Genomic DNA, 72,089 nt, shown 5'->3' with positions numbered 1-72,089 from the left:
GACCATTAATGTGAGGAAACACTAAATAGCTTCAGCTCTTACACCAAACAACTTGTCTTTAGTTAGATGACTATTTAAGGCTACTAACAAAACACTAACTACCTTTATCATGCGTAGAAGACAGGCTATGATATTGTAGTAGACAGGCCTTTCTTTAGCATGTCCTGCCACATCTGCTAGCCACTCAAAAGCCCTCATCTGCAACTCCTTGCTTTTTGAGTGACACCAAATTTGGAAGAAACAGTTTAAAGCCGTCAGCCGGATTCTGTCACAAGAAGGTTTTTGAAGGAAGGAGACGAGAATGTTTAACGCCTTCTCTGATATTTCATCAGATAATGTCTGCACCGCTAACGCTGCCAGTCGACTCAACTTTTCTTGTAACTTTGTAACCAGCACTTCCTGGTATGAGTCATCCTCGAAAGAATGTTTTGCGTTGTTGCTGTTATTTTTATTCAGATTTGTCTCCTCTACCGATGATGACACAAAGGAAGCAGATTTTGAATGAAACATAGGGGAAGTCAGTGTTTGTTTAAACTTTTTTCGAGCGACACTTGGCATTGAAAGTGGTTTCTTGTTGAAACCAATGGTAGTTTTTTGTTTATCTTCATAATTAAGTTTAATTTGGCTTTCAAGTTCTGAAGTGAACTCTAGCCTCTTTTGCAGAGCTATGCCTTCATCACGAAGGTGCTCAGCGCAGCATGAACTTTGGTGAGTAGCAGTATGTTGCTCACATAGCTCAGGGTATTCTGGTATGTCCTTGAGCTTTAGAAATGCAAAGCAAGACTTGGTTGAAGCTGTATTTAATATTCTTTTGGAAATTCTTGTCAAGCTCGATGTCGACGTTGAACTGGCAGCGTAGTTGGAAGGCATCACTTCTACAGACTCCTCTTGAATGGTTTTTAAGTTCGAGGACGCTTGCAAACCTTCCTCAACAGAATGCGCTTCTTTGCTCATGCTAAATAGTGGAGCCTCCATATTTGACCTCTTTGCAATGCCAAACAAACCATCCCGAGCCGCTTCATGAACTGCCATAGTAGATACAATTCGTCGTGAGACACTGTCAAAAATATTGGGCTGCTTCCGCACTCGCGGTTGAAAATTTGTTGACCTACTTTTAGAAGTAGCGGATATCTTTAGTGCTGGTGGTTTTAGTTCAGAGGTAGCGGGCATCTTCTGCACTGATGGTTTTGATTCTGTTGACATATCTTTCGAGGTCTTCAGCGAGTTCTGTAGGTTTGGTTTTAACGACTTTGACATATTTTCATGACCTTTTTGCATAGTTTTTATGAAATGAACTTGTTTAGGAGACCGCTTCGTTGCCATCACCGCGTTCTTGTTAGACAACTTTTCTAACTGAATCCACTTTTTCTGGATTTGAGCATCCTGTCTCACCTTCTGATATGTAGGAGAATGTGACCAGAGCAAACTGGTTTGTAGAGCAGAATGATCAGGACAGTTGATCTCAGACCACTCTGCCCAAACCTGCAGATAGGAAAATTATATAATCTGCTATTGACACTCCGGGTAAAAGAGATGTCAACACAACTAACAACCCGTTATCACCTTTTAACCACTTTTGTTCAACATGACTTAATAATTCCTAATTCCTGTCTTCTCATTTTTTAGCATGTAATGAAAAACGTCATTGTGTCCTGATTACTAAAGCCAATAAAATGATATAATATACCATAAATATACTAATTAATATTAGTAAACAAGAATAACGATATGCATACACCAGTCAATAATCTGCAAGGAGGCTTCAAGTGACTTCGTGCCAGCCAATAATAAGTGTAGCTTGCTTTGCGTGCGTGAGTTTTCCCTTCATATTTATTGGCTATAAGCACTTCAAAAATAAAGTAAGAATTTTAACCGAGCCAGGGAGCTAAGAATGCGGTTGTAATTAGATGTTTGGTGATAATGTGAAGTTAGGAAATACCAATAACTTTAATTTAAGGTTGCAGTTACAAATTTATCAAGGATTGAACTTTTTTTACTGATATTTGTGTGACCATCGAGTTTAACCAGTTCAAGGAGATCATCTTTTACTATTTAAAATAAGTGAAACTCCACTCATCAGCTGCTAAGGTCTTTTCTGATTGTTTCTCCAAACAGAATATTCCTCAGTGAATCTAACATTGTCGGTTTGACTAATGCTTTTGATTGGTCGATAAGCAAACGGCTTTAAATAATCGGCTGATCGAGTGTTTATTATCTGTTCTATTAATAGCTGTGCACGGAGGAGATAATCAGAGAATAGGGGAAAACTAATAACTTGTTAATAATATTTGAGTCAATTGATCTACTGTGACAGGTAATTTTTACTTGTTAGTAAACTTCTCAGTGAAACAGAGTTCACTTGAATTAAGCATATATAGCTGCTATATATACTTTTCACCCTAGCTTGTGTTCCCTGCACAGTTTCAATAGCACCGCTGAAGTTATTGAACGGGTTGATTAGCCTATTTGACTGTGAAAGGTTTTCATCACAACTCACCTGTTGAAACTGCTCAGAAGTGATAAAATCAAAATACGGCTGCCACACCTTCAAAAAGTCAGTATCTTGTCCTGTGATCAACGAGTCCTCAAGTAACTGAGCCAGTGAAAAATACGTCAAGCTTTCCTTGACCTAGAGAAGAAATAGTTGAGTGACTATTTAATTGAAAAGTGCAGCAATTTCAGCAAATAGCTCCAATTATATACACTGACATCAGTCTTGAAAAAGAAAATAATTGTAAGAAATAATGATTTTAAAAAACTCATAAACGTTTTTAGCACAGGTTATAAGGATTAATATGAACAGCTGAAGTACCTCTCCATTGATAGTGGTTAAAACTTGTTGAATCAGATCCGTGTCTGATAGGTCAGCGGGGATGGCAGAGAATGCTCGCCGAAGCAGGTTAGCATGTGATTGGCCATCGGTCAGTATAGATGTAGGCAGCCACTTTGGCTCAGAAGGAAGAAAGGACTGCAAGAAATTGTATTTTTTATCACGGCATGAAAGTATCATAACTTGTATCACCTGCATGAATGTGTCATGGTTTGTATCACCTGCATGAATGTGTCATGGTCTACAATATTACCTGAATGAGTGTGTCATGGCTTGCATCATCTGCATGAGTATGTCATAGTTTGTATCACATGCATGAGTGTGTCATTGTCTATATCACTTGCATGAGTCTGTCATTGTATGTATCACCTGCATGAGTGTGTCATGGTCTGTATCACCTGCATGAGTGTGTCACGGTTTGTATCGTCTTTTATTTTTCAAACTATTGCCAACCTCATGCATCAAACTGGCTGCATTAAAAAGCCCAGCAGCAAAATATCTATAGAGGCATCTGCATTGACCAATACATTTATTGTATGTATTAATATTGTGTACACTCACACAGTTTTATTTGTGCACATGTATTATTTTATCTTTGTAGTTTTTATCTTTTTTATCTAAAAATATCATTTGCATAATTATTTTTAAATATTGACAAATAGTTTTTTGCCACAAATTCATGAATGTATATACTAGATTGTGGCTGACATTTACAGGTGTGGAAAAGGTGCCAAACAGCTTCAGTTATAATGTACTGTGGTAACAAATAATGGTCTATCATTACCAGGTACTAAACTATCCTATAGCCTAATATTTTAACAACCAAATTTGGCTTGTAAATTTATAAAAACCATGGCTGTCATAGAACTATCATCATTGGTTATAACTTATAAATGAGAGCTTTATTACAGTCCTGAAAACTAACATCACTTCTAACCTTCATGTGATGAATTTGTCCATCCTTTATAGAACTGAGGCTTTCACTAGCTGTGCTAGATGAGTTCGCTGTACCCAAAGACTCCGACAGAAGTGAGTTATTCGGTAAATGTTCAGAGGAGGCAAATTGCTCTACCTTGTTTAACATTGAACCCTGCTCCTCCTCAGTTGAACCCTGACCTACTTCGTTCTCAGCTGAACTTCTGCTTGCTTCCTCCTCCAACATTTCATCCGATGTCGTTAGAGCCTCTTTTATAATTTCGAGCCGATTGTTTTGAATTTTCTTCCATTTTGAAAAATCTTTCAATACAAGGTTTTTCGTTGAGCTTTTAGAAGTCATTCGGCGTTTTTTGAGTAAAGATACAATATTCAGCATGAGTTCTCGTTCAATAAGAGTCATAGATGCAGAGGTACTAGAGCTATGCGCAGATCTCACCTCGGCTTGAGCTGACACTCTTTGCTTGTCATAATGGGTGGCATATTTGTTACTAGAACGAGTTGGGCTGATATTCTCAAGCCGCTCCTTATATATTTCATCCCTTGACGCATAGTTTCTAATTGTAGTCGCTGACTGCTTTGTACCAAAAATATCTAAATCTATTATCGAATCATGAGCTTGTTCATCATTCATTAGGGCACCTTCTTCTCTGATGTTTAGCACTGATGTATCACTATCCACCAAATCACTTATCCCTTCCGTAAGCTTGCCTGTCAAACCACCAGCCATCATTGCGCTATTGTCTGTCATGCTACCTACCATGTTTTTGTCTACTAAGCCACCTGCCATCATGATGTCATCACTTGTCAAACTACCTGCCATCTTGATGTCATCACTTAGAAAACCACCTGCCATCATGATGTCATCACTTGTCAAACTACCTGCCATCTTGATGTCATCACTTAGAAAACCACTTGTCACCTTGATGTCATCACTTGTCAAACTACCCGCCACTATGACATTATTGTCTGAAAACTTGCGTGCTGATGGGTCGTTGTCACTGACATTTTGAGGGTAGGATTTGTCATCATCAGCAAACTCTTTTTTGAACATCCTTGAAATAAGTTCATTGTGGTCTTTATGGGCTTCCTTACCATGGGCCAAGGACTTAGCTTCTTCTTGTTCCAGCAATGATAACAACGGTGTGGGCATAACAGTTTCTGATATGCTATCGGTAGCTGCTTTAGACCGACCCATTGTGGTATCGCTGATAACATCTCGTGCAACGATACCATCTCTTAGAATCTGAGCCCGTGCCTGCTCCATCCTTGCATTGACAGCACTTATCCAGACTTGTTTGGCTTTTGCATGTCTCGATTCTTTTGTATTCTACAGAGAAAGAATAAATATGCCTTTAAGTAGTTTCAGATAACACATTTTTGTATATCCAAGTTTTAGGAAAAATGAAATTAATATTTTCCCTGAAGCTGTTCTGTTTATAGCTTTTAGTCAACTGCAAACGGTAAATTTGGTCTACATTCACCACCGGCTATGCTTTTACAGCTGCTTACCTGTAAAGATGAACATACATGAAATTTTCATTCATTGTATCAGAAAGTACAAGCATTTTTCTACAATTTGGGACGGTTGTTGATGTTTGAGGTGATCTGATTGCCAGAATATTCAAGATTAAAATTGACAAAATCGCTGCTATAGTTCACATCGGCTATTGGATTTTGGTTTCAGTGTTACACGTCTCTATTCTGTTGGTCTCTTCGCAACTATAGACGTCCTAACCACACTTTCGCTTGATCTAAGCGTTTTAACCACAATCAAGTTTTGTCAGTTTTGATCTTGAAACATCCTGGCAGTCAGATCACCTCAAACATCAAAAACAATGGGAGATGATGGAAAAGTTCAGATACTTTCTGATAAAATCTACTAAAACTTTGTGTAAGTTCATCTTTAACACTCACTAGACGAGAGAACCTGAGTATGACATCACTTCCTACGCAACAGAATTAAAAGCTGATCTTTATGCACAAAAAATCTTGCACAAGACTTCTTGCCTTCGGGTCCTGATGCAGACTGACCATAAATAAGAATAACAACTCGGTAAAAGTTTTAGTCAGAATAAAATTGTTTGGATTGACAGTGATTTGTTCTGGCATCTCCATTACCCAGAATTCATTGCTCAGTTGTACAATAAATCAACAACAAGATTTATTTGCTGTCAATAGTTCCAAATATTCACAATATATAATTAGATGATCATCTAATGCAGCCCTATTAACAAAATCATAATCTATAATATTTTTCACCATTAGCAACATTCTTTGATTAGCTAATTGATTATCATAAATTGATAAAACACTATAAACTATAACTTATAAATTATGTTGTGTTAGTAAATTGATGTTAATGAATCATTCAATATTTATCAATTTGACAATACTTGATAAAACAAACTGTTGCAATAGATTTTTTTTTAAACAGAGAGTGCAATGGAACAACATGAACAAAGGTAACTTTATTAGTTCAAACTTTCACTATTGTTCTTCTGCAGAAGCAGCATTTATCATACACTATAATATGGCACACGTTTGTCAAAGTTGAGACAACTCCTGATTTAGGTCTACATTTTCTGACTTGTGATTTCATTTGATTCAAATAAGAATTCTTACCCATTCACTCTTTCTTCTAATCCTCTCGGAAGATAAAACTCTTTCAACATCAGTTGCTGACACTCGACGATTGATTACATAATTGCTGCTTGTCTCGGAACCATCGACAGATCTACATGAGAAACAAAACATTAGGACATGTAACATCATTTCTTGATAACTAGGCGACGGTGTCTGATACGTACTAGTCATTCTGATTACTGTACTAAGAGACAAGTAGCAGAAATCTGTTCAATAGTAAATCTCTGTCTTAATGGGAAAATAAAGTTCTGTTGGATTATGTTGGTTGAGGGTAAATTTCTTATTGTTAATCCTTCACTCCCCGTGCTATCAGTTTAACATAATAACATAACGCAAACAATATCAAATAATTCAATTTGAAAAAAAGCAAAATATGTTTCTGCCATTAGAAATAAAGTTTAACCAATAAAAAACATTTAGTATTTTTGTTATTGTTATTATTGTAAATGGCTATTCATAGTTTTTTAGCGGTAGCACTTTTAATTGAAGAGGCTGCAATACAATTTGTTGAGGCAAGCACATTGTATGAGCAGTTTGTTATGATAAAAACATAAAAACAAGCCAGTGATACCGTGATAGAAATTTTGGCTACCCGATTGTCATGACAGAAAACACTTATTTAAGACAATACATAATATTGGTCTGCAAATCAGGTTCTACTGTGTGGGTCTTCGTCCTTAACTGTGGTTTTCATAATTATTTCTATATAAAGTCGAGCAGTCTGAGCAAAGAGTCATAATAAAACAAAAGAATCACGGCAAGAGGCAGCGGATGCAGCTCTGTTGAATGCATATAATAAATAAATAAAACTTTATTCATTTATTGTAACTGAAACCTGTATCTGGCTCAAAGGAGAAACGGTTCTGACATTTTCTCAACACAAATGTGACTTTGTGTTGAACTCCGGTACACCCAGCCACAATTAGTATTTAAACGTACTTTACACTTACAAGTAGGTTTGTTTTAAATGCTAATGTTGAAATTTCAAGCGATTCACATGGTTGAATAGTGACTTATCACTTACAATAATATAACATTGCATCACTTATAAATAGAACCAGCAGTTTGAACAGCGATACCTGAGATTTCTGTCATTATTAATAATATTGCTCACAGGTGGATGTCTAAGGATGAATTTGCAAAACTTTTTGTAGATTTTATCAGAAATTATTGATATTTTTCTATTATTAGCGACTGTTTTTGATGTTTGAGGTGATCTGACTGCGCATACATGTGAAGTCCCGATGAATTCGGGCTAAAAATTGTGGAAACGCATAACATTTACGTAGACTAACAAACATACGCCCAATGAAAAGTGGGATTTATAGATATAATACTTCTAAATATCTACTGAATCTATTCATGATGTTGAAAAAGTATTGTTTGCATTACCAGCTTTTAGATACAATATGCATGTCTGCTGCACTTGCCTGGTAGAAAATGATACGTTTGGTTTGTTTAACGTCTCGAGGCTTTGCCGGGTAGATTCATTAGATGTGAGTCCTATCTTTGAATTACTTGCTGTCCTTTCAAACGTGTCTGCAAGTAATATGGTCTAACTGTAGGCACAGTGGTGTTGATAGTGGCTACCAAATATGTCTGTGTTTAGAATGTGAACTCATAGTAAATACCATTCATTCTAAACAAAATAAATTTTTAGAGGAAAGAAACATATCTGCTAACTACAAGACAAGCTCAAACATACATAAGAACATAGAGCTAGTATAAAAACATAAAATTACTTCAAATTAGGTAGGTGTACATTTTACTATTAGATAACTATATGTACTATATAACTACTTGTATCATTTTAAATCTTGTAAGCCAACAAGTTTATGCAGTTAAACTGTATGTAACAATGGAGGCTCAAGTTGATGTATTTAGTGGATAAAAATAAATCTGTGGGAGATGAAATTTGTTAACATATTAAATAAAATGCCTGCAAGCGCAGCAGCAATGTATCAATATAATACACTTATATATATTAGGCCTCAACAGTAAAGTATAATACATTAAATTTTTTTACAAACGATTTCAATGACTACATTTATCCATATTTACTACTCTAAGCTGTTCTGTCAACTCTATACTCTATACTCTATGCTCTACACTCTATATTCTATGCTCTACACTCTATATTCCATGCTCTATACTCTATATTCTATGCTCTATACTCTATATTCTATGCTCTATATTCTATATTCCATGCTCTATATTCTATGCTCTATACTCTATATTCTATGCTTTATACTCTACATTCTATGCTCCATACTCTATATTCTATACTCTATATTCTATGCTCTACTCTCTATATTCTATGTTCTACACTCTATATTCTATGATCTATACTCTATGCTTTATTTTCTATACTTCTATGCTCTATATTCTATGCTTTATACTCTATATTCTATGCTCTACACTCTATATTCTATGATCTATACTCTATATTCTATGCTCTATTTTCTATACTTATATGCTCTATATTCTATATTCTATGATCTATACTTTTTGGAAATTATACTTTCTAACCCTAAATGAGTCTACCAAGACAAGTGTTTCTTTGCCTGTTCAGTTTTTAGCCAAAAAATAAACAGAAATGGCCATGAAAACATTAAGGGGCTAAATTTATGAACTAATAGCAAGTTTTTTTACATCTTAAATCTCAAACTCAGACAATAAAATTGCAAAAGATTTCGACAAATAACTACTTCCTTGCAACCCTCTCCTTAATAAGAAGAAGGTCTATTTTATCCAACTTGCACAGTTTGTGTCTCTAATAAAATACAATCGCTAAATGATTTTGCAGTTGAGAAAATTGGAAAACAAAATTACCAGTAAGCTCGTTGATCAACAAGTCGGGATAGTCAACAAAACAACTCACCTTCCAATGTGCCGGATGTGCCGCTACGTTTCATGACCTTTAATGCTGCAAAGCTCTCTTCAGAACTTTCCTACAAATAAAATAAATACACTCATTAGTTCCTCAAACCGTGATGGACATCATTCCCAAAAGTACGATTTAAGGATTATAATGCAACGTTGATTAGCAAAAGCAGAAAGAGCTAAAATTGGTCACAGTTGTAAAATAGCTATTATACTATGCGGCAAAAACACAGATATTACCATGCAGATAAAACTGGGCTGAAGAGAGCATTGAGATTCACTAGCCTGAGAACCAGGAGTGACAGTAGGAACTGTCATGAGTCTCTGTGAGGAAGTCTTATGGATCACTTCCTGTAGACTGTCCTCCTCTTTAATCTTTGGCAGAAGACTCTCATTGGACGTTATTATATTCCTAGCGAGTCGGCCAATCTCTCTGTTCTTCAGGTTGGTGGATGAAACCGGTCCGTGATACTTAGCTTTGTTTTGATGTGCTTTGTTTTCAGAAGACACAGTTTTGAACTTAGCGGCAGCAAGGACAGCAGAAAATGGCTAATAATGAATGAGAATAGATAAGAAGGAAGATTATGAAAGAGTTTAGGTGTATGAGAATAAAGATAAAAGAGAAAGATGGGCGACAGATCTTGGAGAGACAGACCTTACCTTGCCAGTTTTTACTAGTTGTGTGGGTGTCTGAGAAGCTGGCTTAACAGACTGCAACAAACAACAAATAACGCCTTAGACCGTTCAAGGTCAGCATAGTTATTAGTATGATCGATAATTTTTTATGTCAAGATCAACCTTGAGTTCCGTCAAACTAGTTATTCCTATCACTATTATATGAACCTGGTCAGTATTACTGCTCATACGCTGGCAGGATAATGGTGGCTTAGGTCAGCAACCATGGCTGAATGCTGACCATAAAAACTTTTTAATTGAAATTCAGGAATTTTAATTTGTCAATAAGAAAACAATTCGTTGTCCCATCTGACAAACCGTTACAAAGGCAAAGTCTCAATGCGTGCTAATAATAATAATAACAATAATAATGCATGGTGATAAAAAGTTAAAACTTTATTTTAAAACCTTGAAGATTACCAAGACTAATCATAAAATTATTTTAGCAAGCGATTATTGGCTGATGAAATGCAAGATAATGACATTATTGGCTAACCTCTGCTTTCGCTTCAGCAACAGATGATTTCTTAGTACTTGCTGGCGCTGCCGATTTTTTGGCAGCAGCTGGTGCTCTCTTTCGTGCTCCAGCAGCTTTCTTCTTTTTGCTAGAAATCTAAAAAAATTGTAATTTATTTGTAATTTCAATGCCTCAGAGTGCTACTTATGGCTAATTGCATTTTTAAGCACTGGCCAAAAACTAGAAAGATTTTCCTAGAAGCGATGATACTATCCTAGACAATGACGACACTGGCCGGGAATGTCTTACGTACCGCTTTAAAATTCAGCAGAAAAAGCTGAGAAAAATTTACACTGCGATTGCATGACTGTCAAGTGTTAACGAACTATGAAAGCAAGGTGTGACAACTTACAACTTCAACAAATTGTCCATCACGGACTATTTGTGGAATCAAATTTGGAAAATTATACAAAAACAAATTGAAAAGTATTTTCTTGTTAAATAAGGGTCATATTCATTTATTAATAAGACAACTCCAACAAAATGTTTAGATGGTTAATACCTCTGAGGCTCCTGCTTGCAGAGCTTCTTTCAAAGCCAACGTAGCCAACTGATCCTCCAAGGATTCCTTCACCTGCGGGGGAGCTGCACTTACCGTCACTTTCTTTGAAACTTTTTTCTATATAATCAACAAAGGGATATAAAATTACAATACAAGACTAACTAATTATAAAAGCCTTAGTAAATGTTAGACTATGTAAGTTTAACAGATCCTTGAGACATAATGCTAGAGTGGAATTACAACGTAAACTCGCTCCAACTATGAAAGTCACTATGTAGGTAAACAAAAACACTACATTTCATGGGTGTTATATTATTATTAGTACCTTACCAAATGATCGTCACGTGGCTTTAAATTTAACATAAAAGTACAAAAAAATATACTACTTGATTTGCGTGGAGGATCGGATCGCTACGAGATAACCTCTGGTATTATGTCAACAAACTGGGTTAATTAAACAATTGGAAATCAAGTAAGGCTGGCCAGCCACTTAGGTCCGTAATATCATCAACAACACTACAGACAAATAACAACACTAATACAGGTAGTACACTATATAATGATGGGGATTTAAAAATTACAGATTCAAGTGCAAATAAATCTTTATATATCGAAAAATACACAAAATTGAGTTTAGTTTTAAGACACGGAATACTCAAGGAGAAGATCTGTTTTATTATAAAGTTGTTCATGTGTTAGTTCCTTTAAGAACTAGAGCCTGTTCAACTCACCTGACTCTGTTTCATGAGTGCTCCAACATCCACCTAAATAACACGCAATAATATTAAATCTGTTGTTTTCATAGAAAGTGTTGCATCTGCTTCACTGGTTTAACAACTGAAGCTTGCTGGGCAAACAATTATGATTGGATTAAACTCGCGAAAACCTAAGCTATAAATATGTAAGTTATCTCCTTGAATATACTTCAGCTTGCAAAATGCCAGCAGCAGAATATTGTGGTGATGGAAGATGCAGATTTGGCAAAACAAAAACAACTATATGGTTATAGTCTCTGTTGGTCATGGTAGCCTTTTTGTTGATACAGTATTATCTTTAATTTTTAAATGGCTGACTTATCATTGGATACAGGCTGTAGAATATTGTGGTGATGTAACAGTTTAGTGGGCATATCAAGGGACACAAGGTGTAGAATACTGTGGTGTAACAATATGGTGGGCGCATCATGAGATGCAGGCTGTAGAATATTGTAGTGACATAGTAATAGAAATAAAATTGGCCAACCAGACATATAAAAAGTGTAACGATGCAATTTGATTGGTTAAATCAGCTAATATGTCGTCAGATCACTAAAGCATATTTGTTTTAAATTAATTTTGCAGAGACCTCTTGATTATTTAGCAGTTCCATTAATAACACCAGGTTGGCCCAAATCTACTCTGATGGAAGCCATGATAAAGCATTGACAGATCGTTGAGCAATTCAAAGCTTGATATGCCACTATATAAACCCTTTTAATTATTAGGCAAATCAAAATTGTTTACAAGCAAACCGCTGTTGGTTGGATATTGATATATACTTAATCTTAGAATTAAAACCATTGAAAACATGGAATTTTAGCAGACCTAAAATAACATAAAACATAAAAACATAAAATTGACAAGTTTTCAATAGATAAACGATGTATAAACTATGCTGGAGTCATTGAAAAATAGCAAAACGATCAGGTTGGTTCAAAGATCGAATCAGACGACTAAAATTGTAGGAATCTTTAAAACCAAGTGCATTGTATATGAACAGCCAAGTTTTGATCGTATAAGACTCTGAGGATCACAAACCTAATGCATCTTGTACACATGAGACATACATTCATCTTTTATACATGAGATATACCTTCATCATGTATGCATGAGACATACCTTCATCATGCATACGTGAGACATGCCTTCATCTCGTATACATGAGACATACCTTTATCTTGTATACATGAGACATACCTTCATCATGTACATATGAGATATACCTTCATCATGTACACATGAGATATACCTTCATTATGTACACATGAAACATACCTCCATCTTGTACACATGAAACATAGCTTCATTTTGTATACATGAGACATACATTCATCTTGTATACATGAGACATACCTTCATATTGTATACATGAGACATACCTTCATCATCTATACATGAGACATACCTTCATCTGGTACACATGAGACATACCTTCATCATCTATACATGATACATACCTTCATTTTGTCGAGACCAAACTTAGTGGCCCCGCCACTACGTCCTTTCTCATTCGCCGCTACTGTAGAGTCATCAGGAGCCAAAGTCAGCACCAACTCTGCCGCTTTACTCTTTTTCTTTTTAGCTGATCAACATATGAAGATACACAAATAAACATTATACAATAGTTATATGTAGTTATAAATAAATTATTTTCATTATCTGTACAATAATGGTTATCACACAATGTGCCTTATTGTACATGAATCCAATTTTGTGTTTTTAATCTATTTCTTGCTTTGATTTCCAGAGCAAGAACTACAATGTGAGTTATTAATGAGTGTTTTTCATAGCATGTTTAAGTCCATCTATAACTACTTGTTGTCATCATGAAGAAACACTTTTCATTTCTCTTTCATCTTGTAATTAGTTGTACTTTATAGATATAGACTCCTTGTTCACTCTGACTAATACTGTCAAAATGGCTGCTGTTAAATGAACAATAGATCCTGTCTAGTACTGCTATTAGTGCACCACATAAACAATAGCTCCTGTCTAGCACTGTTATTACAGCACCAGATAAATAATAACTCTTTTCTAGCCCTGCTATTACAACACGATGTGAATAGCAGCTCCTATCTAGCAATGCTGTCGCAATGCCACAAAAATTAAATTGTATCCATTAAGATTATCTTATAACTAAGCATAGACAATCTGAAAATGATCAACAGTGAGCAGCTACAGTCAAATATTCTTGAATAACTCTGTCAGAAAAAGCCAACGATTGGAAGTAGAACAGATAAACTGTTGCAACAGAAAACGGGGCTCACCTTTCATACCAGGTAAGTATCCGAAGCCAGACATAAAGTCTGTTCTGCTCATAACTAGAATGAGTATTGAATATAAAGAGAAATATATCTTTTGATAACAAGATCTCAAATTTATAATCTTTGAACAAAAAATCATCCCATTTTCATCCAAAATAATAGCATTTTCATCCAAAATATGGCATGTTCATCAAAAATAATAGCATTCCACCTAAAATAATAGCATGCCACCAAAATTAATGACATGTTTACTAAAATTACTGCCGTTTAAACTGTTAAGTTTAAGAATGAGGAGTAAGAATAACATGTAAAGCTTTACAGTCGTGGCGTATATATTTCATCTAAGAGAATAAAACATTTAAACTCTGGCCAGCCCATAATTATCAACATCTATAATTGATATTTCCTGCGGAAAGAGATGATCAACAATTAAAAAAACCATGGCATGTTTCTATTGGAGTAGATAATTATGAATTGCATATAGAAATTAACTCATATTAAACACAAAATGTAGTTGTGCGATAACATTATATTTGTAGTGGAATAAACCCAACTAAAAAAAACATTTGTTAGGAGCCCGTGCCCGAGAGGCTGGCTATTATAAGTTGATGAAACTAGCATACTGCACGGCCATCAAATATTCAGTGTGGACTAATGGCACCTGCCTTGAGCCGAGGTAAGTTCTTCGATTTAAAAATGCATATAATGTATATATTACCATTAGATCAGTGTTTCAAAAGCCTTCAATAGAAAAAAATGCTTTGATAATCATTTTAACGATAGATTTAGGTGAAAAGAATTGAATGAAGCAGCGGAGTATTCAACTAGAGACTCATCCAACAAGTTGTCAATAAAAATTGTTAGTCTTTGCTAACGTTATTAGTCACTAATGTCTTTATATTTCACTATTTTTAAACGTTTATTACATTATACTAAATTGCAACTTTTAGCACTCTTTTCTACAATCATACAATCATCCACGTTTTGCATATTTTTATGTTTTTAAAGTCAACAGTTATTATAAATTCATAGATTCTAGTATTAAAGTTTTCAGCTTACATGAAAACTGAGGCAGCGGTTTACTTCCTTTTGATGAAGAGGCTTTGGCAGACTTTCTTTTTGAAATAGTTTGATCTTCATCTGAGCTGTAGTCGGTGCCAAACTCATACTGTAATATATAAACGGGAATTTTTTAAGAGCTACATAATACCTCAATTGCGTAATAATTCTTTGGTAAGAGTCCGACAGCGTACAAACATACGACTCAAAAAGAGGACTTTGAATCTACCAAAATCTATCGAATGGTCGTTGCAAAATAGAATGTACGAAAGATAAATTCAGTGTGACCGGGGAGAACAACAGCTGGAAAGGGAAACCGAGCAGGAAACAGCGGTGAAATAGAAAATAGGTAACAGGAGTGTGTCCATCGGAGTTACAATTATTTTCTCTGTAAGAGGTATCAAAGTCTGACTATTTTACAAGCAATCTAATTATTGAATAAGAAAAAGAATGAGATGAAAAAAATTTAGCAGAGTAAAGAAGCACTTGTTAGGCATTATCTGAGTGTGCATCGAAAATCTAAGTTGAAAAAAAGTTGCTAATCTGAAACAGGTATTTGAGAAATATTTATAAGAGATATAAATGCTTATATATAAGCATATCTCTTTTTTATATAAGGAATACAAATGTTTTCTATCTATTTTAACATTTATAAAAGATATAGAAAAAAACATTCTAGATGTTTAAACTAAGATGATAAAATGATAAAGTAGTGTATAGGGTGAGAAATACGTGTTAAAACATCTCTGGGAAAGGTCTGACTATCCATGTATATAGGAGCAATAGATAGTGTAGTATTTCACTCAGCACACTAGAAATGAAAAAAACACAAAGGAAATAAAACATCCGACATCACAAATATCTTACGACTTCGGTGTCTCTTGCAGACGTTTGAAGTTCAGTCAATCTCTACCAACATGCATGCATATATCTTCAAAATTTACGATCCATGTTTCTAGACAACGTGGTAAAGTTATTGCTGCCCTCGACCACAGCCGTTGCCCAGCAACAGATGGGATAGATGAAAAGGGTTATGGTATGTGAAAGAGAGTAAATACAAATCTGTGTGAGAATCAGATAGTGTAGTAATTCACTCAACACACCAGATGGTGACAACAGATAAGATATTTCATCCGATACTCAGTAATATAGATAGGAATGTGTCCGTGATGCTAAGAAAGATAAATGATAGGAAAGATTCAACTTGCATACAAAGTGCACATAATGCAATAATTTTAAGATATAACAAAACATGAAGTTTATGATAAGATAAGCAGATTGATTGCAACAATAGAATACAGTTTAAAAGTAACATAAGAAATAATATAACAAAATATGCCATCGTATGTTACAAACTAACATAACACTATAAAACATATGATAACACAATCTTTTGTTGTAAAATATAATGCAGCCTATTATGTAATAGTAAAGAATATAGTAGCAAATACTAAACGCTGTCTTAAATACATTGCTGCCCTATAATAATAGTATGCCAACCAGTTAAATTAATGCATAATTGTAACTATTCAGTTAATCAGTTGCTTTCATAAATATAAATACATAAAAATATGAACTAAAATTCCCTGACTCCAGTGCATCATAAAACTTACCTCTGCCAATCATGTAGGAGTTGAAGAATAATATTTTTTTTAACTAATGACATAAGGTAAAAAAGTGAACTCCTTTGCTCAGCTAATCACATCTAAGAAGAACCATTACATACATCTGAAATGTCCTCCAGATCTGAGCGAGAATCTGCCACAGAAGCAGCAGATGAAACGCTGGGAGTGCTGCCAGGAGATTCTCCAAATATGGGTAGATAACGCTCAGCACACTTTGGGTCTGTTATATCTAGTTTGTCAAATAACTCTTGCCTCTCCAAATGCCTCTCTTCTGAAAATAAATGGTAGTCGACAGCACTGCATGAAAAATATATATGCAAATATAATTGTATTAGTATTTATATATGCAAATATAATTGATACACATATTTGCATATTTAAAATGCAAATATAAACATATCAATATAAACACGCATAAAAAATAATTTAGTCTCACATTCAATCAATAAAAAATAATTAATAATTTTTGTAGCATTCGCAATTCACAGTTTTAATATTTACCAAAGCATTATTGCAATTAATCACTGACAATATAAAATATTAAAATGATACAACCCAATAGCATGAGAAAAGTATAACTTTAAGAGTAGAATACACTGAATTCAGTCTACAGAATTAACATATATTTATATCTTAACTCTGTGTAAACCGTTGTAAATCATTCTTTTTATAGCAATATATACCCTTTTTAATTGAATATGCTGTATAGCAGATATTTATTTCTAAGAAACGCACAATACAAAATGTACTTGACCGCCAAATTTTATACAAAGCTATTTATATTGATGATATATTAAGGCATAATTTAAACATAACCGCAATGCAACTATCATGGAAAGATAAAAGTACTAAATAAGAAAGAATTTAACTGTGCACCGATGATTTCTATGAACTGTAAATCCAATGAAATATGAGATATGATTTGAGTGAAATAATAAAGATATTAATTAAGCCTGGAGCATTGATTACTGCACCACATCTTATACACAGCTATTACAGCGAGGCACAAAAACCAAACTGATTGGCTACCACAGTATTTGAAGGAAAAACCTAAACACTACATTTATTATGCGAAGTAAGGTTTGCTGTTTTCCTACAGCTAATACTTCAATGTTTTAGTTACTGAAAAACAGCCAGCTTTGAAATATCTGATTCAGTGATAAGATTAGCTGTTCTGGCATAAATGCTGAAAAATTTTAGATTAGCACAGTTTAAAAGCCGCCGGTTGTCGTCACTCTGCTGAGATTTCTGCCATACGTCTTTATCCCAACCTACGGTAACAAGCACCTACATGTAGTTAGCGTGATCACACATTATATCATATAGCATTTACATAGGAGGACTAAGCAATTTTTTTGCTTTTTTTAAATATTTTTTTAAATATTTATAACTAGTTGTGCCTCCCGGCGTTGCCCGGGTGTTAAAAATCAACTTATAAACTAAGTAAGCTAGTAAGCTTACTGATTCTAAGCTAGTAAGCTAGTAATTCCAGTAAACTAGTTGATAGGCGCTAGGCTTGTAATGGTGGTAGGGCATGACGTTGCGTCAGCATGTTATCCAGCTACAGCTATTCTAATAATGGCTATAGTCGGAATGACAGACAGACAGCAGACAGACATAATTTGAGAAATATATATATAGATTATCTTGTGTACAATAAAAATAATATTACATATAATTTTATTATTACAAAAGTTTTATCTGTTACGCAATAGGGTTATCTTCTGATACCAGGTCTTTCCAAAGCCATAGTTTTTACTTTTCCAAGCTTTTGATTTCTACTACTTTCCATAGAATGAGCTGTTTAAGCAAGGTGAGTTCTAATTTGTTAGTATTGTTATTATCATTGTTATCATTAATAATGATATCATTAATAATACTATTAATTCTATTACACTATTATTGATATTTGCAGAGCTGCCGCAAGATATTCCACTGTTATCAGTTCAGAACCACTAAACTTGGATAGACGCCTTTCAGTATTCAATAGAGCAGTTTGTTTGTTGATATGTCTATTCATTCTCTGTTATAGTTACTGCTATACAGTTAAGTAGCAGTATGATATGTAACTTTTCTACTACTCCAGGAAGCCTGCGCAATGGTCTACATTATAAATAATAAGGTTTACCATCATCAGCTGACTTAGCCCTGGAGGCTCGCCCGCTGTGAGAGCTCAGCTCATCCCACCTCACTGGCTCAGGAGTGAATGCTTCCATTCTAGTTAGCCTTGGTGTGCTACACTCAGATTCATATACTTCAGTCGGGGCGTTTGACATTATTTCACTCTCTTCTTCATCCAACTTCAATGAACAATGAGCTTAACAAGTACACAAAAAATGAAACAAACCAACTATTCCTTTAACTAATGAATTATACATAATATATAGTAATATACATAATATACAATGACATACAATAAAATACAATAATATATATCTCTCAAGGTAGGATTTGTTTGTTCATGAGAAATGGGCCCAGTGGGACTCGAACCACTGACCTGCTGATCATAAGCCTGCACCCTAACCCCTTAGCCACAGATACTCCTTACATAACTTCATATCACCTTACTATATAAAACGGCTATTACCATCTTACTTAACATAATTTGCTCAAAAAATTATAAGAAAGATCTTTCGTCTAACTTTATTAAACAGTGTGCACATCCAACTATTACTTTAAATTACATAACTATTAATACATATAACATACATGTTTATATAACTGTCTACATTGTTTAGGTTGAAGACCAACCTAAATATATAAACATAAAGAAGAGCTCTCACTTCAAGTCATATCTTATAATAAAAATGAGGAAAAATTTTGAAGTGTACACTTCGGTGACTTACCAAAATTAGCTTCAGAAGCTATGCGTGTTACTCAGTATGCATAATTACAGCTGAGTAACATATAATTAAAATATTATATCTTACCTTCTCTCTAGTTTGAGGTCTGACCACAATATCAGTGGCTTCTAAAAAGTCTTTAGTAATGTCCAGCTCAAAAGGTTTCTAAAAAAGAGTGTGTTGCATTATAGAGAAGAGGAGAAACCAGGATTTCACAATCATTATTTTCTTTCTATAGGTAAGTTAATATACAACTTTGTCATGTTGTAATCACAGTAATAATAACGATAATACTATTAATAATAATATATTACTAATCTGGAAAGACATAGAAAAAATTTTATGACTGAGTATGTTTTTGGAATTAGCAAATATTCTGAAGAGAGTTATGCCCATGCCAGGCTACTACTATACCGCTGACAGCAGTCTAATCTAGTTAATAATATAATTAAAACAGCAGCATTATAACAGAGATTATACTTCTAATTATCAGAGCTTTTCTGGCTACTCAGTACATCTACTGTATACAGTAGCCACCTGTCTTACCTGGCTACTCAGTACATCTACTGTATATAGTAGCCACCTGTCTTATCTGGCTACTCAGTACATCTACTGTATATAGTAGCCACTTGTCTTATCTGGCTACTCAGTACATCTACTGTATATAGTAGCCACCTGTCTTATCTGGCTACTCAGTGCATCTACTGTATATAGTAGCCACCTGTCTTATCTGGCTACTCAGTACATCTACTGTATATAGTAGCCACCTGTCTTATCTGGCTACTCAGTACATCTACTGTATATAGTAGCCACCTGTCTTATCTGGCTACTCAGTACATCTACTGTATATAGCAGACACCTGTTTTATCTGGCTACTCAGTACATCTACTGTATATAGTAGCCACCTGTCTTACCTGGCTACTCAGTACATCTACCGTATATAGCAGACACCTGTCTTACCTGGCTGAAGCTGGAACTAAGATGACATTTGAGTCAAAACAGAAGTCAATGATATTAGGACTACAATCTACAATATTAAGGAAGTCAACTACTATATGAATTATACTCTTTGATCTTCAGCTAAAGCCTGGGATAGGAATTGCTGTTTATGATTTTTCAAAGTAAGCTAAATACAGTCCAGTACATATGATGCTGTATATATAATTTAATTGTGATGCTTTTATGGTCCGACTAGTCCAGAAATGACTATGAAATTGTTGGCTAAATGCTGTAATTAGCTACATTACACAGCATTTCGTCACTAATCAAACATCGCCTATTGTCATTTTGAACATAATATTTAATAATCATAGTTGAAGAAAATGCTAAACATTCTTTCTGCTATTGCATGCTTGCAAGGAGTTGTGAGAAATCGAATTTAAAGCAAGATCTCCACTGAGTCTTATTCATGGAATGAGATGTGAGCTCTGTGTGGCCCAACAGCTAAGTGTAACTGCCATGCAGCAATAGAACACTTCGAGAAGCTTTCCTTGGCTACGTTTATTTTTATGTTGGTTGTTAGTGTATGGAAATCGCTCATAAGATGATATCTTACCATTAAATCTATAATTTCCACTGGAACAACTCACCGCCTCAACAATCATATTGGAATATGGACTTAATCGAGAAATGTCGGTACATGCTTTACTTACCTGAGACAATTCTTGTTTTAACAATTCCAAAGCTGTGAATAAACTATACAGAACTACCACAGTTAATTGATGCCTTTAATATCATGAAACTTTAGCACCATATTGCAATAGATTTTTAAGTTATATAGGAAAAGCCTATTTAGTTGATATGTAGTTCAAATGACCATAAAAACTTACAGTATCATCACTAACAGTCTCTGACTATCACTACTCACTACTGTCTGACCTAATAAAACAGCACATTCCTGCATTTCAAAAGTTAATATTACAGAACGATTAACAAAAGTTAGCTTGAACATTGTGCAAAGTTCTTAATCCTTACTAAATAGCTCCGACTTACTAAATACTCCGACTTACTAAATAGTGTTTGAGGTCAAGGGATTCAAGACTAGGCATGACCCCTTCATTAGTGATTGCAGGATCTTCATAAATATCTGACTCCGCAGTGATACTCGCAGCACAGGAGTTTCGTGAGTCTTTCGCAGCCAAGCTTGGGCAAACTAAAATACAAAATATATATAAATATATTTAACGTCTTGGTATATAGTATATACTGAGGTATTGTACATATACTGTCTGACAGAACTCGATATGATGTATTGTACCTATACTGTCTGATAAAACTCTATATAAAGCATGGCACCAGTAACTTACGCATATCAAAGTCTATGGTGTAAAGGTTCTTGGCAAAGCCAAATACAATGTCAGCAGATGAGTTGAGAAAGGCAGCACAACTCAGTGTCTCGTCCAATGTTACATCAGCTATCACACTTTCATCTTCCGCTGTCCAGATTTTTATCATCATATCAGCACTAAAACCATTGAGAATGTAGAATATATTGACAGTACTGTATACATAAGTACTGTCAATATTGAAAATATCAACAGAGTTCATTTGAATATCAAAATGCAAAATGACAATTATGGATTTGTGCTATTTTAGTACATAAACAAAAATTGCAAAGGATTTTAATCAAAAATTATGAAGTAACAATTTTAAGAATTGAATAGAAAGATGCAATAAATAAAAAAATTTTTGTAAGATTCTAAATTTATAACTATTTAACTATATCCTTTTTAGAAGTTGACACAATTCAACAGTCCACTACAAGCTTGTACCAAATAAATACAATGGCAAAAGAGTAAGCCTGAGCCTAACCTAACGGCAACATACTGGTGATTAAAAACACTGTCACATCACATAAAACTTTACAGTTAGTGGTAGAGTATGACTATCACTATCATTTTGTGATATAGTACAGAAATACAAAAGCTACACTAGAAAGATTAGATGGCTTTCAAGGATTTTTAGAAACAAGATGAAACTTCAAACAAAAACAGGCATATCAAACGAAACATTGCAAACTGGCCCGATAGATTTTAAGTTTCATTATGAGAAATTCTAACATTAACCAATGTAACTTTATGCAATTACCAACAATAACTGCTAAAGCAAGTTTATTATGTAAATCGTCTTCTACCTTGACACACAGTTGCAGTACAACACATGTAACATTGTAAAAAATGGATAGAGAGTTTTTCGGAGATAGAAGAATGAAACACAAATTCTATGTTCCTCTTATCTTTTTTAAACCAAATAATTACCTCACAGAACATCTGGTTTCATTACCTGGAAGTTAGAAAAAGTTGTTTACGAGGACAGCAGTCAACACTGAGTATAGCTGCTCGATGCTCAACTTTCTTCTGTACTAAACCAGAGAGTCGCAACTCCTCAGCATTCTTCATCTGATTAGTTTTTCGGTGTATGTTATCATCTTCAACTTCTTCTAGAGTGTGAAAGCTGACTGAACCATCACTGTACCCGTAGAAGACAGTATCATCCTAAGTGTATACAATACCATCTTAAGAGTACACAGATATCACCTTAAAAGTGCATAGTATTAATTTAGAGTACAAAATATCTGTTGATCTGAGTACACCCACCCTATGTAAAATTAGACAGTACCATCCCAAAAGTACACAAAATCACACCAGATTACACAGATATCAGCCATAGGATACACAGATGTCACCTTAAGATTGGTACCAGACTAAGAGTGTACTGATATCACACTAACAGTACCCAATTTTACACCAAGTGTATACACAGTATATATTCACACATGATAAAGCAAAGAATACGCAGTATCACTCTAGAAACAGCAGTTCAATCTTATTACTTTAACTGCTCAATACATCCCTTGAGAATATACTGTAATTCATTCATAAACAAGTGAGTTAGTGTAGGAGAATTCAGTTTTCATGATTAGTAGATTCCGATAGTAACGCAAAGCATGGACAAGAAATTGTACATCAGGATAAACGAGTAGCATCACAAATATAACCTACTGGTCTAGTTTCTTGTTAAACGTAAATGAAAGTCCATTAACAATTGTGACTTTAGTTACCACAGATGTAGATACATGTACATTGCATTAGATGCCATTTACTGCAATAAGCGCTTGTTACCATCTATTAGATGATAACACTGCTACCTATAGATCACCTAATGGATGATAACAATAAACATAATCAAGATAGTAACAACGATAATTACTATATTGACAATAAAAATAATGGGAATAATGATAAATACTATCAATGATGCTACGATTGATAGTGATAATAATTAAGAACAATAAGAACTTAGAAAGATATTAAAAACATTAATATAAATTTCAATGGTTGCCCCAATAATAACAATGATAATGTGACAATGATAATAACAGCATTAAGAATGGCAACAATGTATCAGTTACCACACAAAATGACAAAACAGTCTCTGGTCATGGCTCACCATCCTGGTAGAGGAGATGATGTCCTGGTAGAGACAGAGTTCATGCTGCAATTGAAGAGTCGGCAGACCCCAAAACTGTACAATTGACATCTCATTTCTGTCGCACTGGGTCAGCAACTGGTGCTTGTTGACGTCGTGCCTGATCTCCCGTATCTATAATTGTCATGCGTGAAATGATACCCTGTGTTATGACAGACACTAGTAAAAGAATATGATGGTGTAATATTTGTGTATAAAGACAAATTGTATAAAGAGAACAAATCACTTGTATGGGTTTTTCCAATAATCTTTTTATTTTTATACATTCTTTTATTTATACCACATCTACGCAGCTCAACAAACATGGAGTAAGTACATGGTTTAGATGATTGAACAAGAATGACAAGATTAAAAATTACCTAAACTCTGACAATAAAATTACCAGGAAGTAAAACAGACCCCATAAAGTATATCACTACTAATAATTCTAAAGCCTGTACACTACTTAGTGATTCATTCAGTAATATTAGATTATGGAATTGCTCTTGTTGGATACAAAGCATTCTCTATGAGTTCAGTTTTCTGTGTCACAGTTTTAACTTGATAGGATTCTCAGCACTCCAATTTGACAAAATCAAAACTGTAAATTTACAAAGAAAGTAAAAATGCTTGGTTATAAAATAGTTTGTGTTATGAGCTGTAAACGAAAAACATTTTTTACAAGCTGCAAATTTGAGCAGCTGCTATGTATAACTGTAGGCAACACTGGATACACGGTTAAAATATACTAATGATACTCACCGTGTCCTTATTGGCCCTGAAGTCTACATGCAGCAAGCCTCTAACAAATGGGTCCATAAAGAGCACTCGGCCATCCTACAAAGTATTACAGACAGAACGTAATACCTATAGTTGTAATTCACATTAGTTAGTCCTGCCTATAGGGTATACCCTATAAGCAGTCCTGCTTATAGGGTATACCCTATAAGCAGGACTAACTAATGTGAATTACAACTACTAGAGGATAAGACAAGTTCGATGGCAAATTTGCAAAAGGTTGAAAAAGATCGATTGTCGCAATCATCCAAACTGCACTTTGATTTTAAGTCACTATGGTCTAAATCCGACACTTTGTCTTCAGATTTGTCGATTATGTGGTTTACAACCTCATCTGAAAACTTTGAAACGTTTTGATGAACTACGAGAATACTCTTCAGGAACAGCATAGCAGCAGCCATTGTTATGGCACCTCGAAGTCCGTTTTCTAATTGCAAAGCTGGTAAGGTGTGAAGAATTGCAAAGTAAATACAAAATCTCAGTAATAATGGAGAGCCTGCTAAAAGGGGATTTTACACTAACTTTACAGATTGATAGAATTATAAAGAATAGATGCGAGCATTGAACTACAGAGTCCTATGAGCCTACTTTATGAGCATCCAAGCAGTTAACAATTGCATTTGAGGGCTGTAGAACACTTACATTGGCGATAAGGTTAAATTTATTTCAAAAATTGTACAAAATCCTACTTTGGGATTGCCTTGCTTTTGAAAACGCCAGCCTCAATACATTTTCTGAACTAGGTATAAGAACAGCGCAATGAGCTTGACCTTATTCTCTAGTGGTAGGTGAAATGTTACAATTGTTTTAACAGCCTGTTGGAACTACCACTCACATACTACTAGCTGTGTGTAGTTGTCAACAGATTGTGTAAAGAATACAGTGCTTAAGATTCAAACTACTCATGCAAAAAATTCACTCGAAAGCTTATTAGAAGACATGACACTCACTGTTAGACCGAGTAACAGGAATTTGGTAGGGACAGTACCAGCCCACCCCTCATCACCCCAGAGTAAGATGTGACTGTTGAGGGTAGCTATAGTGGTGCAGTCGCACACTTCTACATTGACATGCATCTCACCGACTGCCTTATGTAGCGAAGCTTTGCGCAAGAGAGACTCCCTCCTGCAACCATTGACGACAATTCTATAGAGTGCAACCTGTCTATTAAATGAATTACTATTTTCAACCTTAACAGTTAAACATGAACTTTTTAGTATAAAATTTTACATTTTCATTTTTATCTTTTTAATTTTTCATAATTTCATATTTATTCACGACATAATTTTAGCAGATTTTATCTGAAAGTATCGATATTTTTTATTATTTGCGATTGTTTTTGATGTTTGAGGTGATCTGACTGCGAGGATGTTTCAAGATTTAAACCGACAGAACTTGATAGTGGTCAAAACACTCAAAAGAAACATGTGTGAAATAACGTCGCTAGTTGCGATCATTACTATAATTGATATTGGCTATTGCATTCAAGTTGCAGCATTACGCGTCTCTATTCTGTCGTTCTCTTTACAACTAGTTGTCATAATCGCACTTTCCTTTGATCTGAGCGTTTTAACTGTGACCAAGTTGTATTGATTTTAATCTTAAAACATCCTGGCAGTCAGATCACCTGAATCATCAAAAACAATCGCAAATGATAGAAAAATACCGATACTTTCTGATAAAATCTACTAATATGTTGTGCAATCATTAAAAGTGAGGTTTTCTACCAATGGGTGTCAAGCCAACAGATATTGCACAGGGTTGTTAGATAATTATTTTAAAAACCAAAGCAAAACATTTTAAAAGTTCGGAGATGAACTCAAAACTTTTTAATCGCCATAAAAAACTAACAGGCAATTGGAGTTAGCAGTCATTTGAAAAAAAAAAACATTTATCAAAAGTACATTTTTTGTTTAGTCATCATTTTGCAGCCGGAGCCAATCAATTGCTTTATCCTGTCACACAGTGTTAACACAACTGGATATAATGACAGTTCACTATAAATATACACCATCAGATAAATATAGAACAAATTTGCAGACAAATGAATAGAGACTATGTGAAGGGAATATACATGTATATGCTTACTTGTTGCCTTCACCCTCAACAACCTCTTCTTTCTTCATTATCATGTGTTGTATCTTTCTGACATCCCACTGGGCAATACGGCAAGCTGGATCAGTCCTACATCAGTTATAAGTATTTATATTTCAGTTTGCCTCTCTAAACATACATATGTTATATCTATATACATGTATATAGATGTATACATGTATATAGATGTATACATGTATATAGATGTATACATGTATACATTTATACAGTGTATATATATTTATGTATATATATACATTTATTTATACATTTATGATATGTATACATTTATTTATACATTTATAATATGTATACATTTATTTATATATTTATGATATGTATACATTTATTTATACATTTATAATATGTATACATTTTTTTATACATTTATGATATGTATACATTTATTTATATATTTAGTCTGCTTCTCTAAAACTCTAAACATACACAAGTTGTTTGCATGACTATTTTAAATTTGTCTGTTATAACAGACCAGATACTAGATGATATACAAGTATGAAAACACTTCTTTTTTCTTATCTTCCTCATGTCATAACTTCAGGTATTTCCAATAATTAGCTACATGTATTTACTATTAGATCATTTTATGCCAAGCTAAACCCTCCCAGCAGCAGAAGATGCATGAATATGTTTAACTTAATTTAAAAATACACAATTTGCCAATTTTTCTAATAAAATAATTCTTATACTTTTGAGTATTAATATGTAGGAAAATATAAAATCTAAGTAAAACAACCGATTAGCTTTCTTGCTTTCTGCCGTTTCACAAGTCATTCACAGTTCATTTTAGCAAAATCAACACAAAACATGCATTTTTTTCTTTGTATTTGTCACTTGATGCACACTTGATAAGGTTTATTCAACACCCTAAGCTATAAACTAGCTACTAATAGAAGCTAGTAAAGAATGTCACGCAATTAAGTTTAGACTGTTCACTAGAATATATAATCCTAGCTATGCTGGGCTGACATCAATAGAGCCAACATGTGGTAATGAATATTGTTTAGATATAAACATTGCAATTCAAACTTATACAGATGTATATATTGTATGTGTAGTATATGTGTGTTATATGTGTACTATGTGTCATATATGTGTGTTATAACATAGTAGACATTTAATATACGTACATTATAAATGTATTATAGGTGTTATATATATGTATTAGACATGTAATATATGTGTATTATAATAGAATACATGATCTTAGATATTCTATTATAACACACATATGTATATATTATATCTACACATATGTATTATATGTGTAGTGTATGTGTATTATATGTGCATTATATGTGCAGTATGTGTGTATTATATGTGTAGTATATGTGAATTATATGTGTATTATATGTGCATTATATGTGTAGTATGTGTGTAGTATATGTGGAGTATATGTGTATTATATGTGTATTATATGCATATTATATGCATATTACATGTGTAGTATATGTGCAGTATATGTGTATTATACATGTATTATCAGTGTATTACATATATATGTGTATGTATTACGTAAAAGCGCTGACCTGGTAGTGTAAATCCACAGCTTGGAATGGTTGAGTAGGCAGTAGACTAAATTAAGCTCTCTTGAATATGCCACACATTTCACCTGCTCCAAGGGTGACAGACATGGCATGGGGAGAACTGTGCACAACTGGGTGCGATTGCGAGAAGAGAAAAGTCGAATGCTATCAACAATAGAAATAGACCTTGAGCCTATGAATAGCATGTCTATGATGAAATTATTCACAGTTCTTTCCTATAAAATCTTAAAACATAACTGCATACCAATAAGGTTGGGGAGCCTGCCATTCAAGTTGAATAAACTACATCGCAATGTTTAATAACAGAAATATGAACTTTTTAAAACTTTTATAATTTATTGTCTACTAGCAGTCAGTCCAGCAATGCCCAGAAATTATTTCATATTAAATCAGAGAGTCTGCAGGTGGGTTTTAAGAGGCTGGTTCTCAGGAGCCAGATAAAGCTTTTTAACAAACTAAATACTTTATTGATCTAATGAAAGGTACAGAACATATGCAAGTTAAGTTTGCATGAAGTCGGCCAAAACAATGTAGAAACATGTGGTATTTACACAGACTAACAGACAGACACACACACAATGACAAAGAGGGATTTATCAATATATATTAACTTTGATGGCTGATCCACAAATAGTAGGAACACCAGCTAAGAAAGGACAGTATAACCCACTGGACTATCATATGCCTATCATACACAAATCGTAATTAGCATGTGAACTTCTGAAGATTGGTGAACAAGGTCACTCAATATTAGTATTTAAATATTATACCCTTATTTACCCACCAGCTGTCATCTCCAATAGTCAAGAGTCGTGTGCTCTTCAATGGCGCTGAATGCCGAGAGAGTTTGTCCACTCTGGCACGACTGAGAGAAAGAAAATCTATAAAGTGATTCAGGTTCCACATGGTGACTTGTCGTGATGTACATGCCCACATGATGTTCTCATGCGTGAGCCCCATCCACCTCACACCTTCTGATGACACTGTAATGCTAAAATAAATAAAGTAGGATAAATTGGGGACCTTAAAAACAGTTCTAATGATACTATAATAAAAATAAATCATCCAAAATTTTTCTTGATAGAGAAATTAAAACGTAGAAATGGGATCCTACTTGAAAGAAAAAATATACATGTAGATTCCTATAAGTTGACTATAACTATTTATTCTGCTGATTAAGAAAAAAGTTATGTGGTACTTGAGGATTAAAGGAACTAACCTACACAGAGACAGGTTACCTTCTATAAAAACAAAACCTACTAGTAGAAAACATAGCAAATCTATGTCAACCAACGAGCAATCTTACCGTAAAAAACTGCCTTATAGCAAAAGATCAAACATTAGGAAACTTGGTTTGAAAAATAAAGGACTTCAACCAAAGAGAGCAAAATGCTTTAGAAATAGTGAGAGCAATCAAGAGGGTGGTAGGAGTGAGCAAGAAAGCAATAAAAAAGAGAGAGAGAAAGCGAATGAGATAAACAGAGATAGAAATAGAGAGAGAAATAGAGAGAGAAATAGAGAGAGAAATAGAGAGAGATATAGAGAGAGAAATAGAGAGAAAAATAGAGAGAGAAATAGAGAGAGAAATAGAGATAGAAATAGAGAGAGAAATAGAGAGAGAAATAGAGAGAGAAATAGAGAGAGAAATAGAGAGAGAAATAGAAATAGAGATAGAAATAGAGAGAGAAATAGAGATAGAAATAGAGATAGAAATAGAGATAGAAATAGAGAGAGAAATAGAGATAGAAATAGAGAGAGAAATAGAGAGAGAAATAGAGAGAGAAATAGAGAGAGATGGAGAGATAGATAAAGAGAGAGACAAAGAGAGAAAGAGGGAGAGGTTGAGAGAGTAGTTTTACTCGAAGAAACAATGATTTTCTACAGCATACAAAAATAAGAAGTTACATTCATAAAATACAAACCATTTAGAAAATGTAAATTAAAACACATAAAAAGGAACAATGCAAAAATGAGGAGATTTGATAAACTTCAAGAAAACAAGTCACATAAATAATAAAATGAAGAGTTATGTCACCTTACCTGTAGAGAGTGTTGAGCGTGTCGAGACAAAGCAGCTTAATACTACAGTCCTCGGAGCAGCTGAGTATGAGAGAGTCAACTTGGGGGTGACTCATGATCTGAGTGACGGGCTTAGTGTGCACTCTGAAGACATGGACTAGTCCCCCGTTCACTATCCAACATTTTACTGCAATTCACAGACATTCATGAGAGCAACTAATGAGTGGTGCAATGGTGTTACTCTTCCTATCATACATCTCTGCACACAGCATATACCTTGTTTTGTCGTAGTCCAGTTTGTTTGTATTAAATTAAAGAGTGACAGACACCTCTAGAGAGAATACATCTAATTCAATAGATGTAAACATATAAGCAGCAAAAAACAAAGACATAAATTAGAGCTGAGATTGTATAATCAAATATGACAGACATGATCAGTCATAGAAGAATGCTAGATACAAAAACATATACATGTATATTAGACTACGGATATTCAGTAAGGGAAGACAAACCTAGCTAAGTAAAAGAAATCTAGAAAGAATAGAAAATCCAGGTTAAGACAGAAACAAGACATAGAAAACATTTTAGAGTTTTTATATGTACAATGCAGACGTGTGAGAGTAGAATATGGGCAGAAAATACCAGTAAGATTAAGGAGTTCTAACAATATCAGAGGCTTTAGAAAGGGAAGACAAGTCTTGCAAAAGCCAAAATCAAGCTAGCAAGCATCAGGTAAGACAGCACATACCTGTACGGTCATTGCTACTTGTGACCATATACTGAGCAGACGTTGAATAGACACAGCCAGTTATGGACATATCGTGAGCTCTAAAATATTACAACACCAAGTTATTTTGCCAATTAACTAGTTATATCAATCCATGCTCTGCCCCATAGATCACAATGTTTATAACTGCTAGTATACCCAGGCAGTATAGTGTGCCGTGAGAGATTATCACATGTGCCGATAAACCCCAGAGATACGTATCTGCACAAGTATTTGAACTGCTAGAAGGCAGTTGATTGAAGCAGGTGTTAGAGTGCTAGAGTTAGGGAAACAACAAGCACAAGTCAGTTGCAGAAAAGTGCTAAGATCTTGAGGAGAGTACTCAAACTCCCAGGTCTTTAATAGGAAACCTGGGAGTTTGAGTAGATACTTGAATTAACAGAAATGAGGAAACAATTGTATATATGCATTATTATCGGTAACATTGACTTGGTCATTTGAAAGTAGTTCATGAGGAGTGTAAGAGTTCAAATCCTGTTCATAGTAATATTTTATTTCAAACTCTAGTCGTGGCTTCCGACTAACACTGCTCTTCTCATAGTCAAAATTTATCTATTTGACTAGGGCTTGATATTGCTTAAGAATAATAATATCAATTATCATTTTAGTTACCAGAGAGTTATATACAGAGTTTGGAACTTTTGATTTAATTTCCTACACATGATGATCTCAAAAAATATAGAGGCAATAGCTGACAAAATACTCTGGAACCTAGATATTATCTCCACCACCTTATACCAGAATATGGTGTAAGGTGGTGGAGATGCAAGGTGTTGGTGAGTACAAACACCTTGCCAATTTACATTATAAAAAAGTAAGATATATATATATATATATATACATATATATAAGAATATGCAAGAAAAGCTTCTTCTTTAAACACAAATAAATTACTTTACTATTTTTTGTGTCATCAACTAATTTGCTTTACACAACATTGACCAGCGATAATAAAGTTAATATTTATCTATTTAGCTGTTCAGTTGCAGAACTTTCAAACCTTGCTGATCTCCCTTAGCCTACAGTCCGTATCTAAGGAAAAAGCTGAAATCACTGAATAAATTCTATCTACAAAAACATTTTCTTTGATGAATTTATGTTCGATGATTCAGTAAAGTTCATTTATGTCAAAAGGTATGCAGTTGTGAGTAACAGGGTGGGTAGATTGAGTAAATCACAGTTATTGAAAGAAGTAACACGGCAGCTTTCATAGGCTGTTTGTTCAGCGCTGAATAGCAGAATAGAGCATATGTGTAGGTGTAAGGATTGACGCTAACAATGAAGAAGAGAATGACAAAGAAAATCCAATCAAGAAATTTCATTACTTCTTTTGACTGGCAAGTGTGAGAGAGCTTAAAATAAAGCCATTTGCAAGTAGCACGAAATGTTTTTTCATTTTTCCTCTCAGCTTATTTTAAGAAAACAAGTCAGTTTACCCAGATTGGCAAATAACAAGACAAGTCTATCATTGATGGATAGAAAATAGTGAATCAACTGCTCTTCACTCTATTTCTAGTTGAGCAAACCATGACAATAGTTATAAATACACGATAGCTCTAGTGAAGTTGCACAGTACTTCGGCTATTTTGAAGGTAATTCAACTATATAGTCTTTGAATTCTAGGCTTTCATTTCTGATGCCAATGATTCTTTAAGTTACCTTAAAACCTCTATTCGAAGGGCACCTCTAATAGAATGCTACTATAGCAGAAGGATTGAAAATACAGCACCACTCTTTAATTGAAAGACACCTTTATTAGAGCGCCACTTTGACATTCATTACTTTTGGCCTTCACGAACCCATAGTAGAAAGTGATTGGTAGAAAATTGTCCCCAAATTGCTAGTAATAATGACTTGGTTACATCAATAACAAATAATTCTTTTGTTGTTGCTGTAGTGGTTGCCATGGTTTTAGTGACGGTAAGCCTGAGCAGATCGATCGTAACATTCATCAGTCATAACTATACTCTGATTCAAAATCTCCAAGGTCTAAATCCGATTCGTTGTCTTTAGATTCCTCCAGAAGGTGGTTTACAACCTGATCTAAAGACTTTAAAATGTTTTGATGAATGATGAGAATATTCGTCAGGAACAACTGTAGCGAACGACATAATAGCAGCCATTGTTACAGCTTATCAAAGTCTATTTTTTAACTCCAAACCTTTTTGTTTGTTTCCTTAAAACTTCAAAAGCAACACCATCAAAATAATTAATAACTGTATTCGTCTAATATGTTTTTTCACAAAGTAGTTCCTTGTTTAACTCAGTATGATACTTTGTCATATATAAAAAATGTTGAAGGTTGACTTGCAACAAAATTCACATTACAGTTATTTGGTATCAAAGATTCACCATGTCTTACTCTGTTGTGTTGTAGGTGCCAAATGTGTGGAAATGTGATTACAAGCTCTTAAAAGCTCAAAAATGAAAAGACGCCGTAGATCGGAATCTATTTATTTCTCTGACGTTGTCATTACAGTTTGGTTATTGTCTTGTCATGTGATGTTCTCACGTGAATTGAAAGGCCAATAAAAACTCAATATAAAACTTACCGTAGCACTAGTTTATGACAAACACTTTGGGTTTTACAGAAGACCCCGTATCCAATATAGATGCTCGCTACTTTACAGTTTTGTTTCGGCTTGGTCTAATCGGCAAGTCGTGATCTGATCATGTGACCCAATACTTCGCAAATAATTTCTGCAGCGCTTTTCGATTATCACAGGTGACCAATAGGCTCGTCTTGATTTTCAGACAATGATATGTACTCCTTTGAGCTAAGGTTAAAAAATTAAATGAATTTTTACGGTAAATTATAAGATATCAGTGCTAAAAGTGACCGCATTACAATGACGATAAAACAGACGCGTAAGAAAAATAGACATGGTTTTATTGAATGCATGAAGTATATTTGTGAAAATATTTCGACAAATAAGGTTGCATGAAAATGTAAACAGAAACCATTTTCCACAGCTACGTCACATTTGAGCCATTTTGGAAAGAGAATCCAAACTACGGCAGTCTCGTGTGGCTACGATTAACTGTTCGTTTTTTAGCTTTTAAGAGCTTGTAATCACATTCCCACATATTTTGCACCTACAACACAACAGAGTAAGACTTGGTGAATCTTTTGATATCAAATAACTGTAATGTCAATTTTGTTGCAAGTCAACCTTTAAGCAAAAATGCTGAGGCTGAGGGCATTAATGTCGTCCTGCCCGAAGAAGAATGCAAATATAGGCGACCTTAACATCGCTTCATCGTAAAATGATTTAATTTATATTTCCAAAATTCTGACCAGCTAATTAAAAAATAAAGTGCCACCCTCTTTTTGAACATCACCTCAAATAGAATGCCACAATAATAGTGTTGAGAAATACAGCGCCATGGCATTCAAATAGAACTTTTACGGTAGTTACAAATTAGTGAAAATGTCAACTTGTATTATTGAACAAAGTAAAAACTACAATTGAAAGTTTATGCCTAGTCTATTGGAGCATTAAAAATATTGGAAAAGTCTGAAAAGAACTTGGACCCATTTGCTGTCTTGTCTCATTCTTTGCAGCAAGCTCAAAACAATTTTTTTTCAAACTAAGCATAATATCTACAATCACTTCGCAGAGCATCTGTAATTTCTACAGACTATTAACTGATTAACTAGTGCAGGTAATATGTATAACTTATTAACTAGTGCAGGTAACGTATATAACTTATTAACTGGTACAGGTCACATATATGACATATATAAAGGGTGTCTTATGTGTATAAAAAAGAGTCACATCTAGTTAAAAGGGTTTAGAAATCTAATGAAAAAGAAGATATTGAGATACGCATACCTTTTCCGACTGAAAAGCTCCTCTCCGTTGTTCAGGTTGTAAGCATGTAGATCATTCTCAGAGCAGCAGTACAGGTGGGATAGCTTGTGATCCATAGTAACCTTCTTAACCCAACCTCCACCCACATTCTGCAGTGTGTATCTACAGTTAATAAAAACAGAGATTATAATGCCTAAAAACTATCCTTCTCCAACTAGCCATGCTAAAGGGACAGCATGTGGAACATGAATAAATGTATCAAATTTGGTCAAAATTATAGATACCTAAATCAATGCCATGGAGTTATAGCTTAGAACACTTGTCTGAGAAATTTTAGATGCATCACCAAAAAATTAATTATGTAAGAAAAAATCTTCAAGGGCGTAGTGGATAAGAGGTTTTAAGTTACCCCAAACAAGCGGTGATTGGATAAGGTTAAAAGTCGAACAACCCAATGATTATTATTATGAGCGCTTACTTGTGCTGCAGTTTGTAGTTAGACATGGCCTTCACCTCTGTCCAACCTTTATCCTCAACTACCTGGACAAACTGCCAGACCTAAATAAAAATATTTCACTCTTGAAGATCTACAAACTGCATTTTTTCAATATCAGATCTTTTTATGCAAAAGATTGAATAAAAGTGACATCTACAGTATAATACTGCTTAAGCTAGTTATCAAAGTTGGTGTACACATAGGATTTCATATAGATGAAAAATAACCTATTAACAAAAGTCAAAACGATTAGGTCACACCATTTATTTATATATCTGTAGCAGCATACACATGACAACATCTACTAATACAGCACATACTATGAGCTACGACTTAAACCAAGAAATACAGTGTTCAGAGCTGCAGTTGAGTCATACAGTACAATAGTGCTGTAAGCTAAAACAATACACTTTTGTATTTCAAACAAATTTCAAGCCATCTGTTTGCAGTTAAGATTTTCTTTTGATAGGTTTGTGCTCTGAACACTGAGGGTCTAACAGAAAAGGGTAGAGTGTAGACAACAGGTGACTACTGCTAATAATGTGCAAGTACATTCACTCACTAGCAAGGTAGTTGATAGTGTCTACAATCAATAACGAACTGTCAGTGAAAGAAAATAGGCAAAAGATTTCATAATAATGACTGCAACACACTTCTAAAGATAAAAGCATGCGATGTCATATTTGTATCATAGAAATCGAATTGTCTATTGTAGAATATGAATGTCTAGGTACTAACAGATGCCTTAAATCGGTACGTGTAAAAAAATTGATGCAAGTATGCACAAGATTCATGTACTCGTATAATAACTCCTTTAGTTTGTATATATATAACTAGGTGGTGTTTGGTATGACTGGAAATGTTCCTAGCAGCTACAATGCGAAATAACATAATTATATATACATGTACAATATGTCATTTTAATAAAACTAAATTTGAAAAAATAACTCTAAACTCCGAGTTGAGTGTATTATATATATATATTATATATATATTTATATATATGTGTATATATATATATATATATATATTTATATATATATATATATACATATAAAACTATGTGTACTAAAAAAACTACAAGTTTAATTAAAACATTTTATTACTTAAAGTTTCGTGCGGTAGGCTTGCACTCTTCAGATAAAATGAAGCACTAATGAAGCAAAATACATCTTTGCACTCTTCATTTTATCTGAAGAGTGCAAGCCTACCGCACGAAACTTTAAGTAATAAAATGTTTTAATTAAACTTGTAGTTTTTTTAGTACACATAGTTTTATATCAGCTCTGTTTTTACTCTAAACATTGAGCACTCTTTTTACTAATGTGTATCAATATAACTTTTATATATATATGTATATATATATAGTATATGTGGTTTACACTGTAAAGTAAAGTGCTCAATAATTGAGTCAATTAGAGCTGTGTATGAAGTTTATTAAAAACTACAGGTTAAAATCATTACTACTATTAGTTTCATGCAATCGTGTTGCAATCTTCAGGTAGAATGACTAAAATGTATAATGTACAAGCTGTAAAATTACTTAATAAAGCTGAGGGCTTAATACTATTGTGTGATATATATATATATTATAGTATACAGCAAATTATGTAGTCAAATTATGTTATTGAGCTAATTAGATGTTTTCTGGCATGCCGGCATGTGGATATTAGCTCACTTCTAGTGTTAAGGCTGGCTAACTTCGGTTCGAATATGATGAAGTACTTTTCCCATAGACATAACTGGCAAGATTTTGTTGATGTGTTGTAAGATCGCGCTCTTTTGATGATCTTCCAGGTTATATTATAGCGAATGTTCTTGTCTTTTAAGTCCCATATGTATTTACTCAATTCTGTTTGTAGCCTTTTAGTAGGATATTTAAAGGATGTATTGTGGTTGGCTAGTCTTGTTTTAAAAGTTGTTTCGGTGAGGCCTACATACGTTTGTTTCTCTTGCCCATCGCGTTCTTCAGACTCTACGGTTGCCTGATATACTATGCATTTTGAAAGGCATTCTCCATTTAGAGGGCAATTTTCCCGATTTTTGCAATTGCATTTTCTGTCGGTGTTGGTTGGTTGTGATAGTGCTTGTTTATTGTGCCCGCTAATTATGTGGTTGATATTAGAAGCACAGCTATAACTTAGTTTTACGGAGTTTTTGTTGACGATTTTGTGTAATTTGTGTTCTGGTGGAAATTCACTCTCCAGGATCTGGAAAAATTGTTTACCGATCTTGGTGTTAACAGCTTTGTTGTATGGAGGGTTGTACCATATTGTTTGGCGTTTCCTGTTTCTGTGTTGGCTGGCTTCTTTGTTTTGGTTGTTGCTCTGGTATTTTAAAGAAAAGTTGTATTTACTGTTAGAAAGTGCATTTTGAAATGGGGCTTTTGTTTCCTCGAAGAGTTGCTTGCTTGACGAAATGTTGGTGAGTCTATTGTTGACGGATTCAGGTATGTTTCTTATGATTGATGGTGGATGATTTGAGTCTATGTGTACATATGTGGTTGTGTTGTTAGGTTTACTATACGGTTTGAAGCTGTTGTTGTTAAGATTTAACAACAACAGCTTCAAACCGTATAGTAAACCTAACAACACAACCACATATGTACACATAGACTCAAATCATCCACCATCAATCATAAGAAACATACCTGAATCCGTCAACAATAGACTCACCAACATTTCGTCAAGCAAGCAACTCTTCGAGGAAACAAAAGCCCCATTTCAAAATGCACTTTCTAACAGTAAATACAACTTTTCTTTAAAATACCAGAGCAACAACCAAAACAAAGAAGCCAGCCAACACAGAAACAGGAAACGCCAAACAATATGGTACAACCCTCCATACAACAAAGCTGTTAACACCAAGATCGGTAAACAATTTTTCCAGATCCTGGAGAGTGAATTTCCACCAGAACACAAATTACACAAAATCGTCAACAAAAACTCCGTAAAACTAAGTTATAGCTGTGCTTCTAATATCAACCACATAATTAGCGGGCACAATAAACAAGCACTATCACAACCAACCAACACCGACAGAAAATGCAATTGCAAAAATCGGGAAAATTGCCCTCTAAATGGAGAATGCCTTTCAAAATGCATAGTATATCAGGCAACCGTAGAGTCTGAAGAACGCGATGGGCAAGAGAAACAAACGTATGTAGGCCTCACCGAAACAACTTTTAAAACAAGACTAGCCAACCACAATACATCCTTTAAATATCCTACTAAAAGGCTACAAACAGAATTGAGTAAATACATATGGGACTTAAAAGACAAGAACATTCGCTATAAAATAACCTGGAAGATCATCAAAAGAGCGCGATCTTACAACACATCAACAAAATCTTGCCAGTTATGTCTATGGGAAAAGTACTTCATCATATTCGAACCGAAGTTAGCCAGCCTTAACACTAGAAGTGAGCTAATATCCACATGCCGGCATGCCAGAAAACATCTAATTAGCTCAATAACATAATTTGACTACATAATTTGCTGTATACTATAATATATATATATATCACACAATAGTATTAAGCCCTCAGCTTTATTAAGTAATTTTACAGCTTGTACATTATACATTTTAGTCATTCTACCTGAAGATTGCAACACGATTGCATGAAACTAATAGTAGTAATGATTTTAACCTGTAGTTTTTAATAAACTGTATATATATATATATATATATATATAAGCAGGGGCCGATTCCCAAAAACTATCGACCAATAACGTGCTTGCCCACCACTTGGAAACTGCTCTCAGGAATAGTTGCAGACAAACTGGAAGAGCACATGAGGCACTATATGACCAGTGCTCAGAAAGGAATTGGGCGCAACACCCGAGGAGCCAAACATCAGTTACTGGTGGATCGGACGGTATGTCAAGACAGCAGGAGAAGGCAAACCAATCTTGCCATGGCTTGGATTGACTACAAAAAGGCCTATGACTCAATTCTCCATAGTTGGATACTTGAGTGCCTCAGTATGTACAATGTTCACCCTGCTCTTGTGCCATTCATCAAGATGTCAATGACCAAATGGAAGACGAAACTGGAGGCTAATGGCAAAAAGCTGGCGAGTGTAAAAATTAAGCGAGGCATCTATCAAGGTGACTCCTTATCACCACTGCTCTTCTGCATATGCCTAAACCCTTTAAGCAATATGCTGGAGGAGACTCAATATGGGTACCAGTTTAAGAGTGGCACCAAGATAAACCACTTCTTCTACATGGATGACATCAAACTGTACGCTAACAAAGAAAGGGACATTGATTCACTAATACACCTCACTCAGGTATACAGCAAGGACATCGGAATGACCTTCGGTATTGAGAAATGTGGAAGGCTAATTCTTAAGAAAGGCCATTCTATGCTCACAGATGGCCTAAGAATGCCAAATGGTACCATCAAAGATATAGAAGAAGGGTACAAGTACTTGGGGATTATGCAAAGCAACATCAACCACGAAGTCGAGGTACGTCACAAAGCCATTACCGAATACAAGAAATGCCTTCGGCAGGTCTTGCGGAGCCAGCTCAATGCCAAGAACCAAGTCATGGCAATAAATACCTACGCACTGCCAGTAATAAGATATCCATCAGGCATAATAAAGTAGACTGAGGAAGCCATCAAAGAAACAGATATAGCAACTCGTAAACTGCTGACCATGCATGGAGCACTCCACCCAAAATCTGATACTATTAGATTGTATCTTGATAGGAAAGATGGCGGTAGGGGACTCAAAAGTGTACAACAGACAGTGAAAGAGAAGGAGCAAAGCATCAAAGCATATGCAGCCTCCATGGCCATTTCAGATAAGTTGCTAGCTGAATTTCAATCGGCTGCTATTACAACGGACCTACGCCCTGATGATGAGGAAATTGACTGGCACACGAAACCTCTTCATGGTGCTTACCACCAACAAATATCTAAGGTTGGCGATCTCCACCAGACATATATGTGGCTGAACAAAGGAAACTTAACAGCCAATACAGAGTCGCTAATCATGGCAGCCCAAGAGCAAGTGCTCCTAACAAGGCAACTCCAAACAAAAATCTATCACACTAGGAACGATCCTAGATGCAGACTGTGCAAAGATGCGCCTGAGACTATCCAACACATCATCAGTGGATGCAAGCAGCTAGCAGGAAACGCATACACTGAGCGGCATAATCATGTCGCAGGTGTTGTGTATAGAAGTCTATGTGATGAGTATGGCCTTAATAAACCACAACACTGGTGGGAAGCTCCTGGTAAGGTCAATGAAAATGACCGCGCTAAGATCCTCTGGGACTTCTACATCCGAACTGACAAGCATGTCCTAGCAAACCAACCAGATATAGTGGTGGTAGACAAGGAGAACAAGAGGGCTACTATAATAGATATAGCAGTACCCAATGACTACAATATAGCCAGCAAAGAAAAAAAAAAGGTAGAGAAATATCTCCCTCTTGGAGAAGAGATTGAAAAATGCTGGAATGTAAGAACAACTGTAATCCCAGTAGTCATTGGGGCACTGGGCGCAATAACACCGGCGCATAAAATGTGGTTTGCCCAAATACCAACAACAATCAACTCAGGTGAGTTGCAGAAAAGTGCGCTATTGGGAACAGCTAAGATCTTGAGGCGAGTGCTCAAACTCCCAGGTCTCTGGTAGGAGACCCGAGTTAGAGCAGAATTTACCACCCATACGGGGTATCCGAGGTGAGAAAACAATTTTTTTATATATATATATATAGCTCCATACCAATCCACAATAACAAAACCTGAATATAAAACTTTTAATTTAATCATTAGATGCATAAAATTTATATATATGCACATATATATTATTCTATATAATATAATAAAGAAATATATATATTTTTATGATTTTTGTATAGCATAATTTAAAAAACTTTCTATTTGAAATGAAATTATTGCCAATAAAGTAATATATATAAATATACACATATTAAATTAGAATAAAAAGGATGATATGGAATCTGTGAAGCTATATAGCTATAAAGCCATGCAGCTGTATGGCTTCATAGCTACTAAGTTACACATAATAAAACTCCATGGTTATGAGAACCAAAACCTGCATAACTATTACAGATTTGACCTATCTACTTGTTCCTAAATTTAACCGAGATCTTATCAGACTGCAGGAGCACTCTATGCCTCTAAAACATAGCTCGTGCGTGCATAAAGTGGTATCAGAGAGAAGCTCATATTACCAGTAGTATAAAACCTTAAAACTGATAGTCGAGCAACAAAACCTGAGGAGTAAAACAAAATTATATGTTGAAGCAAGCATAAAAACGGATTTTAACATGTAATGCAATACCGTCTGCATTGCCATGCTGTGCACTAGAAGCTGTAGTCAAGCATTCACCATACAGGAAGAAAGAAGGGGAAGGTAGAAACGTGTCCATAATCACGGCTAATAAAAGAAACCCCGAAGGCTAATATTTGCATAAGTAGGAAGAGAAAAAATAAATACTAATACAGAAAATAACTATTTGCTGCTTGATATGAAAAAATATCTTGAAGAAAATTTGAAGATAATTGAGCGAGTTGGATTTGGCGTGAGTTTTAGACTGCAAGAACAATTTTATAACGGAACTGGTGTTCTAGCTAAGTGGCAGAAAGTTGACAATTTCACTAAACAAAAATCAGTGTACAAAAGCAAAATTGGTGAAAATGTTATAAAAACATCATGTCAATAACTAATTTTGTTCAGCATCGACATTTTGAAATCTTGTATCTTACAACTGAGTGTATTTGAAGCTGCTTTCATTCGCATACCTGAGTGACATACATGTATGAGGACTCTCGGGTCCCTACACTGGTTAAAGATTATATTTAGGTCACACACGTCTGCTACCTCTAGCAAAACAACCAGCTTAACTTACACAAGTACAATTTATTTTTAGTATGCAGATGGGAATAGACAAAAGCAGTAATATTTGTGTGTGTATATGATGATCTTACCTTTGTAACTGGACTAAAATAAAAAGTCATTTATTAGCAGCATTTAGTTTGTTTCTGAGAAAAACTGGTGGGCTTAAGAAAAGTGCTCAGAAAGAAAAATGACTATTTGTTACCCTATCAGAATAAAGATGCTAAAGATTAGATAGCCAGCAGAATGTTAGCTAGATGTTATCATATATATATAATATGTATATTTTATATATTATATATATAATATGTATTATATATATTATCATATATATATAATATATATTGAAATTTATCATACCTAGAACTAATATCAGAGTGCTCAACATAGAATTGAGCAGTCAGTATAAATTAGTAGAAAATTAGATTGTGTACTTATCTTTTGTCAGCTACTGTCAGTTTTTTCAGTTTCGTCAGAAGAAACTTACAGGAGCTGACAAAAGATAGGTACACTATCTAATCACTATATTTCTCAAAGTATGTGTATGGATCTGTGTGTCATTCCGGCTACAGCTATTAAAATCTGGGAATAAAAAATCTATACCAAAGAAGATTTGATCTCAGACCTTATCATTTCCCAGTCCAACACCCTACCCAATAGGCCACAAAGAATGAGTTGTTAGCTTGCTGATATAAGTTGCTATATGAGAGTACATACCCAACGGCTTTGCATATTACGCAGTGTGATTGAGTAAGTGATTGTCATTAGTTAGCTTACTAAAAGTTTCCAATATAGCCGCTTGCTAATAGCAAGCGGCAAGCAACTCTCATTACTTCCCATTGTTTATAAGCTGATTTTTAATACTCGGGCAACACCGGGTAGCACAGCTAGTTCTCTACTAATTGATAATATACATTATATGTACTTATATATATTTATATATGTTTTTACGTGTATATATACAGTATATGTTTATACAGTATGTTTTATATGTAAATATAACCAATGAAATGAGTTTTTTACAGCAAAAATTCATACCAAGAAAGTATAACTCGATAAACTCTTTTGTAAAACACCTTGGTAGTTATGTCTATCCATGATAAACTCTGTGTTGTGACTCTGTCAGATTTGAAGAACCTTGGGCTGAACCTACCTTAGATCCGCCCACACCACCTGTTATAAGCTCCTCCCTTTTGGGGTTGTACAGTAAAAACATGACATTGTGGAGATTAGCTTCAACAGTGTATGTCTCCTGAAACTGGTGGTTCAAAATCTGCAAAAGAGGGGCTAGGATTAGCCTGAGGACTTGATATAACATACGAAAACAATTTTTACACTTGTTGTTATTAAAGAATAAAAAACATGCTAAAAATCGAACGGGCGGGACTGGCAGTATACATGCAGCAAATGAGGGAGGATATTTTTTGTTGTTGAAACAACGACATCTAGATGACAATAATAATATACTGAAAAAATCTAACGATTTTTTTCTCCTTCTGTTTGATATCCGATCGAAGAGGTTTATAGTAATCTTGTTTTGCAGACGGATGAAAGTGCTTAAAGTACACTTAGCTTCATCATCTGTACTCACTTCTTGGCATTGTTTTCACATTACTAGCGCTTTTGATATGTACAAAGGAACTGCAGCTTTAACAACTGGAGCGGCACAAATAAAATAACTCTTTGATTGGATGAATTGAAAGCAATTTAAAATCATGCTGATTTTTTAGAAAGATTATGACATCTGTTTATGTCAAACACCAAACATCGATATAATGAAATTAGTCTGCAAGTGAATGAACTCAAAACAATCACGTAATTTAGATAAGGCATAACAGGAGTGAGCCAGAAGTAAATGCATATTTGTATGATAAACAAACACGGCCTAACAGCGTAACCAACCTAAGCCAAGATTTATGAAATGCGTGCATGAAAGCTTATCAGACAAACTCAGAAACAAATAAAATTCAGTTATGCGTGACTCCATCTTGAATCATTCATTTTAATGAAAGCTGTAAATTACAGCAGTCATAAAACTATAAGGGATGTGGCATTGTAATGTTTACCAAGTGTAATGATGAACCAGTGAGCTTGAAATTGCCGACTACTCAAAAACAAGTTTGTTTACAAGTTGCTAAGCAGCATAAGTACAGTGAGAGGTCAAGAAGAAAGTACAAATATAAAAAGTGAAAGGGTAGCACAGAGAGGTAAAACAAGCAGAGAGCTAAGAGTAAAACAACAGGCATAGCAGGTCTATGACTATAGGCAAAAATGAGGTATTGCATCTGCACAACATGTCATTTTAACCGTAGCATGCTTGAATGGTATGCAATTTGAACACAAACTGATGAAATATATTAACACTAAATACATCAATTCTTTTGATGCTTGTCAAGTCAAAGGTTTTTATTCTTGTTGATCAAACTGAACCCTACCAGTTTTGTGTCCGCTTTCACCGAAACCTTCTTTATTTAAAAATATGATTGTTTCCATATTCAAGACATCGGGGTATGTTTTACTGGTGTGCAAAGTGAGCTGTGCATTCAAATCATTGTGTTTAAAGAACACAACCAATCCAATGCATGAACTCGCAATAAATTACATATCTATATAAATTTCAAAGTCTGTGTGTAGTTCGGTTTGTCCAGCTGTAGCTATTAAAATCTAGGAATGAAAATCTGTATTGCAAAAGATTTGATCTCGGAGCCTCCCATTCGCTAGGCAAATACCATACCAATGAAGTTACGCAAGATTGATAGATGCATTGGGCGATATATGTCACTATGAGAGAGAGAAAATACTCTACCGCTCCCTGTTACAGCGCAACATAATTTTATGCTTGCTCTCACGGATATTATTAGTAAGCTAACTCAAATTAGCCATTGGCAATGTGCCAGGCTAATGGCAAGTGGCAGGCAGCCGCATTACCTCCCACCGTTTATACACTGATCTCTAATACTCGTGCAACGCCAAGCATTCCGCTAGTCTTTTTGTAAGGATTTGACTTGGCAAGTCAGTGTGACTTGTGTTGTAGTATCTGAGAGACCACAACTATGTATCAACCTTGGTGAAACACCTAGGACTGACTTTGCAAACCTCAAGGGCCTGATTGAACCCAGGTTACGAATCACTGATTTACGGTAATCATTTGACATCTAAGAAACCATTTTAGTTTTAAAATCCTGCTCACAGTAACTGAATAGTTCACATTATAAAACTACTAATAAAATTTACTGTAATTAAAATAAGTCTATAAATCTCCACTATAAAATACAAGAATGGTATTGATTTCAGTAACTAGAGGCATGGGTATAAAACTTTCCTGGAGGCTGCATGGTACCTGGTTAGAAAGGCTAAGCCAGCGCCTCCTTCCTATAACATTGCATGGTACCAGCAGGCTAAATACAAGTTCACTGTCTTTAGCTATTGATTCATATATCAAGTATCCTAATCGCGCATGTAATAAGCTATTTTTCAAAAAGCATCAAATATACAAAAATCTTGATTCAACTTTTTTTCAGCTAGCCTGGTTAGTTAACTGCTCAACTGTTAACAGAGCAGTTAATGGTTGGTTCTACTCCTGGTAATACATATAATCACCTCATACGGTGTAAAACTTGAGTCACTATTTGACTCTACGCTTGAAACGTTACTCTTCCAGCTTTAAACAAAGATAAGTACAATAACAACAAGACCAACGTACGTCTATATAAATCTTTATTATACTGAGAACCTTAGGGAGAGCGTTAGTGAAAAATACTGAACGACACCGGAATCAAACCCAGATATTAGGATACTCAGCCAAGCATGTTAACACCTGCAGCACTCGACCACCTTTTTGACAATTGAATCAGAATAATTGTGCACATACTTATTACATATGATCTCTCATGGCCAGTGTACTAGTAGTAGTACTAGTAGTAATAAAAGAATCAAAAATCACAAGCAACATATTTTTCCGTAAACTCCAATCAGGCTGATGGTCTGTTGGAGTGCAGATAAATCTGCATTTTTGATTTGGGAGAGTAATTTAAGGTTAGATACTCTTCCAATCACCACCAGTGGCTTTTTCTAGTAATTGAAGTCCATTATCTACGCGTAAGTCATACTAAACCTTTTTGAAATTTTAAATACTTGAATTTAATTCAGTTTGCTGTTGCCACCTTTCACAAGTGGCAACAGGTGCTCCAGCTTGGATACTAGAAATTACTCAAATAACTAAAAGTATTTATTCAACATATGATTCTCTTCTGTCATGCGCTAAATTTAAGAATTATTTGATTTGCTATTGTAGTTTTTTAAGCAGAACAATAGCCCAGTGTGCGGATCAGTAGACTAATTTACATTGTTGAATTGGCAAAGAAAGGAAGAGAAAGAGCGATTTAAGATCACACGTTCCAGTCAACACCTGTGACTTTTTCAGAAAACTGAACCCCGACCAGCTGTTCACAGGTCACATGAACATGTGAGTAAAAATATGGGCTACAGTGACTAACAAATAACTCGATATTCATAGCTCAAATAATAGCCAAGTTACAAAATACTATTTTAGTATCAACTGAAGTGTTACTTGTTTGTAAAGTGGCAGCGTTCAACTTTCCCTTCACACCTTGCTGCTGTTTTTTATATCATGCAGTAAGAGTTCAAACAGCAAAATGTTTTAAATGCTTATTCACAGCTTTTTTCAATCTTTCCTATAATAAGAAAAGTTTCTGTCCACTCGTCGCCATGACTGGAGGGTGAGAAAAAAGATTGAATCAAGCTGGATTAGAACTCGTGCACATAATATTATACACTGTATACCTTTAGTGAGAAGTCTTTGCCAATGCAGAAATACACGTTGTGTTTCTTGTCATAAATCAGGTTGGAGTAGAGTCTGTACTGATATGAAGGGTAGTTCAGCTGCCTCACCACTATAAAACAATATGTATAAAATATATAAACATAAATTAAAATATCTTGTTTTTCTATTTCATACATACGTTTCTTCTGAGCATTCATCTTCTGGAAGAGTAACAAATAAATTACCGTCGGGTCAAGTTAGTTGGCAAGTTAAACGCGTAAACTACCAGTGTTACGACTAACTTCAGTTTAATAACACAATATCGTTTCGATAAACAACATGCATCTAAAAATATTCCACAAAACCTTTGTGGGTACAGAGCAAAACTTGTTTCTATTCTCATTGTATTCTTAGATCTTAGATAATCCTAGATTATCTAAGATCTAAGAATCAATTTCAGATTAATCCTGCATGTATGTACTGTTTACAGGAATCCTAGATAATCCTAGATTATCTAGGATTCCTGTAAACAGTACATACGTGTAGGATTAATCTGAAATTACCTAGGATTCCAGGAAGACGGAAGGTTACCGTAACTAGATAATACCTAGGATTAGTTTTCTAACTGAACATTTAACTTATCTAAATTTTAGACTAAAGTTATGTTTGAGCTTTTATTTAAAAATAGCATGAACTAAGCTAGATTGGTATTTAGAACGACTACATGTGAACAACTCTGTTTGATACATCGATTTTAAATTACATTTGCTTCAAATATGATATTGCTTTTAGAGAAACGAGCTCCTATATAATCCTTGCAAGGCCTCAACAAGAGACTTACAGTAATTTAAACACAAGCCAACTTTTCCTGAACTTTATAGTTGTTGGCTATACCACAATTATGCGATATTGCATGTGGTATATTGCAAGGATATATTAGTGTCGGTTATATTGGTATATAACGTTCTGTAACCCTCTGAGAAGGAGATTTTGACTCAGCCCATTTAGTAAAAACGAACCATTTCTACAGCAGATGGTGCCTGTGGTAATAAGTTTTACAAAAAAAAGGAAAAAGGTAAATGTAGAGCTTTAGATCTGAGCACGTGTACTAAGTGTTACCTGGTGGTCCGGTGCTGCAGTCGTACTTCCAGCTGGTTATACCTTTAGCATCCAACATAAGAAACTTTCGATATCTTGGGTTGTGACAAACTGAAATACATGGAAAGATACGGAGTTATATTATAATAAATTAGAGGTGAAAAGTCATACCAAGGTCACATATTCATGGTGGCCTTACAACTTGTTAATAAACTTTGCAAATGGGTTGTATTTACTTTAGATTGCAAGGAACTTAAGTTATGAACAGTTACAATACCAACTTTCTGATCACTAAAACTCTGGGCGCCAGACTTGGCATGAGATTTTCCTAAAACAAAACCATCATTTATGTACACAGGCTAATTGGTTTTGGACAGTCAGGTGGTAGAATAACGCATTAGTACCATTTTTCTTATCAGATAACTATCGAACTTTGCATTTCAAATATGGTGTTGTAAATTACAATGTTGAATATTTTATGACTCACTCCCAAGAAGAGCTCCACTTTTGACTGGATGTGTGTAGCAGCCTTTAGGGATGAATCCAAAAGTGAGAGAGTTGTGACCGGGTCCAACGGATGATGAGTCATTACCTGTCCTATCGCGGGATGATACGGACCCTTCCCCATAGATCAAATCTTTTTCAGAACCTTTAGATATCACTGACTTTTTAATATCACTAAACACATTGTCCTCGGGATTGTCGTCATCGCTGTCCTCTCCAAAATCAGATGAAATATAGCTAGATTCATCCCCAGATTTATGAAGTCCTTCATTGAGTTTGTAGAAATCAAACTCTTCATTAAATCCTTCTGTGGGAGGAGCATCCATAGCGAGCCTGACTCATAGATATCTGTCAATAACATATATATTAGGCTATATGCATATATGTTATATATCATGATATTCGCAAGATATTATTATATTTGGTATTATTATATTATATATAATTATTCAGTTTAATTATTTATAATTATATTTAGTGTTATTTTATTATATATATAATACTAAATATACTATAATAATATTTTGCAAGTATCTTGAAAAATATATATATACATTTTGCAAGATATATATTTTAATATGTTGTATATATATATATCACTATTTTTGTTTTTAGTTAAGGACAAGCGGGTTTACTTGCGAATGCCTCTCACATGCAGTTTAAAAATAGTTTTTTTAGATGCCATAAGAAATGGAAATTCAGAAAGGTCGCTATTACAGGTGTTTTCTAGTTTTGTTAACCACAGTTATGACAAAATACAGTACAACAGAATTAATTATACAATAACACCATTAAAGTAGAATATTCATACATATTATAACTACTAAAATAAAAGGAATTATAGTTAAGACCAGTACATCTTAGTTAACCCAACAGCTACGTATCTCTTTGGTTTCTTCTTTTAAAGAAGGTGAACTCACTATCAAATAATTTGTTACTATTTCCATTAACCCTGCCATAACTAGGTTGCAGCTGCATGTAGTTTTTAAACACATTAACATAAGCAAATATTGTATAAGTGGTTGAGGACAGCATGTCAGGTACAATTACACTCAAACTTCTTTGATAAGAGTTTAAGAGATCGTCAGCAACTTGATAATTTCAATTGTTATTTATTGATTGATTGGGAGACAACCTGGAAAAAACAAATTAAAATAAGTTAATTTGCGTTGAGATTTATATTTAAGTGAAAGCTGTGTCTATGACCTACTACGTTACACCTACTATGCACTAGTGCACTTACTATATACTGATATGCTGGCATCAGACAGAATATAAGTTATCTGTTAATTTTTATTTTATGATCAGCTGAATGCCCAGCGTTGCACGAGTAATAAAAAACTTTGCACAGAAAATTTATTTTTAATCAAAATATACAACATTTATCATTTTAACTTTTAAACGAAAGTGTTTGTCTATTTCTGTGTGTGTCTGGCCAATGCATAATTCAAATTTTTGAAAGCTCGAGCCCGAGCTAAAACCAGAATGAGACTTTTTGGCATGACAATTTCTGGTGCAATACATTGCTTTACCTAATGAATTTGAGTAAGTTAAACTAGTCTAAATCATTACTATAATAAGAGCGGTGTCCGTCCTTCCACCTGGGCGTTAAGAAAAAAGATTGCACCTCACAGGAAACAAACCCATACATTCTGCGGATGCATGGGCGTGAAGTCAAGCGCACTACCATTAAGCCTCGCAACCACCTAGGGAGGCACAGCTTGGAATAATTGTACTTATAATCGTTACGCATCATGATCTCTCACGCAATCATGATCTTCAAGCGTTCTATCAAGCGCGATAATATCTTTTCAATTATTGCATAATGTGGGAAGGCATATTGTTTGGGGTAGTGGTTAGCATCCCTGTCTGCACAACTAGTGTTTTTGAGTTGAACTCCGTGTGAAGCATATTTTATCACTATAACTAGACATATGACAGACAAACTAAAAGACACTTAGATTTATATATAGATTAGCTATTCTATTCTCTAAAAGGCAGCATGACTTAGCTGAATCTCTAGCTTGGCTATGAATTTAAGTGATTAGTTATATAATAAAAATCTGGACCAATGGCTAACTTGAATGATGCATTTTCGATAGGTCCTTATTCTACATACATGTAATTATAGTCTACAGATGACATACTTGAATGGCATTTTATTTGTTGCTCATATGAAATGATTAGTCTACATTTAGCTTCCCAATGCTTTAACATAAAATTTGTTAAACCTAGGCTAGAATGACTGATCAATACAAAATCTAAAAAAAAAACAATTTTCCACATATGTATTTCATGTTAATCTATGGCTGCTTCCAAAGCCAAATAAGTGACTCTTGTCAGTGTTATTTCGATTAAAAAATGAACAGACCATTATACTTTGAGGCTAAGCGTTCATTTTGCTTCATTAAACATAACGAACAACAACCCTGCTAGGCTATGAAACCATATTGAAAATGCTGGCTCTGATGATTAAACCAATATGTCTAAACCTTTATTATGTTATACAACAAAAGCTCAAAGAACTATTTAAGAAAAAGAGACAACTACATTCATGTACACGTCTGAGAATTAACAATGTTACACAGATATTAAAATTTACACAATGTGTAAAAAAATATATTAAAAGAAAAAAATTGTCATAGAGCAATATTTTTAGTCCTGTTATCTGAAAGCCACCAAACAGATATAAACAATGACACAAATTATTTGTGAGATTAAGTTCTTAACTGATCGTACGCTCTGTAAACTAAACGATCTCTTCAAGGATAGGTAATCACACAGGTTAGGTAGTAAATGTTGCTGTTGTCCATTTGTGGTTGCTGCGCATAAGAAGCTCGAATTGAACTTTGTTTTTAATAAGCAACATGTTGTCCTGCTGTTGTATGGGAATACTGTGAAAACAACATACCAATAGGGAATGCAGCCAGGCCACAGGATAAACATATAATACATACAAGCAGCAAGACGCCCAAAGACATCAAAAGATCCAATATATAGAAAATGTCAGAAGCAAATTAGAAATTTGAAAACTGGAGGGATCAATCATAGAAAGTGTGTCAACGCCTGATGGAGAACATGCCAAGTGGAAGTCGAAGAAATTAAACCTACCAACCACCATCCCCAAGAAACCACCAGAGAAACATTAGAGACGAACCAAATGAGTCACATACAGATCTGCCACTCCTTTCAAACATGACCTAGATACCAAGAGTAAGTCACGAGCTCCACCCTACATGCCGACATCACGTGCACTAGCTGAAGACTTGCACAAACAAGATATCTTCACACCCTGACATAAAGCATTTCATTAACTCTCAACCTACACTCAAAGGCTAGCCATCCCACATGCCAGACATGTATAGAAGAGAACAGCTCCAATGACTCAGCATCTTTATCTGCCGGTTGATCTACCTCTCTCTCCTCCTCAAGGACCTGCTGAGGCTTCCTCTGCCTCGGGAGCGTCCCTCTTTCTTCCTTCTGCCTCTGAAGCTTCCACCCTTTCCCTACTTATGGAACCTCGTTTGTCATCATCAGCTGATCTTCTTCTACTTCCCTATCTCAACTACTGAGCCTCTACATATAAGGACTGCCATGACTCTCATCTGAATATCAAAACTCGCAACCGTATGGACCGAGCAAGCAAACATGGACGATCGTTCGAGTGAGGGTGTAACTTTTATTAGCTATTTTAACCTCTTGTCATTAATATTATTGTTTAGAATTTTGTTAGTTGTATATTTTAATTGTTGGACTTATAAAATAAAGAATTAACTTTTGCTGGTAAATACCAGTAATGCTTACAACAGCTTTACACCTTTACTTGTACCTGAACCAGCAATAATCAAATTAGTTTCCACAAGCTAAGCAAAAGTACATACACTAAACATAGTCAAAATAGAATAATATGACAAAAAATTTCAACACTGATGTTGTGCGTGGATTCAAATTAGTTATGCATAACATAATTTCTCTACATCCACTCATAACACTGCTAGATATTATAATTCTCTCAATACCGAAACTGGGTGTATCACAAATGCAAGAATAAAAAGTACGCATAACCTGTTTGTACGAAATTTATCCATGTACGCACTACTGTGAAACGTTTGCAAAAAATTTAAGCAAAACATATATAAACTTTTTGGGAGTTCAGCAAAGGTTCTATTCAGTGCATGTAAACCATCACAACAAGTTACATATTTTAAAATAAATAATTCAGCATATTGACATACCAATTTTACGCAACAGCAAAATAGCTTGAATCTTATTACAACAGGCTTGTTTTTGAATGCACGCTTGTTAGGCGTAGTAAGAACGGTATAGTTCAATCTGGGCAACTTGTATAGTCGTTGCCAATGCGTTAAAAGTTGATGTAACGCGACAATACCAATACTATAAAATAAAAAATTCTTACACATTTAAAAATTTATAAAAAAATTTAAATTTAATATAAATTAATAGTTAAAAGTTATAACAGTTGTTTAATATTTGGATCTAAAAATAAAATACGTACTTGACATTGACTAGAAAGCGCGCCAAATATTAAAACGCTTCCGTTTGTACGTTTGTGGTTTACGTTTCATGATGCGAGCGGTTTGAAAGTCATCGTGCTTAAAAATGTTGTTTCATGTTTATCCGGCTATTATTTAGTTAGTAATAAGGCAACATATATATGTATAGCCAATCTACATTAATACCGACTAGCTAAGATATTATTTTTTTCTTCGTACGGTGAGGGAAGCCAGTGCCGAGATTGAGTAGCTAGCTTGTTCTTTCAAATAGAGTTCCGCTATTTTTTTACCTCTACTGGAGGTTCTTTTGGGAAAATTTTTTATTTGACCTAATAGCAATTTTCTTTGTTCCTCGGATATTCATGCCGATAGAACGTCAATAGTGGCACAGCAGCTTAATTATATTGGTTTTATGCTAAGACAAAGGTTAAGCAAAATGTGCCATTTTTCAACGCAATCATAATGCTGTGATAAACTCCGTGTTTTTAACATTCGTAGTCTTAGAGCCTTTAAAAAAACACCAACTTATAAAAAATGCACCAACTTTCTATCATCGTGCAGCCAGTTTCTTTTGAAACAAAAACTAAAAAGTAGATCTAACAAATAGAGCATTTGCAGACAATGACGTGCAAGTCAACATATAAAATTGTGCCATAATGTCAAGTTTACCTACAGTTGTAAGGGTAATACTTTTTTCTCAAAGATTATCGACATTTTAATACTGGCAAGTGTTCTCATTCTTCATTCATTTTAATGACTTTATTACACTTTCAACAAAGGCGTAATAAACAGCCGTGGTCTATAACGTCTGACCTGCAAGCAGCAGGTTGGAGTTCAATTCCCAATAAAGGCCACTGGTGGTGACAAAAATGACACCCAACATTGCTCACAGCAACTAGACATGTCTCCAGTCATCGAGGTTTCCTTACCACTGGACTAAGACATGTCTAGCCAATATCATAGAGCGACTGTTTGTGCAACAATGGCTCTTAAAACATACTCACCCTCCTTGCAGTAAGCTAAGCAGCCATCTTACTTGATCCTCAAGGGGATGTCACACACAGAATAAGCCAAAAATTGTGCAATGTTGCTTTTGCGATAGAACTTTGTGGAACACACTAAACGAATAGTCTACTATTGCAACAAAGGCTTCAACATAATCCTCTTAAATTGAGATTTTTGATCCATCATTCATTTATGTTTACTTCTTGAAGTAATACAAGTTATTTATGCAAGACTAAATCTGCCATATTTCGCTGGGTATATTACCACATAAGTTTAACTTTTTCCTGCCGCATATTTGCCCAGTTCATATTGCAATATAATAGGAGTTCAAACCCACAACATTTCCCCCATCGGTAAATATTGCAATAACGCAAATACTCACCTTGCATGTGTTTGATTCTCATTCCATATATACTAGTTTGCGTCTGTTTTTTTGTTACACGAATACTTGCTTGCTGCGTTTTCCTATTGGCTATTATTGATTGTTTTATCCGGGAAACTTTCTTGACAGATCTAATTGGGCTGGATGTCTCGTGAAACCTGTACGTATCCAATTTCTGTTACCCTCAAGCACAAGCTTATAAAAGCAGGATACAGCACAGAAGCCTGTTTTGCTAAATCTTCACCACTATCCCTCTCAAAAGGTTTATTACTCAAAGAGATATCACACCAATTTGATTGTATTATTATTTAATGCATCCATTTCTAATTCAAGTATTGTATTTTATGACCGTTTACTTTAGATGCATCAATCACAAAAGAGGAGGCTTTACAGGTTTTGCAACTGGTAAGGAAGGAAGATGAAGCTAGTGCTATTATGAGCTGTACAGCACACTCTATAGCTCAGCAAGAGCAGGCAACTCTCGGCATTGTCACATTCTCTCAAAAGATTGATAACATGCTTGGGGATGGCATACCCTTGTCAAAGATAACGGAGTTGTGTGGAGTACCCGGAGTTGGCAAAACTCAGATGAGGTATAGTATAGTGTACATCGTCTCTATCTTAATTAAGCCGTAACATTGGAGAGCCATATCAACAATCCAGATATGTTTCACTAGATAATTTCTATTTCAACTGGCTAAACTATGACATATCCATCTCCTTTTTTCTGTACACTTGACCAGTTATATTTTAAAATGTTGAGCGATAAAACTATATAAAATGTGACTCATTTTAAGGAGTTTCTGCACATGGTTGATCATCAATTTTTCATTTTTCCATGATGAGCTCACATCTGTGCAGGATAAGATTTCCTGTGCTACGTTTTTTCATCTCCTTAGTGTGTCAAGATAGTATGTTTATGTGCGTGCTTCTAGTCATTCTGCAGTATCAAACATGACCATAAGTCACAAGGATAAAAATAACATTGTAACCAGATTCGTGAAAAGTTTTTTGCATATTTCAACAGCTTGCAGCTGTGCGTAGATGCGACAATCCCAGAGTCATTTGGAGGTGTTCAAGGTCAGGCAATCTATATTGACACAGAAGGTAGTTTTGTTGCTGAGAGGGTGGCACAAATAAGCAAGGCAACGATAAGGCACTGTCAGTCAGTGGCCTCTGGTCTACAGGATCCTGGTACGTATGATATTACTGTTCAATCATGAATACAGTCAGACATCTACGTACAATGTAGATACAATTAAATATCTGCTTTGTGTGTTGAAACTGTTCTATGTTTAAGCGGCTGCTTCCATAAGAATACATTGGAGTTTGTTTAATTTGTTCCACAGCCGAAAGCCTACAATAATTCATTAATAAATACTGCAGGTCATTATATAAATGGTTAAAACACATACATTGTATGAAACAATAAAAAATAAATTTAAATACCAAATTATATATACAAAACTAAAGTTAGAATTAGTAAACAAAAGGTTATTGCTATTTTATCTTAGAGACACGAAACTGGAAGGAGAGGTATGACAATGCACAAGTTATAAGCGATTGAGAAACTTAAAAAATTTTAAAGTAACTTTTAAAGACTTAAGATCTTAAAACTTAAAGATTTTAAAAATAGATTTGCAACTAACTTTTTTTATGCTTTGTGTTTGATTTCGACTAGTTTCTTCATTATCTCTTACGAAACTGCAATATTTTGAAAAACTTCAAGCATCATACATTGGAAATCACTTTGTCAAATTTCGCATCATCCAAGGTGATCGTCAGTAGACGCTTGAAGTAACCTGGATAATTCAGTTGGAATAGAATGTATGGCCCCACATAAAGCTATCACATAACTGCATAATCTTTAACATCCACAGATGCTCAACAATTCAATAAGAGAAGACAAACTTCATTACTTTTAAATTTTATACCTTGAACAAATTAATATAACTTACTCAAGAGAAATTTTAGTGATTTTTGTCTAATAAAGTTATCTATTAGTGAAACAAGTTTTTATTTTCATTGTTAAAACGTTAGTTTCAATGTTTTCATGGTTCCTGTACCTCGCCTTTTCTGATGGCTTAGCGCTTGTAAGCCAACAAATTATTGACTGTAGGGGGCCTACATGCAAGAATTGTCGTGACAGTTTTGTGGTTCAACACGTCCTTGCGTTTTTTCGTTGGAGTTTTTCCGGCTACCAGTTTTAAATTTGTAGGCTACTTTGGCAGTGAGCTTTCACATTTTCCACAAATCTCACAAGTTTTTCAAAGAGAAATTCAACATTTCATGGTTTGAATGCTTTTTGTTCTACAGCACTTACAGAAGAGAGGTAGAATTTGTACTTGAGATAATGCATCATTTTGTATGGCTGTGCTAATCAGTTGATATTGTGGGCTGCCTCCCAGTGGACATCTACCATTGCTAAATTTAGATATGGCTGAAGAGGCAAAAAGTTACACTGTGGAAAGAATCATGAAGTCTATACACTACTTCAGATGTACTTCCTGTGTCGAGTTGCTCGCCCTCATAAACCAGCTCCCACAATTCATTCTCAACAAATGTAACTCCAATGTAAGGGCAAACTGTAATGTAAGAATTGATTCTAGACTAGAAACCGCCTCGTCTTATTTGATTGTTCACTGAATTTCAAGAAATAATGGTTGTATATCATAACATCACTTATAAAAGCAGAATTTTTTTGCAAATTAAAATTAAAAACCTTTATTTGTTATAAAAAGATTTAGTAGTAGAATGAATAAGTTTTTTAAGTTTTTTGTTTGTCCAAGGTGAATACTTTCTAACATTTTTTTCGAGAGTCGTCTTATCTCACCTGTGAGTCCTGTTTTCACACTACTTTTGTCATTTGTTAGCAGATTAAAAAATAAATGTGACTTTACTGATCAATTTCACATAATCAAGTGATTTTGGTTAATACTATGTAACTTTATACCATGATGTTTTTATTAGTTTTATTGTAATCAAGTTTATATTTGTAAAACCTCCTTCAGTGACATAAAGCGGTCTGTCTGGCTATCAGTTGATTTAGTATTTGTCATTTTTGCATAGGTGAAGGTCATAGTTGTTGACAGTTTCGCATTCCATTTCCGGCATGACTGGGATGACATGACGACACGAACGCGTGTGATGGGCAACCTTGCTCAGCAGTTAATAAGGATTGCTGTCAGTGAACAGCTGGCTGTAAGTTACCATTTTTCGAATAGCAGTGTGCCTGTGGCTTCTTTTTCAAACTTTTCCATTATCTTGAATACCTGAAATTTACACTGTCACTAGCTTAATAATGTTTACCCCAATAGCCATCCACTGTATGTATGATTCTGTACAAGTTTTTGTTCTATAAACCTGGGAAACTCAGCGTTGCTATTTTGAAAGCGTGTGAAATTTAGCAAAACCTACTTGAAAAGGATTTTAATTTATGTAAGTAGCTATATTTTTATATATAACAAAAGCTTTCGCCGTCAAACCTCGACTTATAGTCCGCTATACATAAATTTTCTAACGTTTGTGAAATTTGAGGTAATGTCTGGTTCTGGACCTCAAGGAGTTTTCAATACTCGATGTTCGAAATTTCTTGAAACAGTTTTGTAAGAAAAAGCTTATGCTCGAGTAAGATTAAAGTGTGGGAATATAATACAAAAGAAAAGATTTTAATTTACACCACTTATTTTTATCACCATTTCTTCTTTTGAAACCAAAACTATCTTTGTTTTCAGGGGTCTTTAATTCAAAGTAACAATGGACACCTCTATTTTATTGACTATTCCTTTATTAATTTATTCGTTTATTATAGTTATTTTTGTAATTTAACTTTTCACAAATTTCATATAATACATTCATTTTAATGTTATGAATGTGATTATGTAGAGTGTTTTATTATCATAGGTATTTTGGCTGTACAATGAATTAAAGTAAGTACAGTGCAGTCTCATAGGAATATTTGTTTCACAACATCGGATAGTTTTCATATATACAGTAGCTCTCATCATGAGTCAGCTTTCTATGTTGAGATGTGACTGTGTTCTGAGTCAAATATAATATGAGAATGTAGTTTTTACTGCAATAAATGTGCTTTGTGAATATGTGTTTGCAATTTGTTGCATGGAAGCTCCAATGGTGCAATCGGTTAGCGTGCTGTACTTATAAACAGTATGAGATGCAGAAGCTGTGAGTTTGAGCCTCACCTGGAGCAGCTTTTTATAGGATTATGAAAACACATCATTAGTAGAAATTTGTGATGTAAATATTGTCAAAATACCAAAACTGCATGCTCCAGTGGTTGGATCGATAGGTGGATCCAGTGGTTGGATAGATCGGTTAGCGCACTGTTCTTATAAATAGCATGAAATGCAGAGGCTGTAGGTTCAAGGCTCGCCTAGAGCAGCTTCATGTAGTATTACAAAAAAGATTTTATTAGCAAAAGGTTGCGATGTAAAGTTTTGTTGAAATACCAAAATTGCAAGCTCTAGTGGCGCGCTGTTAGCCTGTCTTGACAAACTGTTGTTTTTGCGGAGTTGTCCCTGGGCGAGCGGAGCGAGCAAACAACAGCTTGTCACAATACGCACTGCACCTGATGCATCAACTGCACTGAAAGGGAGTTGTTCTATTCTGTCTATGCGGCTTGGCTGCGATGTTATGTCAGTCGCTCCATTGGTGATCATAACGGATTTAGCCCAAAAATTTATGTAGAGAAAAATAAGATACAAACGTTTAACCAGAGAGCAGGCTCTGCGGTAAGCTTTAGTAGAACTTAAGAACTTAGGCAACAGCAACTAAACATGTTGTTATTTGTGCGCTCAGTCAGTTTTATTTGTATTTTTGTGTCATTTTATTTGTTCCTATTGATTTTATTTTTAACTTATTTTATTTTTAAGTTCTAGCAGTTCTACTAAAGTTCACTGCAAAGACTGGTCTCTCGTTAAACCCCAATAAAATCCCAATGCGCCCAATCTCCTCTACACTATGCCAACGTACCATTTTAACCTGAGGTTTGTTCAAAAATTCGTTAGTAATAATTTACTGTATGTTCCAGGTATTAATCTAATCAGTGTGTTTTTGGAGGAACTGCTCATGTGGCTGTCTGTGTGGTAATGTGCAGGTTAATATCTGAAATGTAAGTGATACACTTTATCAACAGGTGGTACTGGTCAACCAAATGACAACAAAAGTGAATGCAGCTGACAGCAAGGTAGTACCTGCTCTCGGAGAAAGTTGGAGTCATGTGTCTACCAACAGAATGTTGCTCTTGTGGAAGAATGGCGTCAGATATGCAAACTTATTTAAATCACCCAATAGAAAAGAGGATACTGTCCCATACTGCGTAACAGTAAGTGATGACTTTGTCCCCCTTCAATGTTTGTTTTATAACCAAGTTGTGTTAGCAAGGTGCATGCACTTATAGGACTTCTTGAGGGTCAAGGGGACTTAATAGTTAGTTTTTCCCTGCTGTTAAGTTTTGATTAAGTTAAGATTTGATTATTTACTGATATTGATATGTATTTACATTTGAACAATAAATACCGTACTTTTCAGACTATTAACCGCACTCCTATATAAGCCGCATCTGCTTTATTTAAAAAAAAGATAATAAAACAATACATAGGTCACACCTTTTGTATAGGCCGCAGAACTCATGACGGTGCTTTTTAACATGGCAGCAACTTTGCTGGTTAATATGGATTAACCGACGCCGGATGACGCATTACGGATTGCCGTATTAACCGATGCTTTTTAACCCAGTGCCTAACGGAACAGTACCGTTAAGCATTGTTTCATTTTTTCTTTCACCGCTAGAGGCGCACTAACTGGAGATTCCAGTTATTGCGCCCTAGCGGGGAAAGAAAAAACCACAGAGTGGGCGCAGCTTCTAAATAAGTCACACATGGCTCAAAACATCGAAAAAAATTAGCGGCTAATATGAAAAGTACGGTAGTAGCCTCAGCTTCTCCCAGAATCTATGATGACCAAAAGGATGTTAGGGTGCTTTATGTGAATGCCTTTGTTTTGCTGAAGACAGACTCTGTAAAAATTCACTTGAACGATTTTCGATTACTTCTCAAATACAACTGAAAATTTATATTTTGAGCAAAAGCCTGAAACTACAAATTAGATAGTTAATTCGTAGCAGTTTTTGTTTTGTATATTTATATAGTACTTCTGTTATTACTTTTCTCTGCATCTAGTTGTCTACATTGATAACCATACTATTAAAGACTGCACCTCATAACAAGTATATACCATTATTTACTATCTAGTATCATTAGAACAAGTATTGAAACATTTTTCTCGTGTGTGAGTTGAGAAACATCTGCAACTTTCTTCCAAAAAGAATTCATAGTTGATGCTCACAAGGTGTAGGTATTGCTAATGCAGTAAGTTTAACTAAGTGTATTTGTTAAGTAGTGATACAACAACTATGTTATAAAATCTCTGTAAATAAGAACAATAGGTGCAGTAAGTGCATATATACAAGGGTATGCTCATCATCTTATATTAAAGACTGGTTCACACTATATCGTCGTACCTCGGCGTTGATGCCACAATACTTCGGTGATCGTCGATGATAACAATGCGCAAACTAACATCGTTAGCATCGATGGGTTTGATGTTAATTATCGCAAACCCATCCGCGTTTGCATCGGCGAATACTCCGTGACGTAGTGTTTGAATTTTTCGCAAAGAAACCTTTTTGTTTTCGTGTGCTTGAATCAAATACTAGGTCCGCAGCAACTATCATGAACAGAAATAAATAAATCACGCTATCCTCGACGACTATCGGCGATTACTATCGCTAAAATGGTTTACATTATACAGGCTGTCGTCAATGCTCGGCAAAATATCGGGAATGTTTGATAGCTGCAAGCTTTCCCGATGTATTCGCGTTGCTTCATCAGTGCTATTGGTCCCTGGTTCACATAGTCTACGATGAACGCCGAAAGGAAAACGCTGACATACGGTGATATAGTATGAACCAGCCTTAAACTACATGTAGTTTTATTAGAATGTTGACTCTACTGCAATGTCTTCCCTTCATCAGTATTCCTTACCATCTCACTGCAGTAGTCCTCATGACATATTTCTTTCACTGTGTGAGACTAAATCAAGCTCTAGCCCTCTCGTCTGAGCATAATGAGAAAACTTTTGCATGACATTGATCCAAGATGCCTATTTATTACAGGTCGAAGGTATCAGGGATGTAGATGCTCCTGCAGAAGCTGATGAGGCAGAGGAGGAAATGCCCCGTAAATGGCAAAGAATAGCCTAGTACATGAGATATTAACTTTTGCTCAACCTGTGCCTAGATTTACTGTTAATCTTTTTTATGTTTTCTTGTACCCAGTTTCTGTTTAATATTCATTGAAATTACTTTTCTAAGCTAAGCACCTACTTGCTGGTGACTCGTTCATTCCTACAATGTTGTGGCAGTATCTTCAATGTACGTCAAGTCATTTGCACATTAACGCCCTTATATGGTATTCAGGTCATTTCTTCAGATGTTTATATTCTTAGCCAATGCTTTGTTCAAATGTTATTTTTTTATTGCTGTTCTGTCTGTCTTAGTTTGTTCTAAATATTATCGTGGACCTGTACACTAGCCGTCCTGTGCGCCATGAGAGATCGTTATGGGTAATAACTATGCGCACAGTTATTCTTACATGTAGTAAGGTGTTTGAGTGGCGCAGATGGTAGCAGGCGTGGCTGCAAAATGATGAGTTCAATTTCTGAGGGAATCATTTTTCCTAAAGCTCTCAATGTGGCTTCGGACAGACGGACATATACGGCTCTTTTTATGGTAACGATATGTGAAAGTGTCCCCTCAATTTCCAACTGGTCAAGTAGAATAAAAATCAGCTGTTGGATAAAAGCTAATCAAAAATGCATTTGACTAGGCCATATATACATGTAAAAAAATAGAAAAATTAGTCCTATATAAAGAAAAATGCATCATAAACGAAGAAAGCTTACGAAACAACCATTTCGGAGCAATACAAGGTTTGGCCTATAAAAGCGGGATTTTATATAAAGGTTTTATGGGTAGTTATTTGATTATAGTACTTGGCTACAGTAGTTACATAGGCAGTGTTTGTGACCCCAACGACGGGCGGTGATGACACGCCACACCAAGTTCTGCATACTGTGTTAACAACTGGTTAGGATTTTGGGGTATATGTACAGTTAGAGGATACATGTATAAGTGTACGTCTCTGCTTGAGGTGAAGCTGTGGCAGACATCGTTAGAACTTATTCAGATGATTTCTTTGACAAGGTATGATTTTGTTTGGATTGATATCATTCTTTCTTTACTTTTGTACTTCTTCCAGTCAACCGCGCCCGCTTGTGTTTACTTTTGTACAGCTTACTATGGCGCCTTATAGTGCCTCACGTTGCGTGTTCGCAACTCGAGCTGTGAACACGCAGCGCGAGGCACTATAAGGCGCCATATCTTACAGACAACGCTGGTGTTGACACCTTGATGACAAATATTACAATATTATGGATTGACCAATCGGTAGTGAGCACAAAGGATAGCAATTGATATTGGATAAGATTTTTAATGAAAAGCAACAGATTTTGGAACTTCCTATTAAAACTTCACTAAAAATATACTTTAACATGAAATTTTGCAAAAGTTCTTTATTTTCATAATCTCCACATTTTATTTTATCATCACCTGTACAATATAATAAATGTTAACATAAACATGAAACTAAAATAAATGTTTATTGGTAGTTCAGGTGACAATGGCGGTACATCCAGAATTACCATCACAGCCTATTACTATTTGCTGTGATGGTAATAGGCCCACTTGTAAAAATTATTATAATTACCTCTCTACTCCACCCAAAACTTCAGTAAAATACAAAATTTGACACATCTAGCAAATTTTTAAAACAATAATTGGTCTTGAAACACCAGCTTTGCCAAAAAACTTACGTGGTGAACATGACACTATTATTCAACTACGGTTATCATGCCAGCAGTGCTAATTTAAAATTATTCAGGTCTCCAACACCAACAATGAAGAGGTGTATTATTATATACTTCATTGGCAAAATAGAGTATACAGAAAGTTGCAATTATCAATGCAAGTCGCTCCCTATTGGTTTCAGTAACATGGACTGGCTTTACCCTTTTTTAAATATAGTAATGTTGATGAAGGATTGAATGAATAGCGATAATCGTCAGTCACAACTCTTTAGTGCGTAACTAACTGCATTTGTATGAGTGATTTGCATAAATGCCAAGACTGATAGTAAATGTTCTTTAAAAATGAAGTTTTTATATAATATGCTGTTTACTCCGCGCTTACCTTACACTAAAAAATAAGCTAATGTGCTCTTGAGATATTCTTGTTATTTTGTTGGAAAAAAATGATATAGCAAAGCAAGCATTAGAAAAAACTAATTAATTTAAGTTTTACTATATTAATATCAAATTATATAGTTTGTAAATTATATTTGTTATCTTTACTTGAAATCAAGTAGTATTTTTTAAACATAATATCTAACAAGTATTTTATATTTATTTTTACTATATGTGTTATGTTATATTCTGTGTTTAGTTAGTTTTAATTTACCATTGACATTTATTATTATTTATTATCTTAGTGATACTTATTACTTTATTTGTAAATATGATATAACAATATTGATAATAGCTATATTATTAATAACTAATATAAACACTACAATACCACATTAAAATATCACCTCTTAGGCTCAAATTACAACTGCTACTAGTAAATATTTCTTATTCATATCCTATAAAATATTTATTATTAGTTTTTCAAATGTTAGTTGTCAAGAATTCAACAAGTCACAAGAAAAGTTCCCAAATTTTTGTTAATGGAATTGATAAAAGAATAAAATTCAAGTATTATGCAATAAATATAGATAATTTATTGATTGCAACAACTGTTTATTGATACAATTTCATTTGAATTAAACCTTTTTTAATTTAAAAACGGATGCTTTTCATTTCTATACCACAACTAAACAATAGTTTTTTACTTAAATCAGTTTAGGAATGAAGTACGTACTATGATAGCTATGTAGGCTACCTGGTATAATACCCTACTGGTGCAACTAACATACCATTTCAAATAGGCCTTTATCAAGCCTAAATTGAAAAAGGTAAAAGTTACCCAAAACTACAAAAAGAGCAACAAGAATATGTTGAAAAGAATTGACTGAAAAGACTGAGGAGAAAAGACAAGCTAAGAGAGATGAAGAATGAAGTATATAAAACACCAAAAACAGTGTACTATATTACTGCAAGTCTGTAAATATAGTGTGTCGCGACATGCTGAGCTACTAAGATCATCGGTGTCTTATAAATATCATGTCATCATTTTGTTGCATGCATTTGCTTCCTGATGTAACATCATAAAATGGTCAAAATTTTTATAAAATCTTAAATAGCTAAAATGTTATCTTATGACATACTAGAATTTGAGAAAGTTTGAAAGACTGAAAAATTCACTAAATTTAATCCAAGATTCTCATAATACAGAATCTTACCCTATTAGCTGTTATTTATAGTGTGGCTTGTCAGAGACTGCTTTATATGTATGTCGTGCAAAAGCTAGAGCTAGCTTTGTTAATTTCAACATGGAGAGAGAAATCCTAATCCAAGTTTAATTGGTGTAGAGGTAAATACATAAGATAGTAAGTCTTAGTAACCACATGTAGTTTAGGTATTTAACATTTCACCAAATGTGTAATCACATATAACTGGACGCAGTGAATGTAGAGACTTGGCCGAGTATCTACCACTTCTCGGTTTACGTCATCGGTCGCAGGCACTCTTAATAGATTTCATCTGCATAAAAAAGAAACCAACATGAAAAAAATTGACAAAACCAACAAAGGTTTACAATGGGAAGTCTAAAAATGCCCTTTAAACTTACTTGAATGCTTTTACAATCCTTGGCCTTGCGACATACCTGACTAAAGTTCATTCCAGATCTGGCTGGTTTGACACAACCTATCAGAGATATAACCATAAAGTTGGTGGGTTTTAACTGGAACCAGCCTCAGCAGAAGTCATTTGACAAAGTACAAGCTGCAGTTCTATCATCGCCAGTGTTAGGAATTTATGACCCTAAGAAGCCTTTGACAAAATCTGTTGATGCTAGTTAAGTAAGTTTTGAGGGCTTGTCGAATGCAGGATGGCAGGCTGATTGAGTCCAGCGCTAAATCTCTCACTAGAAGTCAACATAACTATGCACAGATTGAAAAACAGCTGCTGGCTGAGTACTTTGGATGTTCTAGGTTTCATTTGTTCATATATGTATGTGATGATGGGATTATTGAAATGGATCATAAGCCATAGGGTCCCCACGGTGTGGTGATACCTGATTTTTCTTGTGAAGACTCATGCAAATTGACCTGGAAGGAACCTGAACAGAGATCAATCGCACTAAAATATTTTTTGCATGCATGATTTCAGCCACATAATCGATTGAAAAAAGAATCATAGAATGTTTAACTGTTACAGCCAGACCTGCCAACCCAAGGGTGGGGCAATGCGTGAGATTTGGTTTTGGGGCAATTGATGTATCAATGATAGAATATATAAAATTTTGGAAATTGGGGCAAAAGTCTCACGCATTTTCATTTTTTCTTTGGGGTGATTGCGTGAGTCTCACGCCCAATGCATCAGAGTTGGCAGGTATGGTTACAGCGTTAAGTTTCCAATAATCAACGCAAAATCACCAACTATTGTCTTTCTTTTTGACAAAAAAATTGGAGAAGACCACTCTCCAGAACCAATTGTGATCAAGCCTGGTTTTTGCATTTCACCGAGCTGCGCTTTGATTTCAGCGCAGAGTCCAACGGGATTGCTGTAAGGTTTGCTACGAATCAAAGAAACACTAGCGAGTGTCTCAATGACGTGTTGAACAATCTTGATTTGACCAAGTTTAGAAATAGACTCACCAACAATGTCATTGAACTTGTTTACGAGTTTTTGGAGTTGTGGCTTCTTTTGTTTGTCAAGCATGGACTCATCCAAATTTACATGATCGCCTGGCTTTATTCTACTAGCATTCGAATGCTTGGGATCGATCACTGTGGTGGTAATAACAGCATCATCGTTATCGTCGACTGTTTCGGCTTCACCGTTGACAGAATTAACTCGAATTTCCCGTATATTATTACTAATGTTCATAACGGGTACACATATTTTGTCGCCTTGAATTCGATTTACACATTTACCAATGAGCAAGGACTTCGGAATGTGCCGATTGCTGCCTTCAAAGACACATTTTCAGTTGTGTAATCTGTCAGTGAACACACGAGCAACAACCACCACTTTGGACTAAAGAGGAATTTTCAGAGTCAGCCGCTGTGATGGCATTTACTTGATGGGTCTGATCCATGGGAATGGTCAGCTTGTGAAAACTCAATGTACACAGTAAAGTCGTAGGTCACCTGACCTGATCTCCTGAAAATATCGGTTCCTATGATAACCTCTTGGCTAATGTTTGGTAATGTTTGAAATCACAAACACTCGATGGTTGAGAGTCTCAGAACCAATGGCTAAATTAACAAAGACTTGACCCAAGACATCAAGAGAGTCATTGGTGACATCAGTAGCTTTCAAAGCGGATTAATATCGTTTAAATTTCAGTTATTTTGCAATGTCACTTCGGAGCAGTGATATAGAAGCTCCAGCATCTGCAAGAGATACATGTACATGCTCTACCGTTCACACTAATTGGTATTAAAGCTTGACATTGATTCTTTACACTTTTATGATTGCTGATCATATTAACGTACTGCAGAGATCAGGTGAATGACCAGATTGTCAGCTTGGATGGTCACAGCAAAAAGAAGGCCAATATATACCATTCGAGTCTGCATCTAACTCAGGCTCTGTCGGTAAAACACGGTACAATCCTTCGTTTTTTCGTGATGTCATTCTATCGTTGTCCGCCATCTTTATGGACAACTTTTATCGTTAAAAACACGAAGCTTCTGCAATTAATTATTGCAAACAATGCTTTTGTTTGCAAGTTTTTTATTTTAGTATCAAAACAACACTGAAAAATACTATTAATCAAGAGAATGACGATCGTTTTCTACAAAGATGGCGGCTTTTTCGTGGATGAGCGCATGTACAAACAGGGTGATGATATCAAAAAAATGATGGATAGGCGGCTATGCCAAAGCAGATGATTCCGTTGGAGCCGTAGGAGTTGGACACGCAGGAGTTCCGGAATATCTGTCTTCAAGGTCCTCACTTTGTAGATGATTGACTGGAACAGTCAGAGATTCCTCTAACCCATCATCTGGATTGCTTGTGAGCTCATCCAACTCAATGTCGATGTTAGCTATCAATTGTGGTTTTTGGCCTAGGAGTTGAGTGACAAAATTAGGGCAGCAACCCTTTCTTATTTGGGCCAGGACAATATAGAAACCAATAAAAGTGACCAGAATATTGCAGGCGAATGTCCACAGCTCATAACCAGAAGCAACATGACCTCCAACCGAAAAGGCAAAAAAGGAAATTTTCATGGAGTGATTTTTTTTATTCAACAACATTTAGTTCCAGGGAATTGTGTTTATAGCTTTAGACAAGTGTAGACAATAAAGTGTTCATACTATTGTAGTTACTAAAGTTTTGCCAGTTAAGCCAGTGTAAATTACTGAATACTGCTTAATGGAGTACTATTGGATGTGCACCTGATTTCAAGTCAGGTAATTCTAGGCATGAAATGTTATCTAAAAAGCTAAGTTTGCCATCTATTTGGTAGTAACAGGTACTGCTATTAGGTCGCACCACAATCTTTACTAACCGTAAACAATCGAATAAGAATTCGTATGCACTGTTTGTAGCTGGATCAAGGTAGCCTATATGTTTCAATAAACCTATCTTAACCTCTATTGGAAGGTAATTGGCAGATATTTTCCAGCATGGGCAATAATCAGTATACGCCAGGAGTTAATTCAGTACATGGAAATGTTGCTAATACACCTGGTCCGATAGTTGCAGTCACATATGGATTTAAATCAGTATCTTGCACTCATTGTTGGATGTCTTTCCATGAGCATAGTGACTAATTTTAGTGTTTCAAAAAGGCCATGGCATGTAATTGTTCTAGAATTCTTAGACAAGGTTGTCCTGTTGTAAGTTCACTACAGCTTGAAAGAGTACATTTTATGCCTCTACATTACCATTTTTGAGGTGGTAGTGGTTCTCAATATGCATTTGAAGCAGTTTTAGAGTTACTGTCCAAGAACCCTACCATTAAACCTTGATCTGACATATTAGTTTTGGTACCGTGACAGTCTTTATAGTGGAGGAAGTCATATTTTTTGAAGTTTAAAGCAGTTGTTCTATCGTCACTAACACAATGAGCATCATACTGTTTGTCTTTTATAGTGAACTATTGTTCAAAAGCGCAGTAACTTTTTTTATTAATGTTCCAAATTAGCATCGATTGATCAGATAGAAGACAACTACCCCGTTCGTATCTACAGTGTGTTACATCACCAGCTGGCAATTCGAATTTACTAGAACCATCCTGTTTAAACACAGAAGTCTCGATTATGCTACATTGATTGGTTGAAAATGCACTCTCTTTACAACAATACACATATCCCACATTTATCTCGTTTTGAGTCATAAAACGCCATTGTTACTGGGTAATGTTTCATCAGAACAAGAGAGATGGGTGACCACACGTTCGGATTCTTCTCTGGAAACTGGTAAGGGCGTAGTACTATCAGTATGACTTTGAACATCCTTGAAAAACGATATCAAGGTAGTGATTGTTTGCTGAAATCTTGTACATTGATACGATTTTAATTGCCATTCTACTATATTTTGTTGGTAAACCTGTAAATTCATGTTTTGCAGAGTAGTTTGATAATGTTGTCACATTTGATGTACATTCATATTTGTGTGTGATGTTGTAAATGTGGGACGGTTCAAGAGAGGACCCACAGAACATTTGGTTGTCAAGGAATACGAATCGAGCCGACTCAGAACTACCGACTAGGGCCAAAATCATCATGAGAGTTGGAGAAAAACAATTTTTAGCTTTGAGTTTGAAGCCACGACATGCAGACCGTCTCTTAAGGCGATTCTGATGTGACCATATTCATCTTGGCTTCAGACTCTTGTTTCAGTTGAATCAGATAGAGTTCCGCATATTGAGACGGAGTGAGGTCCTTCGACTCAATTACATTGACTCGTTTTTGAAGGCAACAATTGGCCCAATGCTCGAGTGAGCCACAGTCCAACAACCATTGTTGTGGTTCCTGGTGCGGTTATGGTCAGCTCAAGGTTGTTGGTTACCCTAGGACACTTATGTATTCGCATCATCTAAATTTTGCGTTTTCGCGGAGCCTTTCTCTCGCAAAAAGTTTACGAGTGAAACCAAACAATCATAACAAATGTGCGAAAACACGAAATTAAATAGCTTTGTTCATTGAGATCCACAATAAGTCTTCATATTAAAAATGCAAGTAATTTTCGTGTGTGGTTGGGCTCATTGGGCAATTTCTGCAAATCATTACAGCTAATACACCAACTGAGCAGCATGGCAAAGCAAATTAAGACAACAAGTTTTTTTGAAAAGCCAAGACAAATGAAGAAGATGATGATATCAGTTTAGTCACAGAATTTGTAACTGATGAGAATGAAAGTCTGGTAAGAAAAGTCATAGAATTGAATAATAATTATTGTAGTGATGAATTTTATTACCAACAAAAAGCAATAACAACCCTCACCAGGTCCAACCATATTATTCAGTTCTGGTTGTGAAGTTGGTTGTTATCTACTTTCTTCTTCTTGGGACTTGAGTGTGAAAGACATGTATTTGATTTTCCCTGAGTAGAGTTGGTAGAGCAACTACTCAAATTAAAATTAGTTAATTATTTAGTTAACATATTAAGCACTCTATTGTTTTGTAGCTTGCTGATCCTTCATTCTAGACAAATAAAAGGGAAGTTACAAGCAGTACACACCAGAGTTCAGGGCCATGGTAGAGCGATTTGCTGCAGCAAACACTGTTAAGGCCCCGCAGCACAAATACCCCCATATTCCAGGTGCAACAGAAAGAAAATGGCGGGGGCTATATGAGAACAGGAAAAAAAACTACAGCGAGAACAAGGGGTTAACTTTGATTAGAGTGTTCACTCCGTCGGAATACTATCAGAAGCAAAGGTTTGTTTATATGAATCTTTGTATTCCAAGATAATGTTTTTGCTGTATATCACAAGTAAACATTTAAATTACCTCCTTGTCACCATGTCATATTGGCTTAATTGTCACTGTGTACTACCTGCGAAGTGGTGGTAAAACTTATCAGCCACTTTTAGCCTGGGCATGCCGCACCTCCACCCCCCTGGTGTGGGCCAGTTTTTGCCTGAATGCTAGCGTGCTTCCATTGTTACACATGTAGCTGTCAAGTGTATGTTTTTGGTTATAAAATATATTATAAACTGTCTGCATTTTATAGACTGGCAGACCACTTAATCTTGGCACTTATGATGGAGAAGTAAAGGAACTTGATACAAAGCTCAGAGAGAAGGGTGGAGTCATCAGCACCCGCACTGTAATTGGAATAGCGCATAGACTGATTAAGAAAGAAGATCCTTCAAATGAGCATAAGTATGTGTTGGGCAAAGGGTGGGCTGCCTCACTCTTCAAAAGAATGGGATTCTCCAAGCGGGCTGCCACTACAGGCAAACTGGAAGTCCCCAGCAGCTTGCTTTTGGAAATTAGGCACTAATTCACAAATGAAATTTCTTCAGCATGCTATCTTCATAACATTCCACCAAACATGATCATTAACTTTTATCGGACCCCCATCGAGTACACCCCAACAGAGAAATATACTATGGCTGCCAAAGGTTCTAGTGGTGTGTCGATCAACGGTAAAGGAGATGAAAAAAAATCTCAAATGTGTAGCAGGAATAACCATGGGTGGAATCTCTTTGCCATCCCAGCTGATATACAAAGGATTAACCAATTGCTCTATCCCTAAATTCTCATGTCCACAGTCTTTCCGTGTAACAGCCAATGCAACTTATTGGCCCAATGAGGAGACTATGAGTGAGAATTCAGATCATGTTCTCAGACTACATATTGAATCCTAGAGAGAGATACACAGTAGTGAACAGAAATGTCTACTCATATTTGATAAGTTTAAAGAACATTTCACAGCCTCCTTCAAAGAAAAGTGCAGATCATTGAACACTATTGTAGTACATGTGCCAGTCAGTTTCACAGACCACCTACAGCCGCTGGACTTGAATGTGAACAAGTCGTTGAAGAATTTGGTCAACAACCAGTTCAATGACTGGTATGA

General features: G+C 35.1%; 2 protein-coding genes and 1 long non-coding RNA gene across 3 annotated transcripts; 1 reads left to right on the top strand and 2 right to left on the bottom strand.

Annotated features, from left to right (window-relative positions):
• Nucleotides 1–29,212: 29,212 nt before the first annotated feature.
• Nucleotides 29,213–38,260, bottom strand: LOC137388874 (uncharacterized). The gene is made up of 6 exons (XM_068075354.1): nt 38,255–38,260; nt 35,562–35,641; nt 35,105–35,245; nt 31,230–31,309; nt 30,503–30,668; nt 29,213–29,453 (listed from the first exon to the last, which is right to left on the bottom strand). Exons 1-6 carry the CDS (start codon nt 38,258–38,260, stop codon nt 29,213–29,215), a joined length of 714 nt encoding a protein of 237 aa, XP_067931455.1.
• Nucleotides 38,261–43,634: 5,374 nt separating this feature from the next.
• LOC137393078 (uncharacterized) lies at nt 43,635–48,429 on the bottom strand. Its single transcript, XR_010978272.1, has 3 exons — nt 48,365–48,429; nt 47,266–47,375; nt 43,635–43,735 (listed from the first exon to the last, which is right to left on the bottom strand). It is a non-coding gene; the product is annotated as an uncharacterized lncRNA (long non-coding RNA).
• A 6,463-nt stretch (nt 48,430–54,892) lies between these two features.
• On the top strand, nt 54,893–62,355 carry LOC137409253 (DNA repair protein RAD51 homolog 3-like). The gene is made up of 7 exons (XM_068095550.1): nt 54,893–55,010; nt 55,110–55,341; nt 55,776–55,942; nt 57,183–57,322; nt 57,818–57,949; nt 59,904–60,092; nt 61,944–62,355. The coding sequence occupies exons 1-7, from the start codon at nt 54,893–54,895 to the stop codon at nt 62,028–62,030; spliced, it is 1,065 nt and encodes a 354-aa protein (XP_067951651.1). The 3' UTR covers nt 62,031–62,355.
• Nucleotides 62,356–72,089: the final 9,734 nt, after the last annotated feature.

Source organism: Watersipora subatra, chromosome 1, assembly GCF_963576615.1.
Source record: "Watersipora subatra chromosome 1, tzWatSuba1.1, whole genome shotgun sequence".
Lineage (NCBI taxonomy): Eukaryota > Metazoa > Bryozoa > Gymnolaemata > Cheilostomatida > Watersiporidae > Watersipora > Watersipora subatra.
The sequence above is the reverse complement of the archived record's forward strand: the minus strand, read 5'-3'. Positions and strand labels throughout refer to the sequence as shown.

Bases quoted from the DNA above. Each gene is read 5' to 3' on its own strand.
- LOC137388874 (XM_068075354.1), bottom strand. The intron at 31,310-35,104 runs GTATGCGTATCT...GTAATATTTTAG, and splicing joins GAGCTTTTCAGTCGGAAAAG to AGCTCACGATATGTCCATAA. The intron at 29,454-30,502 runs GTAAGGTGACAT...TATTTATTTTAG, and splicing joins ACGCTCAACACTCTCTACAG to CATTACAGTGTCATCAGAAG.
- LOC137409253 (XM_068095550.1), top strand. From the start codon at position 54,893: ATGTCTCGTGAAACCTGTACGTATCCAATTTCTGTTACCCTCAAGCAC. The intron at 57,950-59,903 runs GTAAGTTACCAT...CTTTATCAACAG, and splicing joins CTGTCAGTGAACAGCTGGCT to GTGGTACTGGTCAACCAAAT. The intron at 60,093-61,943 runs GTAAGTGATGAC...TATTTATTACAG, and splicing joins CTGTCCCATACTGCGTAACA to GTCGAAGGTATCAGGGATGT.